Consider the following 62,542-nt stretch of genomic DNA (forward strand, 5'->3'; position numbering starts at 1 on the left):
TTCCAAGAACCAAACATAACCTAAGGCTTCATTTGGTTCCTATAAAATTTGAGGGAAAATGCGAGGAAAAGAAAATAGAGAGAAAAAGTATAAGGAAAGAAAAAGTGATTTTATTTGTCATTTCTATAAATTTAATTCACTAAAATTTCAAAAATAGAAAAAAAAAAAAAAAAAAAAAAAAAAAAGGTCTACTCATCCTCTTGGGGGTGAAATCCATCTAATAGAAGTTTTCATGCACATTTTCCTTGGAAACTATTCTTCAGGGTAGCTATTTGGATTTGATCATTCATCCATCCTGGATAAGAAAAAGATAGAGGAAAAGTCTCGTTGGACCTTTCAAGCTTGTGTTGATATTTGTAGATACAATTCCCCCGTAATTTCTTGGTAACTACAACGCTATATATCTAGAGGAAGACTTTTACTTATAGTAATGTAACAAATAATATTGGATTTGTCAAAGTATTTTGTAAGCAATATTACACTAATCACATCAAAGCATGTCATTTAAATGAATTAAAATACTTATATACCTTATACTAAATCCCTAAGAAAAATGCCAAACATCTTTGAATGCATTCGGATAATCTTGTCTTAAAAATTTTTGAATTAAAAAAAAAAGTTTAATATAGATATTAGGATAATATTATTTCTTTTAAGCAATTTTTTTTTTACCCTATTCGTGAAGTTGGTTTATATATTATTAAACATTAATAACCTCTTTTCGTACGGTTTTGATAGATTAATACTATACAACAAAAAGTGCAATATTATTATTTATTGTAAAACCTTCTTTTTCTAATTTAAAGGTGTTCAAATTTAATTAAATTTTATTTTATATATATATATATAGAAGTTGATAATGTAGTAGTCTGCTTCCAATCATGTAGATATTATCTAATCCGAACCCAAATAAGTCTTCATGACTTAAAAACATATTTACAATTGTTAAGAAGGCGTCTCATGAGATTATAGGGTCAAACAAATAGACACCCTTCATGGAATCAAACAAACCTCCACACCGAGATCCAAGATCAATCGACTTTAATACTATTTTATAGCGACCTACTCTCAACTATGTAAATATTATCCGTTCTCAGCCCAAAGGGGCTCTTACGCTTTTAAAATGTGTCTATAATATTAAGAGAGACCTATCCTTATATAACATTAAGAACTTTCTTTCTTATGTAATATAAGTTATCATAGATAATAAATCAAATTCTTTTACATTTATTTTTATTTTTTGCTTTTAGGAATCTTTTTTAAAGTATTTATACAAAATGCAACCGATATGAAATTTTCATTCAACTTTTGGTTCAATTTCGGAATTTAAAATGTTGGTATGGTAAATATTGGGAGCTACTTAAGAATTAATCTAAATTACTCACCCTTTTTTTCATCTTAATTAGTTTTAAATGGGAAATGAAGATTCTATGAGATTTTTTTTTCAAATCTAAGGGATTTTATATCTTAGAAAATTAAAAATTTATATGTTATGAGGAATCAAATATGGTAATCCAATATTTCATACCCCATTCCTAATCAACATAATATTTTTTTATTGAATAAGAGAAAATGATTTTCTTATATTTGGTTTACCATATAAAATGAAAAAGTAAATTTAATATAATTAAAAATTAGTTAGAAACTTTTATATTATAAATTTATTTAAATTATGTTTAGTAGTGATTTTAGAAAATAATTTTTTTTATCGTAAAAAGTGTTTTTTTTTATAAAAAAAAATTACGTGTTTGAAAAAATTTATGAAGCGCTTTTAAAAATATAAAAAAAAATCACTTTTATTATTAAAAAATCACTTATAGATGAAAATTTGAGAGAAAAATGCAAGATAAAGAAAATAGAGAAAAAAAATGGTTAAAATTAAATAAATTATGTTTACATGCTTCTTCAAACTCATTTTACTTATTTCTTCAAACTACATAATAACATGAAATATATTATACAAGTCATTTACTCATCACATTAAACAAGGGTAATAGCTTCAAATGTTTTTTCTCTTAAATATTTTATATTTGAGGTTTTTTTTAACTATATTTATTCATTTTCATTTTCATTTTCATTTTCATAGATTTAATACACTAGGATGTCCCCCATTCTCTCCCTCGATGGATCATCATCAACAATTTGGAGTGTGAATTGCAATTAGATCCATTTTATTTTTGGGGATCCAAATTAATATTATCAAATAATTTATGGTTGACTTAATTGAATCATTAGAATGAAGTATACAACTCTGTTTATAAAACCCCAATTGATAATATACAATTACTATATTATATCATAAATAATTTTATTTATAAATAGAAATAAGAGTGATATGAAACTGTCAATCAATCGTGGTCAAATTTCTCAAAGAAAAGTTTCCTTGCATATTTTCCTTAAAAACTACTTAGTCAATTGCATCACTTCCTCGAATGATCATAGCTAGACTTCTATGTTATTGTTGATTCTTACAAATTTTGAGGAAAAACACCTAATAGGAAAATAAAGAAAGAAATAAAATTAATAAAGCATTTTTATATATTTTTTAAAACTTATTTTTATCTTGATACCCCTTTCCTAATCAACATAATATTTTTTTTATTGAATAAGAGAAAATGATTTTCATATACTTGGTTTACCATATAAAATGAAAAAGAAAATTTAATATAATTAAAAATTAGTTAGAAACTTTTATATTATAAAATTATTTAGATTCTGTTTAGTTGTGATTTTAGAAAATATTTTTTATCGTAAAAAGTGTTTTTTTTTTTAAAAAAAAAAAAATTAGGTGTTTGGAAAAATTTATGAAACACTTTTAAAAATATAAAAAAATCACTTTTATTATAAAAAAAATCACTTATAGACAAAATTGTGAGAGAAAATGCAAGATAAAGAAAATAGAGAAAAAAAATGGTTAAAATAAAATAAATTATTTTTACATGCTTCTTCACATTCATTTTACTTATTTCTTCAAACTATGTAATAACATGAAATATATTGTACAAGTCATTTACTCATCACATTAAACAAGGGTAATAACTTCAAATGTTTTTTCTCTTAAATATTTTATATTTGAGGTTTTTTTTAACTATATTTATTCATTTTCATTTTCACTTTCATAGATTTAATACACTAGGATGTCCCCCATTCTCGCCCTCGATGGATCATCATCAACAATTTGGAGAGTGAATTGCAATTAGATCCATTTTATTTTTGGGGATCCAAATTAATATTATCAAATAATTTATGGTTGACTTAGTTGAATCATTAGAATGAAGTGTACAACTCCGTTTATAAAACCCCAATTGATAATATACGATTACTATATTATATCATAAATAAGTTTATTTATAAATAGAAATAAGAATGATCTCAAACCGACAATCAATCATGGTCAAATTTCTCAAATAGAAGCTTCCTTGCATATTTTCCTTAAAAACTACTTAGTCAATTGCATCACTTCCTGGAATGATCACAACTAGACTTCTATGTTATTGTTGATTCTTACAAAGTTCGAGGAAAAACACCTAATAGAATAATAAAGAAAAAATAAAATTAATAAAGCATTTTTATATATTTTTAAAAATTTTTTTTTTATCTTTATTTGAGAATTATATAATTTGGAAATATATAAATTTTAACTAATTTTAGTTGTATTTCATTTTCTTTTTAATTTTTCATAGTAAATCAAATAAAAATATCCTTTTTTTTCTTTTTCTTTTTTCTTTTTTGTAATCTTTTTCTTTTCCTTGATGCTTTCTTTCAACCAAACATATCATTAGTCCTAGAAAAAAAAATCTCTCCACTAGTTTACAACTATGTATATGAATCTATGATCTTCATCATTTGTCATCAAGGTTTTAATACTAGTAAAATTTATCCTTCCTTGAATGTGAGAAATTTCATTTATTTTCTTCTTTATTTTCTAAAGTTTTGTTTGGTTCATGGAAAATTTGAGAAAAACCGTAAGGAAAAGAAAAAAGAAGAAAAGAAAAATTGAAAGAAAATTAATCTAGATTTAAAGTTAATAAATTATTTTTGTCTGCTACTTCAAACTCATTTCACTTATTTTAACTTAACAATATAAAAATTAAATAATTTAAAAATACATAAGTTTTTAAGTATTTAATTTTAATCACATTTTATTTTCTTTAATATTTTTATAGGACAACCAAACATGAGAAAACCATTTTCCTTAACATATCTTTTTTCTTTCTATAATTCTTTCCGAGAATCAAACATAACTTAAATGTCATGATAGTTACTTGAATTTTATCATTATACTTTTTAGATGGGGAAAAAAACCAAAGAGGAAAAGTGTCACTTGTTATTTGTATATATAATTGCTTGGTGATTTCTCGGCAGCTACACCTATATATGGTGTGGAAGACTTGTATTTATATCAATGTGATAAATATTGGATTTTTCAAAGTATTTTTCAAGAAATTTTGTATAATATACATTATATATGATAAGGTAAGTTATTATCACTCTAAAGAAACAACATATGATAGGAAAATATTTATAAAATTAGAGATATTTATTTATAATATTTAGAGTATACTTTTACTTGAAGTGTTGTTAATAAAAGTATTTTTAGAAGAATCACCTATAGTGTTTCTCCATAAAATAGTACAAGTGAATTTTTAATAATATAAGTAATTTTTCAAAATTTTAAAGGTGTTTTCTAGATTTTATCTTTCAAAAACACTTTTAAAATTAAAAACGCCTCTTAAAATCACTGTCAAATGAACTCTGATTTGAATAATCCCATATTAATGCCAAAATTATTTGAAATATCATGCATGTGTATTTTACATATATTTGAAGGTTTATTATTATTATTATATATAGAAAATAGAATGGATTGACTTTATTTATTTAGAAATTAAAATTAATTGGTATCATAATTTTCCATTTGTATTTGTGACATTCATAAGAAAGAAAGGACCAAAAATAAATAAATAAATAAATAAAAATACATCCCATCCCACAAAATATAAGGCTATATTTTCTTGGTCTTTTTTTGGAAAATTGAATTTAGAAAAGTCAAAATATGAAATTTAAAGAAAAATAATTTCTAAGAAGTTGAAAACACCCAAATGAAAAAAATTACTAAATTACTTAAAAACATTTTATATCTTTATGAAAAAGGAATATAAATATTACTATCTTACCTTAATTATTCTCTTTTATTTATCAAAGGTAAAATATTTACATATATATATATATATATATTACTTTAAATGAAAATAGAGCAAAGGAAAAAAAAAATTAATAAAAAAAATTCAATGACACTAATTTTACTTTTTTCATTTTAGTAAAAAATCTACATCAATCTTCTAGTCAAAGAAGAAGGGCCCTCGTCGTCTTTGAAGGGGCAGGCAACTACTCAAGTTTTGTGATTGCTGACTTTGATATGGATTAGTTTTGCCTTCACGCATAAGGAAGCAAGTTGGTGAGTCGATTCAATTCTTTCTCTAGTTTTTATCGATTAAGAAAAAAAATCAATAAAAAATATAAAGGAAAAAATTATTTTCTATACACTTATATAAAAATAATTACAAAATAAGAATTCTTTAAAAATAATTCAAGTTCTATACATTCATCGGTCAAAAGTAATACCTAGAATTGTCAAAGGTAATTTCTCATTGATAAAAGTAATACCTTTGTCTAAAAGGTAAATAAAATGCTAATTATTTTTAAATAAGTGTTTAAAATTTATATTTTATAAACTTAAGTTTCGAGTAGTTTTTTTGGTGTATGGAAATATACTTCTCCCAAAAATATTTTCTAAACTAAAGACAAGCTAATTAAACATTTTATTTTAATGCATAAGTATTTTTTTTTCCTTTCTATGAAAAATAAACAAATAAAATTAAAAAAGCCTTTTTGCAATTAATAATAATTACTCAAAAACAAAAAGCTAATGTGGCATTTATGAACTAAAAATTATAACATTCAATTATTAATTACTAAAATATTATATCAACTTTTAATGGAAACCAAAGCAGTTTTAAGAAGAAAAAAATACAAAAAACAAAAAACAAAAAACAAAAAACAAAAGACAAAAGAAAATAAATAAATAATTACAAGATAATTATATTTACCAAATTGCCCTTCCATGAACCTATAATTTCTCGTTTTTATTGCTCAGATCTTCTTCGTTCGGAAAGTTTCTCTAACCTTTCCCGCCTTTTTCGGCCAACTGTGAGACTTTCCGTCTAAAGAAACTATAACTGGATCCGAAAACGAAACCCTATCTCTAGTTCTAGCTTTCGAATTGATAGAGATTAGCTCCGTTTTCGGACAGAAATCAATGGAGAAGTATTTGAGGGAGAATTTTGACGTTGAGCCGAAGCGAGCTTCGGAGGAAGCTCGGAGACGATGGAGATCGGCCGTGTCTGTCGTCAAGAATCCCCGGAGACGGTTCCGGATGGTTGCCGATCTCGCTAAGCGATCCGAAACGGAAAGAAAGCGCCAGAAAATTCAGGTGTGCATGTTTTTTTTGTTTTTGTGTTTTTTTGGTTGTTGATATAATATGGAAATGTTGCTGCTGCGTTTGGTTTTTCTGATTTTGATGATGGATGTTTGGTTGATGGGAAAATAGAGGAAATTGCAAGAAAATGCAATTTCAGTATCTCACGTTTTTTTCGTTGGTTTTTATCTTCTTTTTTTCTTGGTTGATTGAGTTCGAAAGCATCGCTACTCATGTGTTTTGCGTGGTTGATTCTGTTTGCACCTGTTTGTTTTATGAGAAAAATAGACGAAATGAAAACAAAAGGATCTTATGTTATCAAAATGCTCTGTCTTCCAAAAAAAGACAAATAGTTGCATTAGGTGGCATTGATAGAGGCTTTAATTGATTGAGATCTAATATTTAAATTGTTGTTGTTACATGTTTTTCTCCAATCAAATGTATCAATCTGTTCAACTTCTGTTGCTTTCTTAGGGCTTTTTATTGAGGTGGATGAATCCCTGGATTTTCGATGTCTTTAGAACCGACAAAGAATTATATGGAGAGTCAGATCTGAATTCTGATTCACTGATTAGAACCTGTTAGAGAAGAGAAAAGTATTTTTACCTTTTCAGTTGTGAAACCGAGTGTGGCCACCATTTACATTCAGTGCTCCTCGTCAAGACTGGCATACCAATGTGTATGTGCGTTGGCTTTGTGGACTTAAAATGGTTCACGCAACAAGTTCTTAAAATCAAAGCCTGTGGCCTTCCTTTGCCTATTCATATAGTGGTGGCCACATTAATCGCTAGGCTGCTGACGTGGGTCGCCACTTAGGTTTGTCTTGAATTGAATAACCTTTTGTGCAGTTCGTGTTGTAATCTGCTTTTCGTGTTTTTTTGTCTAAATGCGGTTCTTGATTCGCAAACTGACAACTTTTGGATTAAAATTTTCGATTCGGAAATTGTTTTTGGCTACGAATAAGATGGGAAAGCAGATTCGTCTTACCCTCTTGATGCCTTTACTGTCATTTTAGAATTAAGATGGTCCAATGAATTGACTGCTGTTCAATTCTTCAATTTTCTAGTTTTCCCACGAGAATATCAAGATTTATGAAAGTATTTTCCAAACCACCATTGAGATTCTGTTCCAAGAGCCCGAATTTGTGGGACTTTGACCGATTAATTTTGTCAAAAAGATGGAACAACCTTTTGCTTTAGCTTTTCTTTTTTGAGATTTGATGTGAATTCTATGGCTATGCTTTTATCTTCTTTAAGTTTTTTATTTTGCTAAGCTGCTGACTTTTGAATGTTCCTTCTAATATAGAGGATATAAAATCATGAATGTGAGTGACCAAAAAGCGAAGACAACTTTTTTGCCTTATCAAATCACAAAGCAGAAACAGATTTTATTTTATTTTTTGTTGAAGTATGTTTTCACAACAAATAAATAAAAAAATAAAAAGAAGAATACATAAAACTCAAAATAATTAGGATTTTATTTATTTTTAAATCAAAGATAATATTGAAGTACTACATTTTAATGATTTCATCTGTTAAGTATTACCTTTAATTTAAATGGATACTATATTTAAAAATATAAAAAGTTTTAGGGTTTATTCGGTAATTGTTTTCAAGAACAGTTCTCTATTCTTCAGAACAAAAAAACTTGAAAAACATATTTAGTAACTAAAAAGTATTTTCTATTTATATATATATATATATTTTTATAAACCATATTTTAGTTATTTTTTCACTTGTTTTCTAAGGATTGTTTTAAAAAATAATTATATAAATATGTAAAATAATTAAAAATAAAATAATAGACACAAAAAATATTTTTAAAACTATTAAAAATAGATTAAAAATATTTTAGGTTTTTAATAAAACTTTTGTTCTATAAAACATCATATAACAGTTTTTAAAAACTATTTTCAAAAACTATTTTTTTGAATCATTTTCTAAAATGGTTACCAAAAAGACCCTCGTCTTTTCCATTTTTATCAAAAGTATATATCACAAAAACATAAATGAAACCTTATAGCTATGCAATAAATTGTAATTTTTTTATGAAGTTCGTCTTTTCTTTTCTTTTTTTTCAATAGTACACTAGTCTCTTTTTTTGATTGTCGGAAACCTAATGGAGGTACCATACAGCTCATGGGAAGTTGGGAAGCTTTATTGCTGAAATCCATGATGAAAAGTTTTAAGGTTTGTGTATACAGCTCATGGGAAGTTGGGAACCTTTATTGCTGAAATCCATGATGAAAAGTTTTAAGGTTTGCGTATACGCAATAGGGAGGGAGGCTGAAGCTAATTATTAGGTCTCAACATTTTGAGTACTTGACCAGGCCCATAGTGGCAAAAATGGCGAATTTGGGAGAGAAGACTCTGATCAGATTTGGAATATGTAGGGAAACTTTAAAAATAGCATGCATCTTTAACCGTGTCAAACATTGAAAACCACACAGCAAATGACAAAAACTGGACTGGATTCTATAGCCACGGTATTTGGTCTATTAGGGGTTTGCCATGTGTGGCTCTAGGATCATTGGATTTGAGACTTGCTTGTATATAAAATGTGATACAGAGCACACTTTAGAAAAAAAAAATCTTCATTTACTTGCATTAAAATAGCATTTCTTCTCTATTAAAATTCTTGGTTCCTCTTCTCATTTTCCTTGAATTGTTAAATAATTTTGTCCATCTTCGATGTTATACCGTGCCAAAAGTTACCCAATAACGATTTTGGTCAAGTGCTCTGTTATTGATTCTTTCGACCTTTTCTGAATATGCATGCCACTTGTCCAAACTAAATTGTATTTTAAAGACTGGCATTTTGAAGTTGCGAGACACGATACCTCCCTAGCTTCTCTTTTTAAGTTTTTGTTGTCATGGAGACCATTTCTTTAGTATAACCGCCCAGGAGATAAATATGCAAACAAAAGATAGATCTCACATATAGAAAATCAAATAAGACGGTACTGTCCACCATGATGTTTTGTAGCGTGTATTGGTAGGAATCTTAATTAAAGGATTTGTTTCCTTTTTATATTAGAATCTCGTTCTTCGAATCCTAATTCTATTAGGAGTTTAATTTTTATTAAAATTAAGCTTTTACAATTATACATATATACATATATATATATATATATATATATATATATATATATATATATATATATATATATTCATTCTCTTTGTATAGGAAAATTGTTCTCCTATTAGAAAGATTATTTTTTATTACTTACATTTGGTATCAAAGTCTGAGTATTAAAGATGTAACCAACCAATAACAATACAATGTGTAATATTTAGGGACTAGTAGATTAAAGATTTGTGAAACTAGTACATCAAACACAACTTACACAAGTATAAAAAGGTAATTTGGCTAATTCTAGAAAGAGAGATTTGAATACACATATTTACATTAATCAATCGATAGAACCACTTATTTTTTAGAAGATTGCAAATGCAAACACTATAAAAGGTGCATATAACATCCTTATGAACACCTACAAAGGGGCAAAAAAGATGCAAAAAGTTCGATTATTGTCTTTGAGGAGACAATTTGAGCTTCTTTAAAATGAGAAAACATAAAGAATCTCCAACTTTTTTTTCATGGATATTAACTTTTATCAATCAGATAAAATATAATGACAAAAACCATTTAAAATCTTCATATTATAGAGTAAATTCTTCGAACCTTAACTATGATTTAAATATAAGGTTATAACAACTAAAGAATCAAAAGATCTTAGTACCATGACATTGGATGAATTAATGGGTTCATTGCAAGCACATGAGCAATGCTTAGATAAAAGGTCCTAGATTGAAGCGAAAGAAGCACTGTAAAGCCAAATAATAGTTTTATAATTGATGATGAAAATTGGTTGTGACACTCGAGTTTTGGACACTTAAATTTTGGAATCCAAAATTACTTGAGGCTAAGAAAATGGCTTTTGGATACCTTTTATTAATTCTCCAAATGAAGTTTGTGAAACATGTGTCTTGAGAAAGAAACATAAAGATTCTTTTCTAACAAGAAAATCATAGATAGGAAGTATCTCAAATTGATTTATTTGGATTAGTGTTCAATGAAAGTTCCCTCAGATGGAGATCACGGGTGTTTTTCACTTCTATTGATGATTTTAGTCAAAAGGTGTAGGTTTATTTTTAAAGCAAAAGACAAATGCATGTAAACATTTCAAAATTTGTAAAGCTTGTGGAAAAGCAAAGTGGGCATACTATAAAAATTTTGAGAACTAATAAGGGTACTAAATATATTACTTGTGATGATTTTTTTTGAAAAAAGTGTGATATTGAGCACTAATTAACTAATACACTTACCATATCCACAATTATGGATATGGTGAGGTGGGTGTTGCCCTTAAAACAATTACTGAAAAGTGAAATAGTTTCTTGTATAGTTTATTTATTGAATAGGTGTCCCACTAAAAGTGTTTATGGAAAGACCCTGTAAGAAGCTTAGAGTCATAGAAGGCCTAGTATTAGTCATCTAAGGGTGTTTGATTGTAAAGAATATGTTCATGTGTTTGATGCATTACATGAAAAACTTGATGATAAAGGTGAAAAGTGCAATTTCATTGGTTATAGCCAAGAAATAAAGGGTTATAATACAATCCATAAACTAAGAAAATTATTGTCAATCATGATGTGATTTTTTATGAGTAAGAAATATAGGATTGGTCTTTTTTAAAAAAAAAAAAAAAAAAAAAAAGAACCATCAAACATTCATACAAATCTCGAAAAGCAAAGCAAAGATCAAAGTATGTAACTTACTAGTACATTAATTATAACTTCATGCCTTACAAAGTCATCAAGGTGTTCACAATGTCAACATGTCTTATCTGCACACTTACAAGATTTTGTAGTTGGTGATGACAATGACCGAATACGTAAAGAATTGATGAATTTTTCTTTATTTGCAAATTGTGATGCATTTAGTTATGAGAAAGTTGCTCAAGATTGAGAAAAATAATACACAAAAGCCTACTAATATCCCTAATTCTAAGAAGCCAATTGGTGTCAAATGGATGTACAAAACCAAAGGGGTTGAAAAGGGGGTGGTGGAAGCTTTTAAAACTCTTCTCTCAAAGAAAGGGGGCTAAAGGCCTGGTTTTGAAGAGATATTCTTTGAAGTGCTGGAAGATGTGATGGCCAAGAATTTAGAAGGGGTTTTCTTAAAGGAAGAGGTGTTAGGTACACCGATAGAGTTGAATGGTGACAAAACTCCAAGTCTGGATGGCTTTTCGATGACTTTTTGGTCGTTCAATTGGGAGTTTGTGAAACACGAAGTGCAAAATTTTTTTAATGAGTTCCATGAACATAGTAGGTTTATTCAAAACCTAAATGCGACCCTTCTGGTATTGATTCCCAAGAAGAAAGAGATTGATAACCTCAAGGATTTTAGACCAATAAGTTTGGTTGAAGGTCTTTATAAGTTGTTGGCAAAAATGTTGGTCAATAGGCTTAAGAAAATGATGAATAAAGTGGTTTCAATTTTCAAAATGCCTTTATAGATAGAAGACAAATATTAGATATGGTGTTGATAGAAAATGAGGCGATTGATTCCTTGCTAAAAAGGAAAGATTGTGGGTTATCGTACAAGCTTAACATTAAGATGGTTTATGATCATGTAAATTGAGACTTTTTGTTAGCAATTCTTGTTAAAATGGGGTTTAGGAAAAAAAGGATAAATTGAATAAAATGGTGCATCTCTTTATCTAATTTCTCGGTTTTAATTAATAGTTCTCTTATTGGTTTTTTTTTTTTCAAAACTCAAGGGGTTTGAGACAAGGGGACCCTATATCATCTACTTGTTTGTGATTGCTATGGAAGCCCTTAGTAGGTTGATTCTGAAAGCTTGTGATTTTGAAAGTTGGGGAAAGAGAGAGTGGAGGTGAGAAAATCTCTCATCTCCTTTTTATTGATGATATTATTATTTTTTATGAGGCCTGCTACAAGTCACTTTCTTATGTTAGTTGCTTATGTGGTTTGAAGCTATGTTGGAATTGAAGATTAACTTGGAGAAGAGTGAGATGATCCTAGTAAGAAAGGTGGACAATTTGGAATATTTGGCTTGTGAAATTTGGTGCAAGGTAGGGAAGTTGTCTTCTTCTTACTTAGGGCTTCTCCTAGAGGTCTCATACAAGTTTGTGGCAGTTTGGGATAGGGTAGAAGAATGGTTTCATATGAGGCTTTTGTTATGGAAGAGACAAGGAGGAAGACTCACTTTACTTCTTAGTACTCTAACTAGTGTACCAATCTATTTTATATCTATGTTCACCATCCCAAGAATTGTAAAGTTAAGATTAGAAAAAATATAAAAGGATTTTTTGTGGGGTAGAGGGCATTAGAGAAGAAATTACATTTAGTCAAGTGATCTACCGTTTGTAATGCAAAGTTGAAAGGAAGGCTAGGTGTTCATTCTTTTTCCTTGTTTAACAAGGCCTTACTTTGTAAGTGGTGTTGGTGCTTTGCTGGCAAAAAAGATTCGTTGTGGAACAAAATCATAAGGAAAAAGTTTGGGGAAAATAAAGGGAGATGGATTTTTATAAGGTTGGGATTTAGAAAGAGATTAGAAAGTAATGGGAGCTTTTTAGTTCAATGATTTCATTTGCAATGGGTAATAGGAGAAGGGTGAAGTTTTGGAAAGATAAGTGGTGTAGTAAGGAGCCCTTATGTGAGACTTTCATAACCTTGTTTGCCTTATCTAATTCTAAAGAGGTGAAAAAGAAAATTGGAACTTTCGATTTTTTTAGGAATCTAAATGATTGGGAGTTGGGTGTCATGGAGCGTTTTCTTTCTAAACTCTAAGGACAATTAATGAAAAGAGGGTAGGAAGATAAAGTAGTTTGAAAATGAGATAACAAAGGCGTTTTCTCTATAGAAGGACTTTATTCTTTGTTAGAGACTAATGAAACCATCATTCTTCCTTTAAATTTAGTTTGGAACCCATGGATTCCTTCAAAGATGAGTTTCTTCTCTTAGGAGGTCTATTGGAGAAATGTTTTGACTTTAGATCAACTTTAAAGAAGAAGATGGACTTTGGCCAACAATTGTGTTTTTTGCAAAGAGGGGTCAGAGTCCATTGATCATATCATTCTTCATGATGACAAGACGAGATTATTATTGCAATTAGTGTTTGGTGGGTTATTTATGAGACAATTAGGGAGACCTTCTTAGGGTAGCATGATTCTTTTAATGAAAAAAAGACATATTAAGGCTTGGAGAGCATCTCATTCTTGTATTTTCTGAACAATTTGGAAGGAAAGAAATAAGAGATTTTTTTATTGTAAGAAATTGTCTAATCAAAGGCTGAAAAATTTATCCCTAAATAATTTCTCTGTGTGGGTCAAGGTGTATATAAATAGAGGTTATACGTATATGGTTGATTTTATAGATTGGTTGGGGCTTGATTAAGGGAGGGAGTATTTTTGTGTCATCTCTTTCCTATTTTTTTGCTTGATGTTATTTGTATGCAACTTATATACTCTTGTGTTTTTTTTTTTTTTTTTGCATTTTTTTAATACAATCTCTTACTTATCAAAAAAAAAAAAAAACAAGTATTAGATAGATGGAGAAGTTGATTGATTCAAGGTAAGATTGGTGGCAAAAGTTTACCAACAAAAACTAAGTATTAATTATTTTGAAAATCCAACCTTCTAACCTTCTCTATTTCCATAACCTTAGATCTAGCATGATAAAATAAATAAATAAATAAATAAAAATTGTTAGTCTTCATTGAACTTCTCTATACTTACCTATGTTATCCCAGTTGAAGATTTTAGGGAAAAAAAAATTGTCATACATCTTATTGAAAAAGCTGCAAATTACAAATTAAATAGAGATTGCTTCCAAGAGAATCTTAACACCCTAACAAATTGGAACATGAAAATAGGAACAAAGATAACAACCTACTAAATATCTAATCAACATATTTTGATTTTATTAAAAAATCTAAACCAAAAACCTATCTTTTCGGCACTTCCCCTCAAGTTGGAGCATATATATCTATCATGCCCAACTTGTTGATTAGATGCTCGAAATTAGGTCGAAGAAGTCCCTTTGTCAAAATGTCAACAGCTTGCTAAGTTGAAGGAACAAATGGGAAGTTCATGATGTCATCTTCAAGCTTCTCCTTTATGAAGTGTCGATCAATTTCCACATGCTTGGTGCAATCCTGTTGAATAGGATTATGTGTAATGTTAATTGCTGCCATATTGTCACAGTATAACTTCATTGGACTTTTTATTTTTTTGCTATAGCTCCTCCAAGACTCTTTTCAACCACAATAGTTCACAAACTCTATGTGCCATTGATATGAACTCGGCTTCAACACTACTTTGAGTTATCACACTTTGCTTCTTACTTCTCCAAGTCACTAAATTTCCCCATTAAAAAAGTACAGTACCCAGAGGTTGATTTTCTATCTGTGACTGATCCAACCCAATCTACTTTTATGAACACTTCAATATTTCTTTGCTCGTTTTTACAAAAGAATAATAATTTCCTTGGTGTATTTTTCAAGTACTTGAGAATTTGTTAAACTGCTTTAAGATGCTCTTCATAAGGAGCATGCATAAATTGACTAACCATACTGACTGTAAAAACGATGTCAAGCTGAGTATGTGTCAAACAAATCAGCTTGCCTACCAATCTTTGATATCGAACAACATATACTAGAGTTCCTTTGCCTTTTTCCCACAACTTCATATTAGGATCCATTAGAGTATCAACAAGTCGACAACCACTCATTCCTGTTTCTTCTAAAAGATCCAATACATATCTCCATTGTGACACAACCCCCTTCTTAGACTGTGCAATTTCCATCCCGAGAAAATACTTCAGTGAGCCCAAGTCCTTTAGTTCAAATTTTGTCACCAAGCAACTCTTCAAATTGTTCATTTCTATCACGTCATCTCCTGTTAGAATAATGTCATTAATGTAAACTATCAAAACTGCTATTTTTCCCTCTATTGAAAACTTCATGAACATAGTATGGTCAATTTGGCCCTAAGTGTAACCTTGTTTCTTTACAGACCTTGTGAACTTCTCAAACCAGGCTCTCAAAGACTGTTTGAGCCCTTGTAAGTACTTTTTTAACTTGCACACCTTCAAGCCAAATTTATCTTCAAAACCTAGAGGAGAATCCATGTAAACTTCTTCTTTTAGATCTTCGTTAAGAAAATCATTTTTTACGTCTAAATGTTGTAGGGGTCAATCCATATTCGCAACTATTGAAAGGAGTACCCTTATTGTGTTTAGCTTAGCCATGGTGCAAATGTTTCAGAGTAATCTATGCCATAGGTTTGAGTGAATCCTTTGGTAACTAGTCGAGTTTTATATCTATATAGTGACCCATCAAAGTTGTACTTAACTATGAACACCCACTTGCATCCAACAATAGTTTTTTCCTTTGGTAAAGACACTACATCCCAAGTCTTGTTTTTTTCAAGAGCACTTATCTCTTCAAGAACGACCTTCTTCCATTTAGGAACAATTAGAGCATCTTGCACACTTTAGGAATTTGTACACTAGAAAGTTGTGAAGTGAATGCAAAAAATGATGGAGATAACCGCTTATATGACACAAAATTGGACAAAGGATGTTTAGTGCAAGACCTAATACCTTTCCTATTGGCAATTGAAACACTTGGATCATGGCATGACACGGATAGGGAACTGAAAGTATGAAGACTAGATTCGAAAGAAGAGTTTTTACCTGACTTATGTCTTTTTAGATGATTTGTCCTCAGATTGGAGTCATGGCCTTGCAGCAAAGTGGAATCATCATTTTTTTTTTTGTCAGGTTTCTCCTTGAGTAAACAATCAATTCTTTACTTGTTGTACCAGTATTTATTTTTCTAGTATTTTGAACATTTTTTTACATATTAATAGCATGTCCCTAACTTTCAGCACCGAAAATATTAATTTCTAGACTTGGTTGTGGTTGTGGTTGTGGTTGTTCAATATTTTCTAGCGGTGATCTACTCGTTTCTAATGTTGACCTTGGGTCTTGAGAAACCTGTATCATATTCTCTCCACCACTTATGCCTAGATCCTCACAGCTCGAACCTAAACTATCACCACAACTAGATCCATTGCCTAATTCTTCACTCTCTAACATCGCTAGAAAACTCATAGGATCCAAATCTTCACATGATCTCTCCCCCTGAAGATGAGCCTTATGGAAGAAAGATTTAGTTTTAAAAAAGGTCACATCCATTGTAACATACATTTTTCTGGAAATTGGGTCAAAACACTTATATCCCTTTTATATGGGAGAATACCCAACAAACACACACTCTCTAGCCCTTGGATCAAGTTTTCCACGATTATGCTGATGAATGTGAACAAATGTAGTGCAACCAAAAGTGCAACCAAAGATTTTTTAAAGGTAAATCAAAGGAAATTTGTGATGTGGGAAAAAAAATTTTGAAAACATCAAATGGAGTTTTAAATTTCAGAACTCGTGTGCACATCCTATTAATCAAATAAGTTGCTGTCTTCCCACAAATACTTAGGAACTTTTGTTGAAAACAGTAACAATCTAGCAACTTCTAAAAGATATTTGTTTTTTCTTTTAGCCAGTTCGTTTTGCTATGGTGTATCATTACAAGAGCTTTGATGTACAATACAATTTTCAAGAAAATATCTTCCTAGAATTTGTTTAAAAAACTCTTTCCCATTATCACTTTTGAAAACCTTAATTTTTCCTTGAAATTGTGTTTAAATCATCTTATGAAAGTCTTTGAAATCTTGTTTTACTTCAGATTTTTCTTTTAACATATGTACCCAACAAATTCTTGTGTGATCATCAATGAATGTAACAAACCATCTCTTACCTATAATAGTATTAACCCTAGATGGCCCCCAAACATCATTATGAATAATAGAAAATTGTTCGATGGGTTTATAAGGTTGTAATGGGAACGATGCACAATGATTTTTTGATAATTCACAAATTTCACATTGAAACAAAGATTGGTCTTTATTCTTAAACAAACTTGGAATCAAATATTTCAAATAATGAAAGTTGGGATGACCTAATCTAAAATGCCATAACATGATTTCATTGTCAAGAGAAATAAATATTGACTCAAAACAAGTACGTTGTGATTATTTTCTCAAATCAGTCCCATCTTCGAAGAAATAGAGTCCTCCGCTTTGCCTAGCAGTGCCAATCGTCCTCCTTAACTTCAAATCCTGAAATTCAAAATGAGATGGAAGGAAGTATGACAATTTTGGTCTTGTATTGATTGACTAACAAACAAAAGGTTGCATGAAAGATTTGAGACATGAAGGACTAAGAAATAGTTATTGACCATTTTCCTGCTATTTTTATTTTTCCATTTCTTGCACAAGAAGTATAAGACGAAAACAATTTCAACGAACCTATCATATGATCCGTTGCACCTGAATCTATGATCCATAGGGAACTAGAATTGACACTAGTTAGTGTAGTGGAATAAGAGTTACCTGTTTGGGCCAATGAACACGAAGGAAACTTATTTTAGGATTGAAGGAATTTGCAAAGTTGCTCTAGTTGTTCCTTGGTGAGAGGAAGAGTTTTTTAGGAAGTTTGTGTCCCTTAGTCATCACCATTAACTTGAAATGCACATCCTTCATTGCTAGATTTTTTATTCAGATTTTGTCTCTTGCCATGTATCTTCCAACAAGTCTCTCTTGTGTGCCAAGACCACTTGTAGTAGTCACACCATGGTTTTTCTGACTGCTCGTTGTTCTGCTTGTCTCCTTCATGTTCGAATCCTCTAGAAGCAAGAGCAGAACTTTCAGATTCAGTTGTAGGCTTTTGATCAACATCCTTGAGCATTACTCTCTATCAAGCTTCTTCTCGCCTAACTTCAGAGAACACTTCGTGAATATTTGGCAGGGGTTTCCTCCCAATAATTCGTCCCCTAACCTCGTCCAATTCTTTGTTAAGTCCAGCAAAAAAACATATACTCTGTCATTCTCCTCTCTTTTCATGTGTCTTGCACTATCACTAGTACACTCCCACTGGTCATCATAGCACAAATCCAATTCTTGCCAAAGAGTCAACATCCCATTGTAATACTCCATCACATCTCGATCTCCTTGCTTCAATTGCCACAACTTGGTTTTCAATTCAAATATTTGAGACGAGTTTTCCAAATTCGAGTATGTTTCTCGAACTACATCTCATACATCTTTGGTTGTTGGAAGAAACATAAATGGTTTTCCAAGAGCAGGTTCCACTGAGTTGATTAACCAGGCTATGATCATAGAATTTTTGGACCTCCATGTCTTGAATTTGGGATCTCTTTCTGCTGGTTTTGTCACTTCACCAGTGAGATAGCCAATTTTGTCTTTGCCATCTATCACTAGCTTCACCGATTGCACCCACTCTACATAATTCTTGCCATTGAATCTATGAACAGTTATCTGAAGAGTGTTGGAATTTTCAAAATTGTTGAATGAGACAGTAGGACCACTCTGCACTTCCTCTGTCGTTTCCTTGGTTGAGTTTGTGGATCTAGTTGCACCGGTCATGACTGTCTTGACCATTAAGAAACCCTAGCTGAGAGTCGTAGCTATGATACCATGAAGATTTTAGGGGAAAAAATTGATCATACATCTTATTGAATAAACTACAAATTACAAGTTAAATAGAAATCTTCCAATAGAATCTCAACACCCTAACAAACTGGAACATAAAAATAGGAACAAAGATAACAACTTACTAAATATCTAATCAACAGATTCTGACTTTATTAAAAAATCTAAACTAAAAACCTATCTTTTCGGCACCAGTTAATCATGCACCAACTTTCTTAAGATAAAAGGAATAAAATTATCAACTTAAACTAAATAAACTTATGCACTAAGAATGATTTTTTATGCAAGCATACTATAGAAGATATATTTATTTAATTGCATTAAAATAGCATACTTTCTCTATAAAATTGTCACTTTCTCTTCTCATTTTCCTTGAGTTTTTAAAGCTTCCTTGGAATTTTTAAATAATTCTGTCCATCTTTGACGTTATAGCATATGGTAGGCCAAAAGTAACCCAATAATGATCTTGACTAAGTACACTACTATTGATAAATATGCAAACAAAAGAAGTGATCCGGCATAAAGAAAATTATATAGACAGTGCTAGCGGCCATGATGTTTAATGGTGTGTATTATTTGGCTTCCAAAAATCAGGAATTTCTGTCGTCACGTAGTGTTCGGCCCACCCACGTTTTTTGGTCTGTGTGGAGTCATTTCTTCTTTTGCTTTAATAATGCTCTCCATTAGCCAAAAATGACCTTTCGGTTAGAAAGTCATAATTTTCCTTCCATCACCACATAAATGGTATAATGTGCCTGAGACAAGTCACCCAATTTTGACTTGTCTAAATCAATAAATAGAGAAAATATACATCATGAGCAATATTACACATTATAGGTGCCATGAGTCCTCATCAACTATGTGTCTCGTCACTTCTCTTTCACCACTTTTGAAATGGGACCCAAGAAAGGAGATTCACGAAAACTAGCATTTTCCATGTATTTTTTTAGCGTCAACATTACGGTTAGACAAAGCTTGTAAGTTCTGGCATTGACACAAATTAAAAGCAACTTCAATTAGGTGAAACGTAGTTAGACCGCTAGCAAATTTGTTTAATAGCTCCTCAAAATCCATTCATGAATTTTCGACGTAAGAGGATTCAGCTGCCAAAAGGTCGGGAGCCCTGTTGAGAGCCATATCATTCACATGGTGGCTCAGAAAATTCATTGACATTAATAGAAAGGATATTCTTCTAAACATGACAAAATAAAGAAAAGAAACGAGTCTCAACTCAGTTACAACAGACTAAATTCTTTTTCTTTCATTCATTAACTTTCTGAAGCGGCTTCTGTTTAGTTTTATCTAAGGCCATTCTAAGTAGATGAATTAATGGACAAGTAGCAGTTGTAGTTCTATTTGCAATACATAACCATTGTGGTTAAGGAAGTTGATAAAGAAATTACTCAATTTATACTGTCTCTCCGTTATTAATGGAGCATTTTTCTTATTTTCATTTTTCTACCATCCATGAATTCTAGATGCATTTACTTGTTCTTATAGTTCAAGAAAGTCAGGCTCACTTATAACTGAAAAATTATACCATAAGTAATTTGAAGAATAAAATTAAGACGTCTTCTTCCCATTCCTTGACATTCATCCACATGATACAATGGAACATATGATTTCCCTAGAGCCACAGCGGTGCCCACCACTCCGTATTATCCTGGCCTCGGTTGAGCATAATCTTAAGAGAGCAACCGTATAGCCCACCACAAGCAGAGGGTGGCCCAGAGACTGGCTTGGATTCTTTGTGTTCCAACTGGGCTATTAATGGAATGGACTGTCATTCTAAAGACATTGATATCAATTACCTGCACCAGTGTACGGTTTGATAATTATGAATAGACCCTTCTCTTGCATGCTGCGTTGCCTTTCACATTCGAGTTTCTTTAGCCTTAATGTTTTCTTTTTGAACAGGAAAAGATTCGAGTAGCTTTATACGTGCAAAAGGCAGCATTGCATTTCATTGAGGGTATGAACTCCATTGAATCTCCAAAAATGAACTGTTCATGGAAACATTTCCTCTCTCTCAAATTTATGTTCTTCTCTGGTGCAGCGGGTCATCGTATTGAATACAACCTCTCCGAAGAGGTTAGGCAAGCTGGTTATGAAATTGAACCAGATGAACTAGCATCTATTGTTCGAGCTCATGATATCAAGGGGCTGGAATTCAATGGTGGAGCTGAAGGATTAGCAGGAAAAGTGTGTGTCTCACTGGATACCGGTGTCAAAACAAGCGAAGTGCATTCTAGACAAAGTATCTATGGCCTCAACCAATATGTTGAAAAGCCTTCTGGAACTTTCTGGATGTTTATCTGGGAAGCCCTGCAAGACCTTACTCTAATAATCCTCATGGTATGTGCCGCGGTTTCTATAGGTGTTGGGATCGCCACAGAGGGATGGCCAAAAGGTATGTACGATGGGTTAGGAATAGTACTCAGTATTTTCTTAGTAGTGATGGTTACTGCAACTAGTGACTACAAGCAGTCCTTGCAATTCAAGGACTTGGACAAGGAGAAGAAAAATATAATTGTTCAGGTGACCAGAGATGGATACAGACAAAAGATTTCTATATATGATTTGGTGGTTGGAGACATTGTTCATCTATCCATTGGAGATCAGGTTCCAGCTGATGGGGTCTTCATATCAGGTCACAGTTTATCAATTGATGAATCAAGCTTGTCAGGTGAGAGTGAGCCGGTGAATATCAACAAACAGAGGCCATTTCTCCTATCTGGAACCAAGGTACAAGATGGGTCTGGGAAAATGCTGGTCACATCAGTCGGTATGAGGACTGAATGGGGAAGATTGATGGTTACTCTGAGTGAAGGGGGAGAAGATGAGACACCACTGCAGGTGAAGCTTAATGGAGTGGCGACCATTATTGGGAAGATTGGTCTGGCTTTTGCTGTGCTGACATTTTTGGTGCTGATGGGACGGTTTCTGCTCCAGAAGGCACTTCACAGCAACATCACAGACTGGTCTTTCAGCGATGCAGTGACAATTTTGAATTATTTTGCTATTGCAGTTACTATAATTGTGGTTGCAGTCCCAGAAGGGCTTCCATTGGCAGTGACATTGAGCCTTGCTTTTGCAATGAAGAAATTGATGAATGCTAAGGCACTCGTGCGGCATTTATCTGCTTGTGAAACAATGGGATCTGCCAGTTGCATTTGCACGGATAAAACAGGTACGCTGACTACAAATCATATGGTGGTGAATAAAATATGGATCTGTGAAAAGTCTAAAGCGATAGAAACTAACGACAGTAAAGATGTATTTCAGTCTTTAATCCCTGAAAAAGTATATAGCATCCTTTTGCAGTCTATATTTCAGAACACTGGATCTGAGGTTGTCAAAGGGAAAGATGGAAAGGTTAGCGTTTTGGGTACTCCAACAGAAACAGCTATATTAGAGTTTGGCTTGCATTTAGGTGGTGAGAGTGCCCACTACAAGGAGTCTGAGATAGTGAAGGTTGAGCCTTTCAATTCAGTCAAGAAAAAGATGTCCGTGCTCGTAAGTCTTCCTGCTGGTGGGTTCCGAGCATTCTGCAAAGGCGCATCAGAAATTGTTTTAGAGATGTGCGACAAGATTATTAATACCAATGGAGAATTTGTGTCCCTGTCTGCAGACCAGAGAAAGAACATCACAGATGTCATAAATGGTTTTGCCTGCGAAGCCCTTAGAACTCTATGCTTGGCTTTCAAGGATATAGAAAACAGTTCTAAGGACGATGATATTCCTTATAGTAACTATACACTAATAGCAGTTCTTGGAATCAAGGATCCAGTTCGCCCTGGAGTGAAGGATGCTGTTCGGACTTGTTTAGCTGCTGGGATTACAGTGCGGATGGTCACAGGCGACAATATCAATACAGCAAAAGCCATAGCTAAAGAATGTGGCATATTGACTGATGATGGTCTGGCAATAGAAGGGCCAGATTTTCGTAATAAGAGCCCCCAGGAGATGAAGGAGTTGATACCAAAACTTCAGGTTTTTACAATTGCTTTTACGTTTCTAGCTTTATCTTGGCCCCAGATTTTATTTAAAATGCTTTGACTTTGTGTTGCAGGTGATGGCTCGATCATTGCCTTTGGACAAGCACACCTTGGTAAGCCAGCTAAGAAATTCATTTAAAGAAGTTGTGGCAGTGACTGGCGATGGGACCAACGATGCTCCTGCTTTGCATGAGGCGGACATTGGACTTGCCATGGGCATAGCAGGAACTGAGGTTTGTTTAATACCTTGCCATATAATTGCAGCAGTTCTTTGGAATCATGATCATTTTTCTCATCACTTACCCGGTTTCATTTATTACAAGATAGATTCACATCTTGACATTGTTTTCGTCTAGATTCCTGGTGATCTTTGAGTAAGGATACGTTTGGTTGTAAGAAAGCCTAAAAAAGGAAAAAGGAAAAAAATCCTATTTGATAATAGTTGGAGGTATGGTACTGTAAAGTACAATTTTGGTACACATCGGTTTTACTTTCATCTTTTTCTTCACTTCTCTTTCCTTTTATAGTGGGACATGGTTTTCATTTGCTTTTTCTCATGATTATGCTGGGTATTTGTTAAACATATGTGTCTTTACTTCCTTGTCGTCATTCTTTCTTTTGAAAATGGTAACTTCTTTTAAACATATCAAGGAGGTGTGCCTTAATACTTATCATCAACCAAGCATCTTCCCCACTGTTATCTACAGGTGGCAAAAGAAAATGCGGATGTGATTATAATGGATGATAACTTCTCGACTATAGTGAATGTTGCCAGATGGGGCCGGTCAGTCTACATAAATATTCAAAAATTTGTGCAGTTCCAGTTAACAGTCAACATTGTTGCTCTCATGATCAACTTTGTTTCTGCATGCATCTCAGGTGCGTTCATCCATTAAATCTTTTTCCTTACAACTTAAGATTTGGCGTCTATATAATAAAGATGACTTAGAAATTTCTTTCCAAGTAATTTTCAGGATCTGCTCCTCTTACTGCTGTCCAGTTGCTCTGGGTGAATATGATCATGGACACTCTTGGTGCATTAGCCTTGGCTACAGAGGCTCCAACTGATGGCCTGATGAAACGAGCTCCAGTTGGTAGGAATGCAAATTTCATCACCCGAACCATGTGGAGAAATATCATAGGCCAAAGCATCTATCAACTAGCCGTCCTTTTGGTCTTCACCTTCCAAGGGAAACGGCTTCTAAAGCTCACTGGTTCAGACGCCAGTAAAATTCTTAACACATTCATATTCAATGCCTTCGTCTTTTGCCAGGTACTGTTATTGATTTTAATTGATTCTTTCCAAACAACCGGTTGTAAAATGGCTGATATTCTTTTTATTTTTATTATTTTTTACGTACCAGGTATTCAATGAAATAAACAGCCGTGATATGGAGAAGATAAATGTTTTCCAAGACATGTTCAGCAACTGGATATTCATAATCATAGTCGTCTCCTCAGTTACTTTCCAGGCCATAATGGTAGAATTTTTGGGCACTTTCGCCGGAACAGTGCCACTGAGCTGGGAGTTGTGGCTATTAAGCATCTTAATCGGGGCTGTGAGCTTAATCATCGCAGTTATCCTAAAGTGCATTCCCGTCGAACCAACAAAGTACACAGCCATTGCCAAGCATCACGATGGCTATGAACCACTCCCAAGTGGTCCGGACCGGGCATGAAGGAAAGAGATGATCATTTCCAAGGACCTGATTGCAGACCTCAATGGCAGCCTCAAGCGATACCAATTCAAGCTTTTGAGAATCGGAGTATATGCTAGTCCCTTATTCAGACGATGGTACAGTTGCATACTCTTTCCATCATATATCCTCCCGCTGTTTGCATGAACTCCAGGTAAGTTGTTGTTGTTCATTTTCCAAGGATTTGTTTTTATATCCCTTGGTTGTGCATTCATTCATAGAATTCGGCTGGACTTTTAAGTTTGGAGTGGGAATTTTCATCAAATGGGACCAGTGGCACTGGTACCTCCAGTCACCTGAAAAAGAGTGAATTATTCTTTCTTCTACTCGTCGGTGTATCTTCTTTTTCCATTATATTCTATAACCATTGTAGTCTTGTAATGAACTGAAAACCCTACATTGTTGCAGTATGTATGCATTGAGTTTTCCAGCCTATTAAAGGGGAACCATAGAAAGATATTAAAGGGCATGGATGAAAGAGAACTTCCTAAAATGAAAAATAAAAGGAAAGAAAATAGAAAATATATTTAGATTCCATCAATTATTTAGATGTGGAGTAAATAATTAGTAAATATATAAGTTTTTTATTTTATATAAATTATATTTGATTTTCTTTTATATTTTTTATTATAAATAATAATAAAAAATTATTATTTTTTAAATATTTTTGTTTCCTAAAGGCTTTTGCTAAAGTGGTGAAAATTTTAAAGCCTGTTTCGAAATTGTTTTTGAGATTTGAAAAACATGATTAGTAAGTTTTTAATAAAAAAATATTTTTTTAAAAAAAAAACTTGTTTTGAAAATGAAGAATATTTTAATTTATAGCATATTTTTAATTATTTTCTATAATTATTTTTAAAAATATTTGTATAAATATAAAAAAAAATTTAAATGAAGCACAAATACAATCTAATTTTAAATATCATTTGAAAGCACATTAAACATGTCTAAGATAATTCAAGTTTCCAATCACTTTTTATTCTAGAAAGAAGCACACAACTGTTTTGAAAATGGTTCCTCTCAAACATTCTCAAGGTCCTTTAGCTTCTTCAAACTACAATTTAGCATTCTAACGGAAACATTTCAAAGATTGTCTCATACACCAAATGCACCAATTCTTTTATCCTTAGTGCACTTGGTATACAGCTTAGACAAAACAAAGGATACGATTGTTTTTGTTTTTTAGAACAAAAACTATTTTTCAGAATTCAATTCTCAAATATAATTTTTTTTTTCTAAAAATACAAAAAAACTGTTCTTAAAAATTATTCTCAAAAATTATTTTTCAAAACAATTTTAAAAAACGGCAACTAACTCCTAATTTTTTTTTTTGTAAACTCACTCCACTACTCAATGCCTTGTTTGTAATATTTTATTGTAAATTTGATCCACTGACCCACCAATTCCGTTTAGTAGTGTGCTTCTAGTAGGATCCAACGCGCTTCTTCGTAAAAATTTGGTATCTTAATTTAAAAGGCATGTTAAAAAAGCACTTAAAATGCCTTTTAAGGCATAGGGTGTGCTTCGCGGCGAGGCACTCGGGAGGGGTTTTCTACCATAAATAAAAGACACAAAACTAAGACCTTAATTGGTAATTATTTTCAAGGATTGTTTTATATTATTCAAAAATATATATATATACATTTCACAATCAAAAAATTGTTTTCTCTTTTTTTGTTCTTAAAAACGAAAAATAAAATGTTTTCAAATAATATCTTTTAATTATTTTTATTAGTTTTTTTATATTTGTTTTAAAAAATAATTATACAAATATGAAATGATTAAAAATAAAACATTAGACATAAAAATTATTCTTAAAACATATTTTTAAAAATTAAAAGAAAGTTAAAAAACTTTTGTTCTATAAAATATTAAACAATTTTTAAAAATATTTCTTAAAAATTGTTCTCAAAAACTGTTTTTCAACTACAATTACCAAACATGACCCAATCTCCTAGTGTTGTATGAATTTCTCATAGGCCAAGCTTGTTTAGGTCAGTTTAGTTCCATTTAGATGAATTAGTTGGACCTAAACTTATTTGGGTGTCAAGCCCAAACGTTGTTTAAAAACTCATTTGGGTTTCAAGCCCAAGCCCATAATACATTTAAAGTTTGCCTATATTATAATTGATACATTTAAAATTAATATGGGTCACAACTAAATATCAAGGTATTACAAATCACAAGAAATATAATTATTCAAGTAATTATAAATCATAATAAATATAAGTCACTAAACTAAACCAACCAAGTTGATTTTCATAACCAAATCAAACCAATCTTTATAGTTGTTGAGAGTCTTGGGTGAGAGGGAGAAGACAAGGATATTTTCATAATTTTATTAATTTATGATTAAAAAAAAAAACAAAAAAGAGTATTGTTAAACACATCCATTTCCCTTTCTTAGCCTTCATCTCCTTCTCTTTCCTTCAGCCATCTTCCTCAAGCCCTTTTAACCAGGTTGCCAGTGGTTTCATGTCAATGTAAAAAAACATGAGAAAAAAAAAATAAAAAATTGAAAGGGAATATAAAGGAAAGAACCAAGAAAAGGAAGAAAAAGAAGAATAATGAGAAGAAGTGGGGTTAGGATTTAAGAAAGGCAAGTGTTGAGAAATTAAAGAAGATATTTCAGTAATTTTATATACAAAATTTAATATTTAAAAAAAAATTAGTGGATTAAATTCCCTTAACAAAAAAACCAAAAACAAAAAACAAAACAAACCACTATGATTATGTTAGGTTCCTAAAAAGTATTAAGGAAAGGAAAAAAAAAACGTTAAAAGAAAATAATTTTCTCATGTTTGATTATGAGTTCGAAGTAACATGTGAAAAAAAAAATTATTAACTTTAAATCTTTTTTTTTTCTCCTTTTTTTTTTCTGCATTTTCTACAAGAGCCCAATAAGTGCAACCTAAAAACTGCCATGACAGATTTAAGATTGTGAAGGAGTGAATTTTAAAGCATGTTAGTTCTTTAAATTTCAACTAAATCTGCCAGAGGTTTATGCATTTGCAGACTGCCATCTGAAACTACAACAAAAACATATAAAAGAAAACAAAAAGAACTATTACTGACATGAAGAACTGCTACTGAGATGAGGAGCCAACAGGCTTTTTCACAAAGAGCTTGCTCAGATCTTCTGTGACAACATTGCTCCTGCCAAACCCAACTCAAAATCATTAGCAAAACATTTAATTCTATGCAAAATGCAACTCCACAACTGAAGAAGCATTTCAGAAGGGGAAATTTCATTTTCAAGTCAAACGTGATTAAATGCTGCAAAATGAACCGATCCACATGGAGCATAAAACAAGAAAAGGAAAAGCCATATGCACCTACAACAGATGTATTCATTATTACCACCATCCCAATTAGAAAAACAGGTACTTGCAGGTACACAATGGTTTCTCCTCAATTGCAACATTCCTGTAACTCTACATTCGATTGACAACTTTATATTATATGAAAACTACAGAACATCTCTAGTCCCATCTCCTACCATACACTAATGATAATGCCAATATAAAGGAAATCTTATTGCTTCAGTGAACAAAGAAATACATTCAATCTAACCCCACATGCTCATTCATTAAAAAGGCAAATGCAGTCCAGCAATGAAACAGTTGAAAGTGAAGTGACGGGAATAGTTCTATCCGAATGGACTGCATACCAAAATTTTACTAGTGTCATGGTCTAGATGAAGCAGTAATCTTTGATAGTCCTATAAATTGATCAAGTATTTGCACCATTGGATGTTCTAAAGGCAAGCAAATTATAAAATAAAAATATAAATAAAATTATAACAATAATAATAAGCTATAACTAATAGAGAATTGAATATACATCATCAATTTTTTTTTTCCATTATAGAAAACTAAATATTTATTCCATTTATAAAGCAGAAAATTATAGAACAGATACTAGAAACGGACGAAGTTAAACAAACAGAGAGGAGGTCTGAAAAAGAAAAAATAGGTTTTGCCTTTCTCACAAAATTTTGTTATTAATCAATCAATTTTTGTCCAATCTAAATGAACCTGGATTCAAGAGAAATTACGCACAAGTATGCATGACAAACCCATAATACATGCATAATGTAGTTTCAACAACAATGAAGAAAATGTCCGCAAATTACGAACTTACTTTCCCTTAAGCTGAGGTGGTACTAGCAGACCCCCCACAGTATCTGGAACATTTCTTGAATGAGGCAAGGTTCCTTTAGGAACTTTACTGCGGGGAAGAGAGGAAGAAAATCCCTTTGCTTCTCTCTTGCGTGAAGCACTTTCAGCCATAGCAGCTGCAACTCGAGAAGAGTGATCATAGCCACTAAGTAGATGGGATGAGATAGCAGGTGAATTCAATAGGAACGAGGCATCAGGAAGTTTTTCAATAGAAGGCACTGATGAACTGGAAGCAATTTCTGGCTGTTGATCTGATGCTGACGCTGATGATCTGCCCATGTAAACAAATATAAAGGAAACCATAATTAATCAATAAAAAACCAAGAAGCTAAATGCCAAAACAGAAGAAAGATCTCTATCTTTTCTATAAATGACTTACAAATCCAATTATCCAAGGAAGGTATCGAAGGACCATGAAATTATTGGCTCTCCAAGATGCTAGTTAGATAGGTGAAAAACAAGATGATATAAAAATTGATTGCAACAACCAATACTACCCCATGGCATTATTGAAGGAGAACAAATTAATAAATATCTACCAGTGCCTACCAAAACAAAATAAAATTAAATAGAACCTTTACCAAAGTCCTCTATTAAGCATATCCAGTAAAGTCCTAATTCAGAAATCTTCAAAAACAGGTGGCAAGTAATATTCTGTAACTAATGATTAACACATTAGTTGCTCTCAAACATAATGTTAAAGTCCATCCCCCTTTGTAAAAGAAAACAAAAGAAAGGAAAGGGTGGTTGTCTAAATCTATTTCAACTTCAAAAAGAAATGAAGGAAAAAAATGACACTTTTCTTTGTGATTTTCTCTCATAGTTTTAGATTTCAGATTAATTTTTTTTTATACTTATAGAGAGACACAGTTCTATACTGCTAGAGAATCTATTAGCAAGAGAAATAGATTAAAGAAGTGCCATACGAAAATCAACTGCTTATTATAGCTATGCAGACTTGAATCATAGACTCTCTTGGTATCAAATCCACTCTTCAGGAGTCACCTACCAGAAGTTTCCATGCCATGTTCCTAATGTTATGCTCAAGAATTTTAAACCTCTATTGCTATGAGGCCAAATCAAACCACTAATAGTTGTGATGACTGATGCCCACCTGTTCACAATATGATGTTCAAGCAGTGTGACATACAATAGTGAATGTTACTGACCCCAGTGACCAATAAGTCAAATATCTTTGAAAAGAACTTATTTGGCATGGAAATTCTATCATGAAAAGCAAGAGAAAAGAATGGTGTATTATCCCTCTCTACTTGGCCTGGGGTATTTGGAAGAAGTGGAATTGAGAACTCCATACAGTCTTGGCCAGAAGGCAGTTCTCTATAGCCAATCTTTCAATGATATATTGTTGGCCTGGTTCTACAAATGCAATCGACATTCTTCTACCTAGTTATTAAATTTCAAAAAAAATATGTCACAAGTATCTAATTCATTTATGATTGTTAACATCTACAAAGATGCCCGGATGTAGACATGAAATTTACAGTTTAAGTGCCATTATGTTTCTACCAACTATTGAAAAATTTGCTTGCAAACCTTAATTTTATGCTCCAAATTCTGTCTCTCTAATTGATTATTCATCATAATAGACCACACCAAAACTTCATAAGAATACAATAATGAGAAAATTGGTGGGAATGTTTAGAATCAACAAAGGTGGAAGAAAAAAATTACTATAGTAACATCCTGAATCAGTTTCGTTCCCCAGAAAGCCAAGGAAAAGGGAAGAAAATAAAACCTAAAATACTTTCTAGAAAATAGAAAACAGAAAAAAAAAAAAAAAAAAAATGAACACCCAAATAGTCATGTGGGAAATTATTGTGTTCTTGGGTTCAAATGATGCAAAATTTAAAGACACAAAACTTGAATTTCTGTTTTGCCCTTTCACTTTCTCGGCAACCAAACAGAGGTTAATTGCGTTAAGCGAACAAGTACGAAACCTTAAGGGCAAAATAAAAGAAACCGAATACTGAACTTGGAAATATAAAGCAAATAGAAATAAAAATTGGAGAAAAAATTTACTGGGTTTGAGGAAGTGGAGGATCGGGATTTGGAGCTAGAGGAACTTGGGAATGGAGTTGTTGTTCTTGTATGGGCTCAGCCTCTTCGTCTTCGTCTGAAGAGGAAGCATAGTCTACCAGAGACATCTCTCTATAACCTTCTTTCTCCGGAGCCCTCTCGCCCGCACTCACTGGTTCCCTTCCGTTTCTGTCTCCTGTTTGTCTCTGAGAGAGGAAAGTAACGAGGAAAAGGATTAATCGATTAAAAATAATGAAAACATCCCGAATCTGTAAAACTGATCTTCCCCGTTTTTGAACCGGTAGAGTAACAATTTTTAACATTAATACCCATTAATATTTTCAGTATTTTAAAAGAAGGTTGCTTTGCAAGAAAAAGATGAGTACATTTTTTTCAAAAATAAATATTTTTTAGATTGAAAAAATGTGATAACTTAGTTTTCTAAAATGGGAAAGATTTCATTCATATGTTATCTCTAGATTAAAAGGGATGAAAGGATCCAAATTTGTAAAATTAACCTCCCTCGTTTTTTTTAACTCGAAAAATTACCCATTTTTTACATAAATATTTTTTAATATGTTATCTATCTATATATATATATATATATATATATATATATATTTTTACAATACAAAAATGAGGACATTTTTATCTAAAATGGGTATTTTTTAGATTGAAAAAATATAAAAGGTTAGTTTTACAAAATAAGGATAATTTCATCCTTTTTAATAAGTTGTCCAAAGGAAAATTGAGAACCTTCTTATTTTTTGTATTTTTTTAGAGGTACCTTCTAATCTAGGGAAAAAAAAAATGATGTCTTGAGTTTTGATTGAAAATAATATGATTTCCAAAATAATAGTCAATGTAATGCATCTCTATCACATAAACATCCACGTCATAAAACCATAATTGATAATTAAGATTTTGAATTTTTTTAACTTAAAAAATACTCATTTAAGGCAAGAATATCCTTTTTTTTTTCTTGTAAAAACAATATTTTTTTTAAAAAGAAAACACATAAATAATCAAATAATAAAGGGTATTTATGTCAAAAATAGGTTACTTAAAAAAAATGTATTACAACTTTAGGATCTTTCCACTTCTTTTAATCTATTAATCCTTCTATTTTTAAGTCATAAATATTCAACTTAAAAAAACTTGCAACTTCTCTAAAATGAGCCATTTTGTTTGAGAGTCGCTTTAGATGAGATTCTAATGATTGATCAATTTAGAAGTAGTTAACAATGGCTTATCTCTAGTGTTCTCTCCTTTTTGGGTTTATTTCTTTGGCCCTTCCTAGCTAATTAATTAGAGACATTTTGTTCGATGGAAACCCAGTTTCTTAGGAAGAAATAGAAGTAAATGAAAGTGGGAAGTGACTCTTCTTGCATATTTGAACAATTTGAGCGAGGATCAGAAAATCTTTCAATGGTTTTAGAATCAGGTTCCCAACACTCTGTTTTCCTGATCTAGAGGGGCCAGTGATAAAAGGGTTTAAGTTAGGGTTCTGCTGCATCTAGATACAGTGGAGTCTTGGTAGATGACCCATTGGAAATAAAGGGATACACACAAGCACAACCTTCTCTTCTTATTACCAATTTTGTTGGTGGTAATAGTGAAGCCATCAAACATCATGCAAGCATTTCCATTCTGTGACATAAAACCACAACTAACAATTGAAGGAATCAAAGTCAAACACAGAAATCTCATGCAAAACTCATCATAGGACCCTGTCCTCATGATTTAACTCCTCTCTACAATGATGCCATACAAAACTTCGCAACCTTCTCTATATGATCTACCTAAATGGTCACGCAGCGAGAATTAGTAAGTTGATGGGGGCGTGTCTGCTATCACGGCTGCTGACCAAGAAGTGATGGTCTATAAAAAGCATGGGTTTGTGCCATTGCAATCCGATCTCGTGGATCATTCATGGTCTGATCCCTTAGTGCTTGAAGAATGGCCTGTGATGAAGCCTCCCTGAAAATTTGGATAGATTGTAAGCATTTAGACTGTAATTATCCCTTAGTGTGAAAGGGTGAATCAAGCTCTTGTATATTCACAAAAATGTGGGGGAAGAACTCAAATACCTTGCTATTAATATGTTATACAAGGTCTTCAAGATGGGGCAAAGCTCAACTGGAGCAACAGGCTTGTTTTCTTCAGAGTGTAGGATACTCAAGCAAGATTGACTTAACAGCTCATAAAATGCTTTCACAGCAGAGATTCCCTGCAAATGAAAAACAGTGTTGGCATTTTTGATAGAAGCAAGAAAAGAAATGAACAGACATGGGAGAAAAATCAACCAAAAAAAAAAAAATCTACAAAGAGAAGCCTGCATTATAATTGCACGGTAATCCAAGTTTCTTGAATACTTTTCCCATCCCAATTTATGACTGGATTTGATAATGGAGTCTGAGTTGGGAAGTCATGGTACGGATATATCCAAATCAATGTTTCAAGGAATACTTTTCCCATCCCAATTTACGACTGGATTTGATAATGGAGTCTGAGTTGGGAAGTCATGGTACGGATATATCCAAATCAATGTTTCAAGGAATACTTTTCCCATCCCAATTTACGACTGGATTTGATAATGGAGTCTGAGTTGGGAAGTCATGGTAAGGATATATCCAAATCAATGTTTCAAGGAATACTTTTCCCATCCCAATTTACGACTGGATTTGATAATGGAGTCTGAGTTGGGAAGTCACGGTAAGGATATATCCAAATCAATGTTTCAAGGAATACTTTTCCCATCCCAATTTACTGGTGGAATCAACTATAGAGTCTGACTCAGAACTGAGTTCCTTCACTCATCAAGCTAGCAAGTAGATTAATAATATCTCACTTGACTTCAATCTGATATACCCAAGAAAATTCAACAGAGTAATGGAATCAACCAGGGGTCATAATCTGCGAGGCACCCACAGGGAAATGATCACTGGTTACCAGCAACCCCAACCAAAATCAGGATTTTTTTTTTATTTTTCACCTGTTGCTGGCAGCAATGAAACTTCTGTCATCCCAGATTAAACCAAATAAAGAGACTTGAATCATACAAGATATGATTGCTGTCTCAAGTAGGATAACAAAAGCAACAAAATGTAGATCAATGACCTAAACCAGGGGCATGGTAGCAACACAACTTCAGTAAGAATTTAATTCTACTTGAAGCCACATATTAGCTCATACATCAGAGATATTAACTAAGCTGCTATTTGGCATTCCAGTTCAATAATTCTAAGTGATTCAAGTATTGAGGTAGTTCTCTCAAAAGCAAAGTAGTAATTCCTTTTGTCTAAGGTTGATGTGGCAGTGTTTTATAACTGAAACCCACTTTCACATGTACTCAAAATTATGATGTGGAAAGAATGATAGAAGTAGCATCAGAAATTTTCATTAGGAGGTATTTTAACTTCAGTGGAATTTAATTAGAATCTAGTTTTAGAAGGCATTCTAGGTGCTTTATTGTGAGTTTCAGGTCTACCAACTATAGGTGTTAAGTCAGGTTCTTTTTGTTGTGCCAGCGGAAGCTTTGATGATCTTTTACTCTTCCCGAAATCTTCAACCCAAGCTCTGATACCAATTGTAGTGACAGCGAAAGCTTTGATGCCAACAATGTTAGTTCAAGAACACAAAGATAAAACAATCACACATACGGTACACGAGGTTTTAACGTGGTTCGGCCAACCATGCCTACGTCCACGGATGAGAGAGAATAATTCCACTATACAATAGAGAATATTACAGAGGATAAAACCAGATACAACTATTGGGTTCCCGAAACATCCCATGTTTCCCCACTCCTTGTATCCATACCTTACTACGAGCCCTCTCGCTCCACCAGGTACCTCCCGTTCTTCCTCACATCTTTATCCACCTTGTATAGTCTCTATAGGCCCATCTCCATCTCATAACTTTTTCCCCTCATAACCTAGAATATTTATAGAGATATTTCTAACAACCTTCCTTATTCTATAAGGAAGTCTAATATTACAATAATCTATCAACCTAGAAATATTCTATACAATATTCTTTACAAAAAGGAATATTTACTAATTAGGAATTTGGGACAATTCCCAACAATCTCCACCTTGGACCAAATTACATGAAGTTAATCTTCAATCTCTCCATGACACAAACCTTTTTGTATCATATCACCACGAAAGAGCAATTGACTCCACCTTCAGTGAAAATTCCTTTTGTTTTCATCTTGTGTGCTTTGTGATCTTTTACTCTTCCAGAAATCTTCAACCCAAGCTCTGATACCAGTTGTTGTGCCAGCGGAAGCTTTGATGATCTTTTACTCTTCCCGAAATCTTCAACCCAAGCTCTGATACCAATTGTAGTGACAGCGAAAGCTTTGATGCCAACAATGTTAGTTCAAGAACACAAAGATAAAACAATCACACATACGGTACACGAGGTTTTAACGTGGTTCGGCCAACCATGCCTACGTCCACGGATGAGAGAGAATAATTTCACTATACAATAGAGAATATTACAGAGGATAAAACCAGATACAACTATTGGGTTCCCGAAACATCCCATGTTTCCCCATTCCTTGTATCCATACCTTACTACGAGCCCTCTCGCTCCACCAGGTACCTCCCGTTCTTCCTTACATCTTTATCCACCTTGTATAGTCTCTATAAGCCCATCTCCATCTATGTACTCTCCTCCATTATCTGACCTCAAACATTTTACTTTCAAACTTGTTTCTGTCTCAACCATGACCTTCCACTTCTTAAAAGTTACAAATACATCAGATTTATTTTTTAGAAAATAAACCCATACCTTTCTACTTGAGTCATCAATAAAGGTGATGTAGTACCTTGAACCTCCTAGGGATGCAACCGGAGAAGGCCCCCACAAATCAGTGTGTACTAGTTCCAATTTTTCAGCCTTCGATGTCCTGCCAGTTTTCAAGAAGCTCACCTTTTTTTGCTTTCCTAAGATGCAACTTTCACACATGTCAAAATCAATGGACTTCAATTCTGGTAGTTTTCCTTTTGACAGCAACATCTTCATCCCTTTCTCACTCATGTGACCAAGTCTGCGGTGCCATAGGCTTGTATCAGTACTTGCATCAGCAACTGCAATTGTGTCTCTTGGACATGAGGTCATATACAGAGTGCCAGTCTTCTTTCCACGAACCAATACCCTAGCTCCCTTTGTAACCTTCCAAGTACCACCAACAAATAGTATTGCATGTCCTTCATCATCAAGTTGTCCAACAGAAATCAGATTCCTCCTCAGGTCAGGAATATGTCGAACCTTCTCCAGTAACCAAACAGACCCATTGGGCAATGATATTCGAACGTCTCCTAGACCCACAACATCCAAGGCTGAACCATCAGCCAAATACACCTTACCAAAATCACCTGCAACATAATTCTGTATGATTTCTCGGTGTGGAGTGGTATGAAACGAAGCTCCTGAATCCAAAACCCAATCATCAAGTGGACTGTCTACTGCAAGAAGTAATGCATCCTGTACCTCTTCTGTTACAGCATTAGCAGAATCATCTTCATTCTTCTTCTTAGGGCTTTTGCATTGCCTTTTAAAGTGACCTGTTTTCCCACAATTCCAGCATTGTACTTGTTGGCCTGATCTAGATTTGCTTCTGTTCCGATTAGAATTTCTGGAATTTGATCTACCCTGATTTGAATTTCTGTTATTACCTCTGCCTCTTGTCTCAAGGTTTAGGGCAGAACCAGATCCTGAGGTTTCACCTGCATCTCTTCGGCGAATTTTTTCAGCCAGAATTAAATCTCGTATATCATTGTACTTGAGCTTTTCCTTTCCAGTAGAATTGCTTACTGCCATCCTCATTGCCTCCCAACTATTTGGCAAAGAAGCCAAGACGATCAGAGCACGAATCTCATCATCAAAATCAATTTCTACAGACGACAATTGATTTGTGATTGTATTAAATTCATTCAGATGTTGTGCTACTGATGCATTCTCTGCCATCTTCAAATTGAACAATTTCTTCATCAGATGCACCTTATTGTTTGCGGACGGCTTTTCATACATACCGGACAAAGCCTTCATCAGATCTGCTGTGGTCTTCTCCTTTACAACATTGTGTGCAACAGACCTAGACAGAGTTAACCTAATAACTCCTAGAACCTGTCTGTCAAGAAGCGCCCATTCCTCAGCCTTCATACTCTCAGGTTTTGTCCCCAAAAGAGGCAGATGCAATTTCCTCCCATAGAGATAATCTTCAATCTGCATCCTCCAATACGCAAAGTCTGTGCCATCAAACTTTTCTATTCCAGACGCCTTTCCTGCTTCCTCTGCCATTGCTCCCACTCAAACCTAACCCTAGGCTCTGATACCAGTTGTAGGGAATTAAACCGAATTCCCAACCCGTGAGAAACAAAAAAAATTAGAGAAAACACACGCCAAAGAAAAACAATCACACACCCAAGACAGTATTTACGTGGTTCGGCAATTTGCCTACGTCCACGGAGTTGCAGGGATATCACTATTATCAGGGAAGAATACAGAGAGTACAACCTAGCGGCTACAATATTCTCTATATATATATAGCACGGCAACCCTACCATACTAAAAAACCCTAATTACAAAGGGTGGTTCCACAATGGGCTAAACGAGCCCAACAGGCCTCAATAAATCTCCCATTAAAAAAGCCATGCAATATTATTCGGGTCGGGTCGTCAAACCGGATCAAACAAAACTAGGCTCCACAAAGCCCAACAAATCTCCCACTTGGAGACTAGTCCAATCACCAACATCAAACCGCTATCCTCCAAGAAACGATCCCTCATCCCTACAACTCATCCTCCTGTCCTCAAGCTAGAAGACCAATTGAAGCTGCGCACAGCTTCAACTTCTCAATAGTGACACCCTTAGTCAACATGTCTCTTTTGGTGTGTCCAGAATTAGAAGACACAAACTATGTCAAGGCTAAAACTATGCTCGTCAGGGTGGTGACAAATTTTGGTCAAAATCTATATCAAAGAGCTTTTACTCTCTCTAGCTGTCTCTTCTCTTATCTCTCTCTATTTCATCCTCACCATTGAGAGACCTGGAGGATGCTGCAAGCCTTTCCTCTCCTATGTTCTTTTGCCTCTCTTTGTTACTTCATGATTTCCTATATCAAATCATCCAAGCAGGTGTCCACATTAGAAGTTCAAACTGGACATAATAGCATTGGTTTATTTCTAGTTATTCTATATATATTCACCTTCACCTTAATGTTTCAAACTCAATTAAGGTATCTAAAATGGACTAGCAAATCTCAGAGTGGCAGTTGGAAATCCCTTCCTAGAAGATGATTCTACAGCACACCTTGGTAAATGTAAGATCAAAGAACTGCATCTTACATTGTGTCTTAATGAAAGCTCCTTCTGCAGTTAGATATCTAGATTTCAAAGAGATGATCGGGCAGGCAGAAGCCTACACCATATCGAGCACATATCATAAGTGGATTAATTAGATAGCTAAAGAAGTACCTTTTTGACTTTCTATTTTTATACAAAACACTCAACATATCAGGCTCACTGGGAATGTACTTATTTGCTTAACAGTCACTACTTTTCTAACTCAAAGATACATACCTGAATCATCCCCTTGCCCTTGATGCTATCACCCATTTCAAGACTCAGTTCCCCTTCAGCTAACTTTTGGCCATACCATGCATTACGACCTTTCAACAAGGTTACATATGTGTCAGCCAACAAAGGCCCTGAGAGCTTCTCAGGATCTTCTGATAAAAGATGGGTAATAAAAATCATCTCTGATGTACAATGTGCAAAGTACACTGATTTGCTGGTGGCACTCTCATTGGTTAGAGCTGCTACCATTCCTGTTATGCAAATTCAAAGTAAGAACTTACAAATTCCAACCCAGAAACTCAATATTCTTCAAAAGGAAATATAAATTAGAACAGGATCACACAAGAATGCAATGACCAAGCATACGATCAATAAATCAACAAATAGTATATACCAGCAATAGAAGGCCACAAGAATAATGTCATAACCTTCCAACTAACAGATCTAGAATAACAATAGAGTTTGCCCATACTTAAGAATGCATCAGGAGTAAGCATATTTGCCTCATTGAACCTTATTCTAAAGTTGTTCATTATTTCCTTGCCTCACTTAAAACATAGCTATTTGGGAGCATGATTTGAATTTATCATATTGAACATAATATATTTATTCTGTCAACAGTGCTTCCATACAACCAAAACATATATAAATAGCTGTGTTCTGTGTTCACACTTTTAGAAGTTGACATGAACTCAACCCCTTCTTCATATAAGAAAACAACATCAACTTCTATATCAGCATGTCATGGAAAATAAAGGATGCAATCAAGTCCAATAGTTACCTCAGAAATTAGGGAATTTTACAACTTCTAAACAAACAAGTGATTTGGAAACAGACATAACTGTGATAAACAAGCCGTTATGTGTTGATCAGTCTCAATCATTAACCAGAACTGTTAAAATCTTTTCCAATTTTTGTATTTGCAATAATTCATTCATAGTGCACTCAACTTTACATAGCCTATGTGAAGTGCAACCAGAGAATAAGCATCAAGCCCATAGCACAACCATGAGATGTTTCACATTGCAAACATTAAGAAACACACACACACACACACGTATATATATAAAGGGATTTATCATATCGTACAATAATATATCACTGTGTGTTATTTAATGCCCAAGTCCTAATTCACTAAGGGAAACTGTCTTACCAGCTCCAATGGCATAGGCATTCTTTAAACCACCCATAACTTCATGGGTTATAAGGTCACCATTATCCCACACTATAAAATGAGGCTGTCTTAAAAACTTTGCTAGTGGTTTCCTCCATTTTTCAGCTCCACATATGCGAGCATTAGCGTATTCCTTGTTGTAAATTTCTGAGGCAATATTCGGTCCACCAAGATAGAGAATATTCTCCATGGGAACTCCAGCTGCAAAGCACAATATAATAATGAGGCAAAGAAGTGGAGAAAGTAAAATAAAAAAGGTGGCATCAATTAGGACAAATAAAAACTACAGAGAATGTGGTGAACTGTGAACCCAGCTGGTTGGGAGTGGAACAAGTCATGAGAACAGCCAACATTGCATGCAAAGCTCAATAATTATCGAGGAAACATGTTCTGATATGCTACTTTCAATCATCTTTGCTAATAGCTTATTGATTTTAGCATTCAAACTAAAACCATGGTCACATTATCACTTCTGACTCCAAAAGCATTTGAAGCCCCGGCTGTGAATCTGATAAATAAGGCCCCATGTCAACTCAGACCAGTAATAGTTGCCGTGTAGATCATGCTGAGTGCCAATATAATAGGCTTCTTTCAAGAAAATTTCAAAAACAAAATATAATTTTAAGTAAACTGCAGTTCATTCACCATGGCAATTAAATCCACATGAATAAGATTTTTACACCAAAAGCATTAGAATTCATGAGAGAAAAAGCTACCAAGTAACTAACAAGTGTCTATTCTAAAGTCTATACAATAAGATTCGACAAGATCACTTGTAATCTATACCCTTTTCTTAATAGACAAAGGTGCACAAAAGTACACATGATGAATACAATAGGTCTAATCTATACTATGGTGAAAATGAAATAGTAGTAATTATTTATTAAACACCATAATCAAATAGCCAAGGATTACAATTTATTTATATGAATATCAGTCCTTTGTTGAAAGAGAAACCCACCAAGTAATTCATTGTAACTCACAGTAACTGCATTACATTGGATATTATGTTTGTACAAGGTGCTGGTATCATTTCGGAAGAAATATGGAAACAAACATTTTCTTAATCCATTAATGGAACATTCATAAGCTTTGCTTCCTACACTGTTTTCAAGTCCTAAATTTACAGTTCTTTTTAGAAGGAATGAGAGGGACCAAAAAAGAAAAACATTACCAAAGCAAAAGTTCAACACACACCAAGTAGCAATATCGCAATGCAAGAAGCAGTCTAACTGTTTCTATACAAAGCAAGACAATGTTAGAAGTTAGAACTAGGTACTCCTTAATATGATTACACAAAATCCGAGCCGATTCACTTTGTATTGAAAAGCTAGGACTTCGTGGTTCTTGTGGAGCTAATTCAGTGAAATTCCGTCCAATAAAACAGAAGAATTATAAATCTCCAAAATAATAGATAGGAATACCGCAAATAGAGCCATTGCGACACCCATTAAGGAGTAGTTCCCCATCCAGGAGCTACTTTACCATAATTCAAAAAAAAAAACCTCTTCTACAACCATGAAAACGAAAAGGCGATTTCTAGATTTTGTATCAATAAAATTGTGGGAATATGATAATCTCTTTCATGAATTATTAAAAAGAAATTTGTCAGATTCACATTTAAGAGGTATTTCCATGGGTTTGCCTTGGTATCGTGTTCATATTGTCGTATTGAATGATGAGCCATTAATACAGAAAGAATTTATGCCAGGCATAATAGCATTAAAAACCAAAAGACCAATAATTCTAAAGAAGTGGGGGGAGGGAATTCTTACTTGCCCTATTGATCATTTGAGTGGGAGTTATAATACGGGGTTCTGGCTCCAATTCAGCCTCTATACCCTTTGCTAAGGAAATGATGACTGGCACTGTAATTCTTTCTTTCCAATATTTACTAATCTCCTCAAAGACCTCACGAGTTTCTGTTGATGGCAAACCATTTATCACTATATCAGCATCCCACACAGCCTCCTGCAAGTTGGTCACAACCTTCATGGGGCAAAGTGGGGTGTCTATCATATTCAAGCAAAATCCATCCTTCAAAATCTCATCCGCATGAAGAACTCGATCACCTAATCTTGCCTCAACATACTTCAGATATGCACAACGCCTAATCAATCTCCTCAACACATCTTCCCTTGAGTTGATTACTTCAAATAAATGCTCAGCAGTTGCCCTATCAACAAATCTTCCAGGTCTCCTCCATATCCTAATTTGAACCTTGTCTCTTAGGTGACCATAACTATCTTGCAACATAGCTGCAAACACACTGCCCCAAGCACCAGCCCCAACTCCCACAATCCTCATTGGATCACCCTCGGCTTTTCCAATGAGGCGCCGAAGCTCATCAAGCTTTTCTTCTTGAACACCATTTGAATTCTGAACCGACCCATTTAAGTACACACTATTGGCCATTCCTTCCGTAGTTCCAACCATCTTCTCTCACGATAAAACTCAGCCTCGACAACTTACAGATCAACAATATGAAGTACAATCCTAATGCTCATAAACCTTCCTGTAGGATTTACAAAATCAAACTTCGAAAATCTCCAATTCTGTTAGAAGGATAGGATGAATAAAAAATTTAGGACCAACCCACTGCGCAATGTTAAATGGTTTTGCTCCCCAGTGATCAAACCACTCAATTCTTCACTGAGACAACAGATTTAATACATCAAACATCAATACCCTGATCTAATAAATGGTGATTCACCCAAACTACAACTGATTAAAAAAACAAATTGAATACACAGACACCCAAAGAACTAAATTTTCTAGATGGGCTGTTTGCCGAAACAAAAACCAATCCCTTACCACTAACTCAAAAATTCTCTTCTTTAAAATTCTAGAGAAAGAGAACAAAAGGGTTCATACTGAATGGGGTTTTTATCTATTCAAACACAATGGAAACACAAACTTCGAAATCTTCTAGAGAAATTTGTTCATCTACCCCACCAAAGAGAAAGCGAAACAACCTACGGTTGTCGGTTAGTTAAGGCGGCGACGTCAAATTTGATTCGGTTTTCCTCTTCCTTTCTCATTCAAATCCAGCCAAAGAGCTTCGAGATTTCAGGCAATTGTGACGAAACAGGAGATGGGTATTTCGAATAAAGAACCCGTTTCCCAAATTGGGGTTGTGTATTAAGCAAGGAAAGAAACAACTGGCATATACACGAGAAAAACATTCAAATCCGCGTAGCTTTCATCGTGAGAAAACCGAAGGGCCCTGCAAAGCTGGCTGTCATTTGCCGACGCGGCAGCCTTCTGTCTGCCACCAGTGATGCCACGCGTCCCATCTACTAAAAATTACATTAAATAATGGGATTTATTTAAAAAACAATTATTATTAAAATCATTAAATAATGGTGAAAATTATATTTTTTTTTAACATGAATTTAGTACAAACACTAAATATAAAAATTAAATTAATATTTACTTTTAAAAAAAAAAATCAGTTAAATATAAAAATACCGACCTTTTCTTTTGAATATACAAATTTAATAAAAAAAATATTAAGGTTATGTTTAGTAATTATTTTTAAATTTTACTTTTTAATATTTTATAAAGTAAAAGCCTATTTAATAATTTGAGAAAATTTTAATATATTTCTAATTTTTAAAAAATAATTTTTTATTTTATTTTTAATTATTCATATATTTATTTAATTATTTTTTAAAATAATCCTTAAATAATAGATAAAAATAATTTTAAACATGTAAAAAAATATTATCTAAAAACACTTTATTTTTTTATTGTGTTTTTCTATTTTTTTTTGTTTTTTAAAAATAATTATCAAACAAACCCTAAACTTTTATATTTTAAAAATTAATTTAGTTTTTTATATTGGAAAGTTTAGTAATTATACTAAAATCATTGTGTAAAAAATCCCTAAATAATGGTTTTCTTTTCAAGGTTGCCATTAGTTTTTTCCCCAAATTTGATGTATCAGCTTATGTCAAGATTATGAAAAAAGTGAAAAAAAAAAATAGTAGAAATAGAAATAAAAATAGAACTGGAAATTGTTTGAATTTTATGTTTTAAAAAAATATTTTAAAAACATTTTGATTAAATAGAATAATAATTATGATATTTTTAAATAATTTAATTAAGAAAAAAAATATGTTTCTTATATTGAGAAAAATCACACTTCTTTAAGAATGAAGATACAAATAAATAATATTGAAAACTAAATTCATATTTTTTTTTCTTTTTTTAATATTTTAGAGTACCTTTCAAATTGAGCTTTATAATTAAAGTTAGAGCTCTTTTTTATAATTAATAATTTTTTATTATATTAAATTCCTTGAAAAGAAAAAAAGAAAAAAAGAACAAAAAAAAACAAAAGTGGTGGAAATTATTGTTGTCCAAACAATGAGATTTTGTAAATTTGTTTTCGCAATTAAATTTGTATCCTAACTTGTCTTAAAATCAAGTAGGAAGGTGGGGTGGACATGCTTATTCTTTGTTTGTTAAAATAATAATAATAATAATAATAGTAGTAGTAGTAATAAATTTTATATATATTTAAAAAATATTAGTTTTAAAATTTGTTTAAAAAAAATTGAGGATATTAAGAGCTCATTAAATTTTTTTATCATCAAGTATTAAAAATTAAAAAAACTAAAAATGTGTTTTAAAATTACTATCAAATATATTTTCCATTTTAAATTTTCCTAAAGTGATTTTTAAAGATATAAGGTAAATTTATATTTTTTTATAAAAAAAATATTTTATTTTTATTCATAAGTTTTTAATTTGAAAAAGAAAAAAACAGTGATATGAGCATAGGCTATAAAGAAGTGCTTTTTAAAACGGTTACAAAAAATAGTTTTTAAAAATTATTTTATGATATTTTGTAAAATAAAAGTATGTTTGAAATATTTTCAATCTATTTGCTATATATTTAATAATAATTTTTATCTAATATTGTTTTCAATTATTCTTCATATTTATATAATTATTATTTTTTAAATAATTGTCACAAAACAATTGAAAATAATTAAAATATATATTTAGAAAACACAATATTTATACTTTCTCATTGTCAAATATATTTTTTTATTTTATTTTTTTACCCATTTTAATGCTTTTGCAGCTATAATATATTCATCCTCGCCAATATTATATAATAAGAATGACCAAGGTGAAACTAGTGTAACTATTTCAATTTCAGAAAAAGTACTAAATTAAAATTATCATTAAGTTATTTTGTTAAGTTAAATTAAGTTATTCAATATTTTTTCTAACAATCATTAAAATTTGTTTAGTAATAATTTTAAAAAACGTTTCTAACATTTTTAGCACTCGAAATTTTTTTATCAAATGAGTTGTTTTCAAGTATTAAAAAAGTTATAAACATTTCCAAAAGTTATTGTCAAATAAGCTCTTAGTAAGCATTAAACGTAAACCTATCAAACCTAATTCAAGCATATTGAGTTTAACTTAATCGAGAGAGTATTCAATAAATTCACTTAAAGACTTAATACAAGTTAATGACTTTATTTAAGTTTTTAAATAGATTAAGCATATTTGGTGAAATGATTTAATATTACAACTTAAAATTAAAAATAATTTTAAGTATTAAGTCAAAATGGTTAATTCTTATTCTTAATCTCAAATTTCTTTTACTTTTTTAAAAATAAATTTTAAGTTTGATGATTTAAAATAAATTTTAAGTTAATTTTATCAAACGACATTAATATTTAAAATCAAAAGTAATAATAAATAATAAATTAATAATTTAAAAATAATTTAACTTAAAGTCAATTTAAATAATTAAGTAAGAATTATTAAATATTCTTTAAGCTCGTTAATGCCACTAAAGGATCGACCAGACTTTTGGGCTAGGCCGAGCCCGCTACACCTAGTTCGCCCATATCAACCCCAACCCACCCAAGCTCAACCAGGGCCCATGGAAGGTTGAAACCACTTTTAAGCTTTGTAAGAACTAGCTGGAGCCTGGACCTAGGCAGGCCCAACTTACAGGCTACCATCGAGGTCTATCTTCTCAGGTTCATGCATGAGCCAACATCGAGTCATTAAAGCTATCATCCTGCTATAATTTATAATGAACCAACCATATAGAAAATTTCTTCAAAAAAATTATTTGCAGGAACTGTTTCTTTGTATTTTTCATTTTTCATTTTTATATTTTCAAAGAAAAAGTTGTAAATTAGGCTACTAAACAAGCCCATAATTGAGTGGAATGGACAAGCTGATGAGTCTATCCATGGAATCTTTACTTGAATCAAGTTGGGATTCAATCATAGCGCCAGCTTGAGGTTGCAGCCAACTTCTATAGTCCAAAAAATTTGCCATATTTGCCGTTCCAACTTCCAAGGGGGCTGCTATGAAGTAAAGCACGATCCTCAAAAAGAGAATAAGACAGCTTATTCCTCGCCTTTTTACTTTGCTGTGCAGAAGTAAAGGTCCTCTCTTTCAAAAAAGAAAAAAAAGGAAAAAGAAAATGAAAAAGAAAAAGAAAATCTTTCCGTTCTCTTAAACTTCTTACCTTTTTACAATGGGGTTTTCATGGGGATGAGTAATGCTTCATGAAAGGTAATTAGTTTACATATTTTATTCAGTGTTTTATTGAATGCTTAAAATGGGAGTGTAATTATGAACAAATATGTGTTTGAATTTGATTGTGTTTTGCAAATTATGTTTCTGTGATTGCGTTAGAAGAAAGGGTTTGGTTCATGAGACAATGGGTAGATGGGTGTTTTGATTAAGTACGCTGAAAAAGGAGTTGACAGGAGGGGTGAGGAGGATGGAATGACAATGGATGGAGGGGTTGGCCCAAAAATTGAAAATCAAGCTTTTGAATTTGATGTCTAGATGTCTTGTTTTAGCAGGTTCAATGCATTTTAGAGCATGGAGTGGAGGGTTTGTTATCAGTCCAGTGGAATATTTGCCCTTATGGGGTCTACAACCTTGTCTCCATGGCTTGTGGTTGTTGGTGCTGAAATGGGTATGTGTAATTTCATTGATCCAATTCCGAAAGATATGTTTCATGAATTTTCATGATGCTTCCGGTGCTGCAAAACCATTTTTCAATGGACAGTTGGTTGCTGGTGTCTCAGGGGTTGGCCCTCTGGATTCTTCTATCCCCTTCATGAAAGCTGGAATTTATGGGTCTTCATTATTGGGATAATATATTTTTCATGGACTAACAGTTTTTCGGAGAATCCTCAAGGGCCATGTACTTTGACCCATCAAATATTCATAATGATGTGCAATGAAAAGCATCTACTGGGTGTCTGTAGGACATTTTGGAAAACGGGTTGGTGTTTTCAGTCTGGATTAGTCTACAGTGCTGCTGGAAGGAATGGAAAATCAGAAGATAAAAATTGTTCTGTGTTATGTTGCATCTTTCTCTGGTGAGGGGAATGACAGAAAAACCCGCAATGTGGAATAAGGTGCATTTTGTTAATTCGGCAAATATGGTGGCTTCTGCCCTCTTAGAATTGGTGATGGGAACAATGATTCTTGTGATTTCTACAGGGCAAGAAGGAAATTGGATTGTGCTTGGGTGTTCAAGCAAGGTGACTTTGACCTTGTGGTGAACAGTTAAATTGCCTGGGAATCCTTTTTATTAACCTTTTCTCAGTTGTAAAATATCAAATCATTTAATGCCTATGAACCATCATTTTTGAGCACATGTGGGGACATTTTTTTCTTGATGTCTTTTGCAATTATTATCAGATGCTCTTTGCATTCATGTAATTTGTTATTGGAAATGATAGAGATGTTCCTAAAGATACCGGTAATGTTGCAAGAAATCTATAGCCAACCTTCCAGCAAAATCTATTTTCTTACTATCAAGGTTGTCCATGTTTAGTACTTTACTAGATACAAATGGAAATGGCAACAACTTCTTCATCCTAACATCCTATAATTCTAGGAATTAGTTGCTTCGAAAATCTTTGATGGTCATATAAGTATCCAAAGTATGAATAAGATGGAAGTTTGTTGTCTCAACCATTCTTCTCAATCCTGATTCGAATAAAGAGACGGGCTTTTAAGGAAGTTTTTAAATTGTTGGTTCCCAGGTCTAGGGCTTCTTTCCTTATGTTGCCTAATGGTAATAGTGGGGTAGAATTGATGTCCAACCCAAAACCTGTAAGTATAATTTGCTCGATTTGCTAGGTCAAATCGGAGAGGCATCCATTTTGGTTTCCATACTGTATTGGTCCATATAACGCTTACTGATCTTTTTATTAGTACCAAAGACAGCATCATTGACTATCACCAGGCCAGGGGGAAATCACCGCAGAATTTGAAACTAAAAAATTTCATATGATTGGATCAGGGTATAAAAAAACTCACGTTATTTATAAATCACTATTTATTTAACCTTATATGATTGCCTCCTTGTAGAGCAATCCGGTTGAATCACTTCTCAGAAGTTGGAGAAAACTTGGGAGCTATTATGGTTCACAAGTAGCCATAGTCGTAACTTTAAATATCTTAAACTTCTTGATTTTAAAAGTGGAAGATTCTAGCATACTGATCTATCTATTCATATTGCTTGGAGCATCCATGTATTCTTCTTGTATGAATATGTTAATCCAGCAGAACCTTTGCAGCTTCAGACCTGACTGATTTGGATTTGGATCTGTTCAAATTGCAGTAAGCTTGCATTAATTGCTCTTAGATTCATTATGAGGCACTTGAATTCAATACTTTAAATAATTTTCTGCATCTTCTTTCTCATTTTATTTTTATTTTTATGTTTGTAATCTTGTTCTAATATATTACAAGTTTTCAGTAACTCACTTTGATTGGTTTTCTGTGGGGTTGCAGTGACACCTGAACTGAATTCCAAGGATTGCAACTGGATTTCAATCCACAAGAAAGCCCATTTAGACAATCAAACCAGCTGAGCCAAGGAGATCACTCTTGGTTTATACCCTGCCCAGTTGCATTTCACATCATGCAGTATGGCTTTCACTGCCCTACCCTCCTATGTTTCAATCTTGTGAGATGCTTGAGTTGATTTGTGATGAAATTTTTTTCACATGTTAATATATGATAAGCCCTATCTTGGATGGTTTCAACACTTGGAAATCTGAGACTGAGTCCACCAACTTTTGGAGTCTTATCCATCTATCTAGTTTAAGTAAGATCCAACTTTTTGTTGTTTCCAAACTGTGGCCAAAACATCTGATTTCTTGGGAAGATGTTGAACTGCACAAGTACTTTTATTTTACCAAACATGTTAAAGCTCAAACCTTGCTATATTTAAGCTATTGTTATCATATGATTTTTTTTCTTCCCCAATGGCCCTTTATTTGTGTGTCAAAATGAAATAGCCGAAGGAACTGAGCTTATTTTCACAGTTCGGCCCAATCCTGGTCTTTGACGTTGTACTCATTTGGGTATTGCAGGCTGTAAACTGCATTTTGTTTTTGTTTGCTTGGAATTGTTTTCTCTTTTCAAAAATTTCCTTATATCAGGCACTCATATATGTAGCCTCAACCTTGTAAGTAGCTGCAATTTTTTAAATAATGATAAATATAGCTAAAATAGCAACCCTTAGAATCAATTAGACATGAACTAGGTTCTATTGTTTTTGGACATGCATTTTTATGACATAAACTTGATGTGTATGGTGCCATATTTTTCTTTCACATGATTCTTTCTAAGTTGTACATAACTTGGATAACCTGGAGAAAGAATTGACCATCTGAACCATCTAGTCCTTTGTATTTTTCTTTATTCCTCATTGTACATATAAGAAGGTGCATAACATTGTCATTGTGTTTTGTTGGCAAGTTATAGATCTAAGCTGTTCAATTTCAAGTTCTTTTTAATGCTGAAGAGATAATCATGCTGCTGCTTGGGATGTCTCTTCCGTGGGGTAAGGAAAAATGTTGTTCGCTCCACTTATAGCAACACAGCTCAGGTGGTGTCACCTGATAAGGCCTCATAGCTGGGGGCTTTGCTCTCGGCTATGGCTTAGATGGTTAAACAAGTGAAAGGGCTCCATTGTAGCACAAACTACTCTATAATACCTTTTCATCTTCATTTTGTATTTTAATGTTTCTTTCTTCTTATTTCATGAATCCATGTACTACATTGTAAAAGGGTGAGAAGTTGTGAGGAGTAACCCAATACAAAAAAAGGGGGTTGGGGGAGGATTTGTGGGAGATTCCTAGTTCAAGTCGAACAAAATTTACCCATTGAAAAAAGAAAAAAAAACCTGTACGAAAGGAAATAAAAAAAATAAAAAAATAAGAAAATGATGAGAAGTCTATACAACATCATGTGGCATTCTTGTCTACCATTAATCTTAAAGCAAAAGTTGACCTCATCACCCATCAATTTCAGAACTGTTCTTAATGCACTTTGTTTTATTTAGCTTTTTGAGTTAAGCATTTTTTATTGTAAGTCATTTTCCTTATTAGAGTCATTTGTATTCTTTTGAAAACATTTTTCTTAAAATCTTGTTTAGATTGGCATTAAAAAGAAAGTGATTTAAACCATTGAACTGGTACAAAAACTAAAGGATTGTGAAAATTTAAAATTTTAATGAAGCAAAGGATGAAAATGTTAAAATAATTCATTGAATACTTTGACAGTTTTAGTGGAAAGATGACTTTAAAAATTGGAACAGAACCTGATATCAGATGTTACTGTCTGAAAACTATTTCTCTTTAAACTAGAATAGACCAATGTGCATGTGCAATTTATTGGGGCATAGCTTGGGATGGCAAATCAGTAAGTTGAAAATTGGTTCTTAAGGAAGCCTGTATTCTTTGATAAAGAGGGATGGTAGACAGTCCTTGTGACTCCATTGATGTGCTATAAAGCTTGAGAAGCTTGAAATAGGTTGAAACATATGTGAGAAACAATTAACATGGTCAAGATTGACATAGAGGCTGAATGTTTGAGCTGAATTCCCAAAGAGAGCATCTAACAGAGGAAACGGAGGGTGCCCTGCCAAAAGAATTTGGAATGAGTATCCTGAATGGAGTATCTCCAAGAACTAAGGAGCTGGGGCAAGGTTATGCTCTTTCTAATGATTTCCTATATTGATATTTTCTGTAAGTAGAGTACTTTTTTTTGTGATGCAGATAATATATTGTTAATTGTCTTTTACTGTGAAAAAGAGAGCCATTATTGGAATTAGAAATAGATTCTCACATTCTCCCTAAGTTATCTAAACAAGCCTTGCTTTATTATCCCCTATAATCCACTTATGCCAGTAATTTTATTCTTTAAGGAGCCTCTTTACTTTATATAGAATTATCCTTCAGTGATTTGCCATTAGATCTGGATAAATCTAGTAAAGGGATGGGATTTCATCTTGTCTTTCTCACAGAAATTGGTAAGTAAGGAAAACTCTTTGTTCAGAAGGACTTTTGTGCATTCTTATCTTGTTTCTATTGCTTCCCAAGTTAAGAGGGAAAACAGTAGATTTTTCTTTACAGGTATGGAGATGGAAACTGCCAGGAAGAGGCTCCTAACATAGATCAGTAATTGATCTTATATTTTCTATGTGCATTTCATTTTGTGAGAGGATAGACTACATGATTTAAAAAACTTCCTCCGGGAGTACCTTAAAAGATGAAAGCTACTCTGAAGAGTATATATTTTACGGTCGTGAGGGGTGTGGAAATGTTCTAATCCTCATCTCAAAGCATAAACTGTACAATGATTAATGATTAGTTTTATTACCTGTTTTCTGAGGGTATTTGGTTTTTCTTTTTCATACTTCTCACACCAGGTATGACTTACTTTTTAAACAAGAAGGATAATTTACAACTGAATTTTAATAAGAGACCTGGATCTTGAGGGAGCAATTTTGATAAGATCATAGTTCTTGTTAACTGCATGGAGTATCCTATTGTTGCTCGGTGGCTTCCAATCATTGTGAAATGCATACATGAATCACTGTGACAAATTAATGAACTTTTCATAAATATGTACAGTTAAGGGCATGAGGCCACCATCATGGGAATCTGGACCATATACAACTCTATGCAGGACAAACTCAAGTTGGTATGTCAGCATACTAGCCGCCCATATTTCATTGACCGTTGGATTGTGATATGATTTTCATGGGGCAATCTTTGATCCTTGGCCCCAATGCTTGAGTTCTCAGGGAAGTTGTAAGAGTTAGCATTGCTTTTGATCCTTAGATTCTCATTATTAATAATGATTTCTTTTGCCATCAAGGGCAAACTAGTCAATCTGGAACTTATGAAAAGTTTGAATTGTGGTGCTTCTGACAGAAAATGGACCTTTTCCTTGTTGTCTGCTTCACAAACAGCGGGAGCTACTGCTATCAAAAAAGGCAACACTAGAGTCAGCCATGTGCTTAAGCAAGGTAGCCTCCTGTTATCAAAATTAGACATAGATCTTGGCTTTTATTTATTTATTTATTTTAATGCAAATTCTTTTTTTTTTTTTTTGTTTATATAACATTTCAATTATGACTTTGATGTTCTTTAAGATGGATGTGCATGTTCATATGGTAAAAAGTTCTTGGATAATACATCCTAACCTTATTTAATAGGGCTTTGTATGTTACAAAATGTATGGGAGTACAATATCCTGGGTGCTGATAGCTTAAATGTTTCTTTTCTTTGTCAACTCTGTTGCCTGCATATGCTATCTTAGATAGGTTCTCAGAGAGTATTCTCAATAAAGGTTCCTAGTTTTTCTGATGTCAAATTGGGAGTACTTTATGGTAACAACAGTTTTCAAAAGTGTCACTGAAGTTTGAGTGGTTTCAAATGCCAAGGTGAGTGTTTTGACCTACTGCATCTTGAAATTGTAAACTTGTCCACATGAGTTATACTACTTTTCACATGAAAATCTACAGAAGCACAGTGTGCAAACAGAACCATGCACTGTGTGAGCTAATGAATACCACTGTCCCAACAGTTACAACACCCAGATGCCCTCTTGACCAGCTAGAAATGACCTCTTTTTGGAATTCACTTTTCTTTTAGTTTTTCTGTGAGGCTGACTTTAGATGAATATGATGGAGTATGTCAATGAGAAAGACTTGTCAGGCTAATAGAAGTTATTAGAAACAAAGAAAGAAAACAGTAGAAAGTATCAAGGGCAAGACCATGAAGCACAGATCTTCACATGCTTGGGATTCTTGAAGAACAAAAGAATTAGGTTTGAGTGTGAGGTTCTTGTTTGAATATTATCTCTTCCAATGCAATGAATTGACCATTGAACACAAACCTTATTCTCTGATGTCTTGCTTTTAAATATACTGCTGCTGAATGAAAATATAAAATTTTTTCATTCTAGCTCTTGTTCAAATTCAAATCTCATGTAAAAATCTAGACATGTGCATATTTGGACAGCTGGTTCAACTTGGAAAATTTTCCTTTAGGCTATGTTGGTTCTAGAAAATTTTAGGGAAAATGTGAGGAAAAGAAAATAGTGAGGAAAATTAGAAGAAAAAAAAATGTGAAGGAAAATAAAAAATAGGTTTAAAGTCTCTAAATTATTTTTATATATCACGTCAAACTCATTTCACTTATTCTAACTTTTCTATATAAAGATTAAATAATTTAAAATACATAAATTTTCAACTAATTTTAATTATATTTGATATATATATATATAGATATATTTGTTTTGTATTTTACATGGTAAAACCCAACATGAGAAATCATTTTTCTTAACATTTTTTTTTAATTTTCCTTAGTTCCTTTTGGAAACCAAACACAACCTTAATTCCACCATATAAAAATGAAGACAGCATGTGGAATTACTAGGTGCTGATGGTCCATAGATTTTGAACTTAAATGTGTAGTAGTACAGACAGGGCGCTTCAGAAAAATCAGTGGAAGTTAAACATGGTGGGTAGCCACAGTTGGGATAATGCTTTGAAGTCACTGACATGAAAGCCCCCATCAGTTTTAGCCCCTCTACAATTGTTGCTATCACCAGCCTGTTGCTAACCACGTTTTGCCCCATTGTGGTAAAATGATGCTGCCTTCACTTGACATAAAAGCATAAAGGTGGACCAAATTATTAACCTGGTTCTACCATTCCAGTGAATGATGGCAGCAGTCTTATAGATTATGAAGGGCAGGGCAGGGCAGCTCTGGTAATGGTTTGGTCAGAAGCATTAAGGGGCCTCAAGTTCCTCGGTTTTCTTTGGATCTGAAAATTCATGGCTGATTTAATATATTACTTGCACAACCTGTATAACGACAATTCATTTTTATATGCTTTTCTGTTTTCTGTCTTCTCTTACCTTCTTTCTTTTCAATTATGGTTTAATGAAGGCTACTTCATATTTCTCTGATGCGTGTGTGACTTCTTGGTGCTGCAAACAATAATGTATTTGGAACTTAGATTCATGAGAGAAACTAATCTGCTTTTTATTCATTAGCTTAATATATACATCATTTATGGGGCTGATATTCACCTGTCCCTTTTGCAAGTCTATTAAATAATTCTTATTTAAAATGTTTAACCCATTTGTTCAACAAAATTTCAATAAGCCCCCCCACCTCCCCATTACACTTACAGTTGCGGAGAAGATGTGAGACATACTGAATTTTATAGCTATCAATTTACAGTATTTTCCCCTAGGCATTTCTCCAAGTACATTAAGGGTCCCATCTTTATTTTTAAATCATGGTCCTTGTCACAAGAAGGGTGTCGCCTTTCGAAAAATTCTGTGGCCAGGAGCAAGGATTGCCAAAGGGTCATAAGCAGATTTTCTCTGTGCAAAGGCTTCCCAACGTGGGCCAAAGTGGGTCCTCCATTCTTCCTGTGTAGTGTAGTGGGGTAGATATTGTTTCACTCCAAGACGGGCTGTTTTGCAGAAGTCCAGAATTCTTTTGTTCCGACTTAAGATATACTCTAAACCATCAGTTCCTGTGGAAGAGGGAACTGCAGAGGAAAGGAATGCTACGAGGTAAAAAATATCTTCCTCTGGGATAACAGCAGAAGTTCTATTGTCCCACCTGAAAATGGAATAAATCAATGAATCAACTTCTCTTAGGATTTTCAGAGAGAAAGAAATCAATTTATCAACTCTTACTTTGATTTGTTAACTGGGTAGATAAGAATGGGGCCATTGCTGGTGTCTTTAAGAATTTTTCCAAAAACTTCTTCAGCAAAATTGTGTATCTTGCTTTTGGGAACCAGAAGATTGAGCCATGGGTGTGGAACCTCCCACAAGCCTTTTGAATGTAGTTTGACCTCAGACACATGAACTCTATCCAAGAAATCTATATATGGAACTTCTGATAGGAAAAGTGTTGATGGTATGTAGCTTAACTGAGACAATAAGCTCTCAACTTCCTGCATCAAAAAAACAAATATATTTGAGGATCTTTAATTGTTTATTTATTAATGTCTTATTCAGTTATCAACTTATTTGAGGAAATCAAATAGATGGCAAGTTGTTGCATGCTTCACCTGGTTGATATTGGTATTGTCCACTTTGAAGTTCTTGGTTAATTCTAGGCAGAAGAGAATTTTTCCATCTGACTCAAACTGGCTGGCCTGGACTGGATCTTGTGGATTGAAGGATGATCTCCAGTTATTTAGGAGACCAGTCCTGTTTATTATTACGAATCCTTCAATATAATCAAATGTGTTTTCTGCAGATATTAGATATTCCTGGTCTCTGGCAAATGTGGAGAAATCTGAGTACAGGACCCGGATCCATTTCACCTGTTCAAAATGGAGAAGAGAATCCTTCATCAGAATTCAGAAGGTGGTAATTTCTTCAATACCTAAGAACTTATCATTGACTCAAATTTTAGCAGAAATATGGTTGTTCTTACCATTTTGGGTGCTGGTTCTAGAGAAATTCTTGCTCGAGTAATGATGCCAAATTGTCCTAGTCCTCCAAGAACGCTGTGGAAGAGGTCCCCATTCTGATTCTTCGAACAATTTATCACCTCTCCTTTTCCTGCACTCAGTTCCTTCCACAAGTCAACACTATGTACACAAAAAACATTCTTTACTTAGAAATTAATCATATCACAAAATCTCTAGGTGTGGCCAAGGTCAAGTCACAGCCGCGTAATGAGAAAACCTGGAAACCTGAGAGTCCAGTTTCCAAAGACCAAAAGATCAGATAAGACAAATCAAAAGTTACTGGTATTATGATTTGCCCATTTCTCATCACACGTCGGTCCCTTGACCCTTGTCTCATCCTCTATGATGCAGTTTATCACTGCATCATAGGTTTGTTTCTCTTTAACAAACCTGTAACAACCTCCAGCCAGTGGACATTACTGATTTGGGGGCCATGCCGAAAGGCCTGTCCACTGATCCCAGCATTGGAAAGAGTACCGCCAACTGTGAGGTGTAGGTAGTCTGTCCAAGATTTTGGTGCTAACCCATATTTCAGGCTTTCATGCAGGATATTTATCCACAACTCACCACCAGAGACGTCCACATATGGAAAATTTCCTGTGTAAACCTGCATTTCAGTGCCTTGGAGTGATTCCATGTTGATCACAATTCCTTGGTGAGCTTGTGCTTGGCCTTGGAGTGAGTGGCCATGGCCTCTAGCTGCAACTGTGAGCTCTGAACCAGGACCCATTTGCCAAACATGCTTTATGGTCATGGCAATATCAGAAACTGACTTTGGATGCAAGACTGCCTGAGGAAGGAACTGGTACCGGTTCCCAAAGTCTCTGGCTGCATGCTCAATTCCATGGAAACTGAAATGCCCGTCAACAGAAAGTGTTTCCAATGAAGAAGGGATGATGGGAAGACAGAGGCTGATGTTAGCGGTTAAACAGCCCAAGAACAAGATGACAAAGCTTGCTATGAAACGAATGCTACTTGGCCTGAGGAAACTAATAGCTGGGTATCTCATTTTTTTCTTGAGAAAAGATGGGAGAAGCCAAAGACAGAAGCCCCTCAACATTGTATTTGTTTCTATGTGAGAAAAGAAAAAAGAGAGGTGTAGAAGAGCCAAGGAAATGAAGGGCTGAGGAGGGAATTTAAAGGTGAAGATTTGGGTGGCAGAGTCAACCTATCCCCAGTGGTGAGCATCCGTATGAAGACTGCCTACTTGGGTGGGAGAGTTTTAGGATTTTCTTTTTATTTCTCCTTTTTGGGCTCTTTTGTTTAAGAGAGAAGCCATCACATATGCCAAGTTGAAGAGAAAAGTCACAGAAAGAAAGATTTCACAAATCTTGCACTTTTTTTAACAGTTGCAACCACATTGTCACCTTTTCCATCAAGGACAAACATGTCTCAAATTGTTTCTCATTAACCCTGCTTAAGGATACCTTTGCCATTTCTACAAAAGGTTATGGCCTTGCTGGGACGTGCCTTCGCCTGCCTTCAGTGACAGGCTTGGCCATAGAAGTGTCTTTCTCACATGAATGATGAAGTTTTTTCTTGAATTCATTGCTTGTCCAAAGTAAACAAGGCGTATCTTCTTTCAGATCGGATGAGAGGGACTAGTGGGGATGGCTAGATTTATTTGAGAAAGGGAGAGATGGGCTAGCAGGATTTGTATGGACCCATGGGACAAGTGAATTTCAAATGGGTATGTGCTTTGTTGGGGAAAGGGCTATGATTGGTATAGTTGGACCCCGTTTCGCCAGTGTGATCGGTTAATCACAGGGGTCGAATTTGGGATGACAGCTTAGAGGAAACACCGAAAGACTACCCTTTGCCTCTCTGCTGCAATGTCTTTGATGCCTCAGCTCCCAGCCATGGGACAAGCCTAAAGATTCTCCTGCTCATGTTTTGTGTGCAAAGAAATCACTTCATTTCAATTATTGTTTCTTTGCCGTGTCTTACATGTTCTTAGTGACCATAATGTGACCTTAATTTGCAGGCCTCACCATGTGTATATTATGTGCAAATATACCCGTCTTGCACTCCTTTTTTTCATTGTGTACTTGAAAGTATATTGTTATATACCCCATAGCTTCCTTTGCTCTTGAAACACTCCATTCTCTTGCTGCCATTCTTTTCTCAGAGACAATCTTCTCCAACAGCTTACGGAATCAATTTTTGATGCCGATAAAGATCCTTCATTGGGGGCTGATAAAGGCATCTTTGGAGTTGGATAAGGGTTAAAAATTTGTCATTAAAAGAAAGGACAAATGGATGGGGGGTATTTTCTGCCATGACTGCTCATGCCATATGAGGTACTATGATAGATTTTGTAGGAAAAAGGAGATACCAACAGGGGCCCCTACTAAATTTTTTACATGGGTCTAGGGAAAGGAGCAGATTAAAGTGCAATTAACCAAGTTTTTTGAATATGCCCAACAAACTTCTCTTTCTCTAAGGAGAGTTTCCTTATAGAAGAATGTTGGTCCTAAAATTTAAGGACCAACCCTACCCTAATTTTAACCATTCCTAATTTTAGGACTTTGAATAGGGATTTATCCTCTGAGGTTACTGAACCTTGAAAGACACCTTCAATCTTTTGATGTTGAAAGTAAGATGAAGACAAAATAAAAAGGAATGGCCATCTTATTGGGAGACACACCCCTCAACAATTACATGTTGAAATTAAGATTTTTGTATGAAGATTAAGAGACAAAGCATGGGAATAGAATTTATGTTTTGAGACCTTAAAAGGGTTTGGTGGGATTGGAGAACCTAACCTAGTGGCTAAGAGAGGCATGAGGCCTAACCTATGGGCTATGTGAAAGGGGGGAAAGAGAGAGAGAGAGAGAGAGAGAGAGAGAGAGAGTCATTGGCCATGGCACAAATTATAAGTGTTTCATCCTAGGTCCATTCCCCTTTAACATGAATTTTAAAAAGAAAAATTCATTATGTGGTTGGCCAGAAAGAGAGATGCTCTCTAGGAATCTCATATACTCAAAAAATAAACTAAAAAACATACAAGATAAGATGAAATTTTTAAAGAAAAATGCCATATATTCCATTAAATCTCTTTTTTTCATGCATCAACTATACATTTCTCAAGTGGGTCTCCCATTTCTTTCTTGGATAGAATGATTTTTCTTTTGGGTTCTTTGAAGATATCCCCACACTAATCTCATAATTGAGACAGGGGGGAGATTTAGGATGGTGAAAGTAGAATCATGGTAAAAAACAAAGAAGAAAGTGACCCTCTCACGTGTCATAATAAGGACTCCATTTATGTTTTATGATAATATTAAATGAAGATCCTTATAATTTGGAATAGATATTGCACTCAATTCCCTTGATTATGAAGAGGGTGGTGTCAAGTGTGAACAGCCAAGCTAAGTCTTCTCATTTGTGGAGCAACACCTAATCCTCCTCTCTAATTTCATTGTATTTGCATGTTTTCTAGAAGGAGACCCTACACTAATGGTCAACCTTCAAAACAAATAAAGATTTGAAAAAAGAAAAACTAATATAATATATCAATAGTGTAAATTTCAAACCCGAGAATAAGTTAGATCACATTTTTTATGACATCTGAAATGTAACATTATCAATAATAAAATAAAAATAATATTATCAATTGGTCAATTTTATAGAATTGAAAAGATTCTCGTCTTAAATTATATATTTCACAATCGATTTTATTCAGATGATTGAATTGTCAATAAAATGACACGAATATAATGATATATTTTATGTTAATGCATATAATTTAAAACGTTAAACATGTGTTTAAAAGAATCCAAACGATATATTTTATTATCTTATTAAAGATAAAATCACTAATCAACAAAATAACGAGGACTCGGTCATGGTAGTAAGATTTAAATTTGTTCGTAGGTCAGTCAAACGTGTGTCACTGCTGATCTAAGAGATGCTCAAGGTGGCTCCCATGACATGAGACATAGCCCACCCATTGCCATAAAATCATGGATGAATAAGATGACACGAATGATGCCACATAGGCATGGTCTCGAGTGTTCCATTGGCTAGGCGGAAAATGAGGACCGCGAATGATAAAGTGGCAAGTGGGTGAAATGACACTAAGGCAATGGACATGGGTGGGAATGCCACGTTAGGAGGTGTCACCTTCCTACTCATCATGCCATGGACACTAAACAAATGGGTGTAGAGGGGTTGGTAGGACACAAATTGATTTAGGATGCTCAAAACTTTGAGATTTTTATATACCAAAAATAATAATAATAATAATAAAGAAATAAATAATCTAATTATTCTTATCATGTTCCCCTTCCCACTTTCATTCCACTCCAATCAGTGTCCCCTTGTCATCCAAGGGGTAGATTCCACCGTCGACTATTCTTTTACTATATGCCATTTGTCGTCTTCTTCTTCCTTATACCATGAGGGTAAAAATTATATCCTTTGCCCCTCTATGCTTGTCATTATCCATGGAACCCATATGTAAATTTTATTTTATTCTTTGGAATTCTTTTAAAGCAATATTTTTTTAGTGTGTTGTCTCCATGATTGGAATAATATATTTATTAGATATTCGGAGTTGTTTTAATAGCAATAGCAATATAAAAATAGGGAATGTCACGGACTCGGAAAAAAAGAAAAAAAACAAAAGTCGGTAAGTTGAGGATTAAATAGGTGTTTAGTAAATCAACTTAATAAATTAAAATAATTTAATAATTTAATTTAAGTTATTAAGTAAATTATGTTTGGTAAAATAATTTAATAGTATGACTTAACGTAAAAGATAATTTTAAATTATAAGTAAAAATAATTAATTTATTCTTAAATCAATATCTTCATTTTACTTTTTTTTATCTTTATTTGTTTTAATTATTTTCACAATCTCTTCCACTACTCAATGACCTTTATTGTCACTAAATTTTATTTATTTTAATTATAATTAATGATGATAAATATGTCATCTTGTTGATTTAGAATAAATTTTAAGTTAATTTTATCAAATTATTTGAATACTTAAAATAAGAATTAAGTAATAAGTTTTAAGTCATCAATTTAAATATATTTAACTTAAAATCAACTTATGTCATTAAGTAATAAGTAATAAGTTTTATCGAACACTCCCTAAGATATGTTTAAAAACATTTTCGAGAATAGTTTGTAAAAAATAGTTTATGTTTTATGATATTTTTTTAAAATAAAAGTTTATTTAGGAACTTAATTTTTTTAAAAATATTTCTTAAAATTAACTTTTATGTTTAGTAATTTATTTTTAATTATTTTTTCTAATGATTTATTTTTCATATTTATACAATTATTTAAAAAATAATATTTTTTAAAAGATAAGTGAAAAAAGTAAAAACATTTAAAATATGTTTTAGGAAACACTTTCAACCATCATCATCCAATATGTTTTTGAGTCCGAAAACCAATTCTCAAATTTTCAAATCCACCAAAAAAATGATGTTATTAATTCTTAGATTTCACTTTTGATTTAAAGTTCGTTTGACAATGATTTTAAAAAACGCTTTTAATTTTTTTAACACTTAAAATTTTTTAACATTCAAAGTGTTAGAAATACTAACAACGTTTTCTAGAATCATCCTAAAACACACTCTTAGCTTATTAAGTACAACTTGACTCATTTTTGAGGCAAGCCGAGATCAAAACTCAACTAAAATTTGGAAATGAAAAATTTATACCTTCTTAAAAACTAAACGATTTTAATTTTTGTTTCTTTATTTATGAAAATTATATTTTTTATCAATAAATTGTTGTTTCATTTTATCTGTTATGTTTGTAGTTTTTTTTATGAAGTTTAATATAATTAATATTATTACATATTATAAGGGTTTTAATTTTTAAATATTTAAATTGAAATATAATTACTTCATAAAAATCACATGTATGGATATTTTATTTTATTAAATACTATATTAATTTTTCATAAAACAACTATAAATATATAACAAATTCATTGAAAAAGATATAATGTATTAAAAATAATAAATGATTATTAAAATTCAATATTCAACACTTTGAAGTTTGAGTGTCTATAATTTATGATTTGAAGAATTCAAATATATATATATTTCATAAAAGTAAATTATAACGATCTATAGTATTTGTTTATTTATAAATTATATTTATTTAAAAAAAATTAATTTAAAAATTAAATCAACTAGATGAGATGGTATGAGAAATTCTCTTACCCAATTTATCTTATTTAAAATTGCTTTCGAAACAAGGATGACAACATATGGAAATAATCGATGAATCCAAAGGGGATGACTCACTCGTTGTCATTCCTACTACTCCATAAAACTCAAGCCATATCTTGACTAATTAAATTTAAGCTAATTATGTGCCTTTTGAATTTAGCTTCTCATGCTTAAGCTCGACTCATATTTCAAACAAGCTTATTTTGAAGTCATTTTCACAACATCCATATTGGGATCTTTACTCTATTTTGAAATTGACTCTATACCTTCTAGCTAAAGCATTGACAAAAACCATGGGCTTAGGTATTGTTATTCTTCTCATTGCCTCTGATCCTAAGTGTGTCTCATTCTTGAGATGAAGTCTTCATGTACTCGATTCTTTAAGCGAAATTAATATTTTTGGCGTTTGGGTATCGTTAGTATTCCATAAAATTTTAACAAAGGGTCCAAAATGAACAATAATTATATTTTTTGCATTGGGGTATTGTATTTGTTCCATAAAATTTTAAGAAGGGTCCACAATTAACAACAATTGTAAGCTAAGAATCCAATTTTTTGGGTTCATCTCTACTCAAAAAATGAGAGGTGGAGAAGTAGAGACTCTAGGAATATACCAATCCATGTCATATGGCATTTTGACATACTTTAGTTCTTATGGCATTTGACATACTTCAGTTCTTTAATGCCGATGAGGAAATATCCTATTCTGTTTGATAATATCGCACCAAACTTTTAAATGAATCTTTGGTACATGTTAACATACAAAATTAAGAC

The 62,542-nt window shown here is 33.0% G+C and overlaps 4 protein-coding genes and 1 long non-coding RNA gene across 16 annotated transcripts; 2 read left to right on the forward strand and 3 right to left on the reverse strand.

The window, feature by feature from the left end:
- The first annotated feature begins 6,137 nt into the window (after window positions 1-6,137).
- On the forward strand, window positions 6,138-25,220 carry LOC100246545 (putative calcium-transporting ATPase 11, plasma membrane-type). Its single transcript, XM_002270633.4, has 7 exons — window positions 6,138-6,493; window positions 20,997-21,051; window positions 21,136-23,072; window positions 23,152-23,310; window positions 23,785-23,956; window positions 24,052-24,350; window positions 24,442-25,220. Exons 1-7 carry the CDS (start codon window positions 6,320-6,322, stop codon window positions 24,754-24,756), a joined length of 3,111 nt encoding a protein of 1,036 aa, XP_002270669.1. The 5' UTR covers window positions 6,138-6,319; the 3' UTR covers window positions 24,757-25,220.
- Window positions 25,221-27,013: 1,793 nt separating this feature from the next.
- On the reverse strand, window positions 27,014-31,388 carry LOC100261896 (uncharacterized). 2 transcript variants are annotated; one of them, XM_010660953.3, is made up of 4 exons: window positions 30,996-31,282; window positions 28,918-29,226; window positions 27,850-27,930; window positions 27,014-27,223 (listed from the first exon to the last, which is right to left on the reverse strand). In XM_010660953.3, the coding sequence occupies exons 1-3, from the start codon at window positions 31,118-31,120 to the stop codon at window positions 27,861-27,863; spliced, it is 504 nt and encodes a 167-aa protein (XP_010659255.1). In that variant the 5' UTR covers window positions 31,121-31,282; the 3' UTR covers window positions 27,014-27,223; window positions 27,850-27,860. The 2 variants fall into 2 exon arrangements, with proteins under 2 accessions (XP_010659255.1, XP_002270909.2); XM_002270873.4 differs by lacking the exon at window positions 27,014-27,223 and having other exon boundaries at window positions 27,724-27,930; window positions 30,996-31,388.
- A 1,167-nt stretch (window positions 31,389-32,555) lies between these two features.
- LOC100241426 (probable glycerol-3-phosphate dehydrogenase [NAD(+)] 1, cytosolic) lies at window positions 32,556-43,027 on the reverse strand. 6 transcript variants are annotated; one of them, XM_010660952.3, is made up of 7 exons: window positions 42,735-43,027; window positions 42,351-42,407; window positions 41,531-42,270; window positions 39,735-39,956; window positions 38,585-38,832; window positions 33,083-33,222; window positions 32,556-32,972 (listed from the first exon to the last, which is right to left on the reverse strand). In XM_010660952.3, exons 3-7 carry the CDS (start codon window positions 42,189-42,191, stop codon window positions 32,846-32,848), a joined length of 1,398 nt encoding a protein of 465 aa, XP_010659254.1. In that variant the 5' UTR covers window positions 42,192-42,270; window positions 42,351-42,407; window positions 42,735-43,027; the 3' UTR covers window positions 32,556-32,845. The 6 variants fall into 6 exon arrangements, with proteins under 6 accessions (XP_010659254.1, XP_010659253.1, XP_010659252.1 ...); XM_010660951.3 differs by having other exon boundaries at window positions 42,731-43,027; XM_010660950.3 differs by having other exon boundaries at window positions 42,570-43,027.
- Window positions 43,028-45,844: 2,817 nt separating this feature from the next.
- On the forward strand, window positions 45,845-57,666 carry LOC104881297 (uncharacterized). 6 transcript variants are annotated; one of them, XR_002031628.2, is made up of 6 exons: window positions 45,845-48,386; window positions 48,561-50,763; window positions 51,692-51,871; window positions 51,995-52,089; window positions 55,355-55,464; window positions 56,107-56,217. It is a non-coding gene; the product is annotated as an uncharacterized LOC104881297 (long non-coding RNA). The 6 variants fall into 6 exon arrangements; XR_002031626.2 differs by having other exon boundaries at window positions 45,845-46,313; window positions 46,610-48,386; window positions 48,561-51,871; XR_787331.3 differs by having other exon boundaries at window positions 48,561-51,871.
- LOC100256802 (cytokinin dehydrogenase 9) lies at window positions 54,091-56,631 on the reverse strand. The gene is made up of 5 exons (XM_002270805.5): window positions 55,962-56,631; window positions 55,535-55,662; window positions 55,164-55,421; window positions 54,784-55,046; window positions 54,091-54,706 (listed from the first exon to the last, which is right to left on the reverse strand). The coding sequence occupies exons 1-5, from the start codon at window positions 56,629-56,631 to the stop codon at window positions 54,385-54,387; spliced, it is 1,641 nt and encodes a 546-aa protein (XP_002270841.2). The 3' UTR covers window positions 54,091-54,384.
- Window positions 57,667-62,542: the final 4,876 nt, after the last annotated feature.

This window comes from Vitis vinifera, chromosome 13 (genome assembly GCF_030704535.1).
Source record: "Vitis vinifera cultivar Pinot Noir 40024 chromosome 13, ASM3070453v1".
In the NCBI taxonomy this organism is placed as follows: domain Eukaryota; kingdom Viridiplantae; phylum Streptophyta; class Magnoliopsida; order Vitales; family Vitaceae; genus Vitis; species Vitis vinifera.

Bases quoted from the DNA above. Each gene is read 5' to 3' on its own strand.
- LOC100241426 (XM_010660952.3), bottom strand. From the start codon at position 42,191: ATGGTTGGAACTACGGAAGGAATGGCCAATAGTGTGTACTTAAATGGG. The intron at 38,833-39,734 runs GTAAGACAGTTT...TTTGCATAACAG, and splicing joins TGCCTATGCCATTGGAGCTG to GAATGGTAGCAGCTCTAACC. The intron at 32,973-33,082 runs GTATTTGAGTTC...CCAAATTTTCAG, and splicing joins TATAACATATTAATAGCAAG to GGAGGCTTCATCACAGGCCA.
- LOC100246545 (XM_002270633.4), top strand. From the start codon at position 6,320: ATGGAGAAGTATTTGAGGGAGAATTTTGACGTTGAGCCGAAGCGAGCT. The intron at 21,052-21,135 runs GTATGAACTCCA...TCTCTGGTGCAG, and splicing joins AGCATTGCATTTCATTGAGG to CGGGTCATCGTATTGAATAC. The intron at 23,073-23,151 runs GTTTTTACAATT...TTTGTGTTGCAG, and splicing joins AGTTGATACCAAAACTTCAG to GTGATGGCTCGATCATTGCC.
- LOC100256802 (XM_002270805.5), bottom strand. From the start codon at position 56,631: ATGTTGAGGGGCTTCTGTCTTTGGCTTCTCCCATCTTTTCTCAAGAAA. The intron at 55,663-55,961 runs GTTTGTTAAAGA...AACTGAGTGCAG, and splicing joins CTGGCTGGAGGTTGTTACAG to GAAAAGGAGAGGTGATAAAT. The intron at 54,707-54,783 runs GTAAGAGTTGAT...TTCCATTTTCAG, and splicing joins TACCCAGTTAACAAATCAAA to GTGGGACAATAGAACTTCTG.
- LOC100261896 (XM_002270873.4), bottom strand. From the start codon at position 31,315: ATGTTAAAAATTGTTACTCTACCGGTTCAAAAACGGGGAAGATCAGTT. The intron at 29,227-30,995 runs GTAAATTTTTTC...TTACATGGGCAG, and splicing joins CCTCCACTTCCTCAAACCCA to ATCATCAGCGTCAGCATCAG. The intron at 27,931-28,917 runs GTAAGTTCGTAA...TGGGTTTGGCAG, and splicing joins CCACCTCAGCTTAAGGGAAA to GAGCAATGTTGTCACAGAAG.